Genomic DNA, 62,704 nt, shown 5'->3' with positions numbered 1-62,704 from the left:
TTGTTGAACTCCATGGGAAAGTCAACTATCTTTTCCGCGTTGGATTTGAAGGATGGCTACTATCAGGTACTCATGAGAGAGTCCGATGTAGCCAAAACGGCAGTAAGCACCCCAAGCGGTATGCTTTGGGAGTGGCTTGTGATGCCCCAAGGTTTGAAAAACGCACCAGCGACATTCAACCGAGTGGTGGCTCACGTGATGCGTCAGCACCGTGCCTACGCGCCTCATTACTTTGACGATGTATTCGTGCATAGTAGGGCCGAGGACGGGCTGAGCGCAATAGAGTCGCACAAGCGTCATTTAGACGCTGTGTTGCAGACTTTAAAGGACGCCCAATTGTACGTCAACTTGCAAAAGTGCGTCATAGGGGTCCCTGAGATACCTGTACTGGGCTGCATCGTTGGTACACATGGTGTACGAGCAGACCCAGACAAGGTAAAATTAGTAAAGGAACGGCCAATCCAACGGCATGTGAAGGATTTGCGCCAATTCCTAGGGCTCGCTAATTACTTGCATAAGTATAGCAAGAATTATGCTAAGCAAACTAAATCATTATCTGATCTCCTTATAAGGCCACAGAATGGGTTTAACTATAAGAACTAGAAGATGCGTTAACATCAGTGAAGCAGTCTCTTGTGGAGGCACCGGTCTTGGTATTGCCAGACGTGGATAAGCTTTTTAGCGTCGTCTGCGATGCAAGTAATTTTGCAATCGGCAGCGTGCTCATGTGGAAGGATGACTACGACGTTGACCGTGTCATCTCTTATCAGTCCCGGCTTTTAAAAAGCCGCGGCACTGAACTATTCTGTGCATGACAAAGAGCTACTCTCAATAAAGTATGCTTTTGTCAACATTCGAGTGCACCTATTGGGCACCGAACCAGTTATGGCTTATACGGATCACGCATCACTGCGGACCGCAATAAACTCACCGCACCTCTCGCCTGGAATGGCAAGATGGCTCACATTCTTCTCTGAATTTAATTTCAAAGTTGACTATAAGCCGGGTACATCGAATGTCTTGGCTGACGCTTTATCGCGCAGACCAGATTTCGAGGTTAGACACCAGGATAGTGTGTCTAGTGCTAAAGCACAATTTCGGCCGTTAACATTGGCAGCCATGAAGGCATATCACGTGGCGAGCTCATTGGCCTCTGAGATTAAAGAGAGCTGCAGTCAGGACAACCACTGTCGCCTGCTTTTGGATTGCTTTGGTGGACGAAAGGTTTCCCTTCCGTCGCACCTGAAAGCTAGACTAAATCGCTTTAGCTACTCCGATGGCCTATTATGGCACCAGCTGTCACCTTGTGATCCCTTGAGAATCTACGTGCCTCATAACACAGATCTTAAGCTGATGATCCTTCACGAGCTCCATGATGCGCCATCTAGTCGGCATCTGGGCCGTAAAAATTCATTCTTACGAGTGTCAGAAGAATTTTGGTGGCCACACCTAGATATCGTTAGAGAAGCGGTTTATGAAGGTCAACATACTAAACAAGTACAACTTGGTGTGAGAAACGGTATGCTTTTATTTATTTTTAGTGAGTTATTATTTTTTATAAGTTTTTTTTGGGCCTTTTTCCATTCATCTTTGGCACCAACACCTGATATTGGATCCCTATAGCCCCCTTTAGGTATAAAAACTATTAATGCTTGGGGAATTCCTTTATTAAATACAATAATTTTATTATCATCAGGGGCAACTATTACATGGGCACACCATTCAATAGTTTTCGGTGATAGGGGAAATGCTATTCTAAGTTTAATTATTACAATTTCGCTATCTCTTTTTTTACCTTAATACAGGCTTATGAATATGTTGAAAGAACTTTCTCCATTTCGGATAGTATTTATGGTACTATATAGATGGGTGGCCAACTATATTTGCTCATGCAAACAGTGTCAGCGCATTAAGCCTGCACCGTCCATCAGTGCCACTGAAGCCGCTACCGATTCCAACCGATTGTTGGAAGTCAGTAAGTCGGGCTTTCATGTTTGGCATGCCGCCCGATCATACGGATTGGACGGGGCTCGTCGTCTTTGTAGACAGACTGAGCAAAATGGAGCAAATAGTACCATGTAAAACATCAATCCCATGCAAGGAGGCAGCTCTCTTGTTCCTGGATCATGTTTGCCGACTACACGAGATTCCCGAGTCCATAGTATCGGACCGGGATCCACTTTTTCGTCTGGGTTTTGGCGACATGTGCTCGAGCTGCTAGGTAGCAAGCTCCACATGTCGGGCACACTCAGCGCGTGGATACTTCTGGACGGAATATGTAACGGTAAATTTGCTGGGTCATTATCTGGATGGTATGGCCAGAAATTAATTTAACAATCAAATTGACCTTTGATGGAGCCAGAATGCCACGCTTCAGTACGCCATGGAACGTATGCTACAAGCTCTAAAAAATATAACGCCAGCTCAGGCGATAGATCTTTTCACGCGTCCTAAAGATCCAAGAAAATCGTGGATTGAACATCTGTACTTAAATGCTGTTTCAGGACAGTATGCGGCACAACAGATGTGAGTAGTCCTGATGACCAAGGTTGATCATAGAAGACCGGACTATCTACAGCAAGCAGAAGAGCCCCCACAGTTTGCTCAGTCGTGGGAGTCAGGAGCGACAAACAATCGGGTTGGACGGTAGAGCTTTGCTCACGTTTAAGAGGGTCGACCGTATCGCGTTTGGGTTTAGAGACGAACAAACAGCCCTGGAAAGGATATTGATGGGCCTATCCAAAATCGTCCTTTTATATAACGAAGAAGATGCTTTCATTGTGGAAAATTGAGGCATATTGCCGCAATTTGCCCGAACGCAGACACTAGCGAGCGTCATGACTCACTATTTCGGATATGGTGGACGAATCTACGGACATATGCATTCTAGACAATGGCAGCAGTAGAGATTTGGTTGTCAATAAGGACTGGCTTGATGAATGTGAAGATGTTAGTGGTACATGTGTACAGCCGGATGGGTACACCTTAAAATAACTAAAAGGGTTAGTGTGACTTTCATATTGACCACGATGGGACAACGCCGAGTTGTGACGATCATTGATGTCTGCTACGCTCATAGTTTGGAGCATAATCTACTTTCATCTGGAGCTTTGGACCAAAAGGGATAACACTCGCGAGGCGTGGAACCCAGCTTGCACTGACGAGAAGCACGTCATTTTTGATGTCGATCTGATGAGAAATTTGCTCACAGTTCACGCGAAATTGCGGATGAATAATTCTAGTGTGCAACGTAATAATGGCGGCTATTGGCGGTGACGAGAAAAGCGCACAAGACTTGCCAATTATCGCTCAAAAGGATCCCTTGTCAGCTTTCATACGAGACTCGGGCACTTAAGTTACGACGCCATCGAACGATTGGCTAAGGACTCTGATTCAGGAATTGAATTGACCAATCGCGCACATCGATGCTGTCTGACATACGCCCAAGGAAAGCAGTCGAAGAATCGCCAGTCTCTGAAAGACTCGGGAGATCACTCACCAATTTGTTTGAATTTGCTCCGATTTAAAAGGCTCGATGACTCCTAGGGACTGGCTGGGTAACCAATACATGGTGAACTTTAATGCAGCTGGCCGGACGTATCGTATGCAGTGCACAGAGTGTCCAGATAACCCCATTTTAACAACTTTAGGCGACTTCAAACTTGCTCAGAGAATTGCAAGATATTTACAGTTAACGAAATCAATGCGTTTGAAGATGAAAGGAGAATTTTCGGGACGTGCTGGTAATAAAATCGTTGAATACAGCGATGCTGATTTCGCCGCGGACCGGACTGATAGAAAGTCAATGACCGGCGGCTGGATTACTGTCGATGAAATGCCGGTGTCGTGGATGGCGAAAAAGCAAGGCGGTTTTCATTATCCACCATGAGGATTGAATTTACGGCAGCGTCGGTCGTGGTTATGCAAATGCTTGGAGTACGTGGATTCCTTAATGGGACTGGGTGAAATGCGAAGAACTTATGAATTTATATGTGAATTACAATCCGGCATTAAGATACCTAGGAGGAGATAGTTCGTCTGCAAAGTCGAAACATGTTGACGTGTGAATCAAATGCGTGAGCTCGCACGTAAAAAGAGGCGCATTAGTCTCGCCTCACCTGATGACTTAATGACGAAAATTGTAGCAGCACCACGATTGGAGGAGCTGATAATTTTGGTGGGGCTAAATGAATGTCTAAATGATGACGAGAAATAAACCGACGATGCAATGACTAATGGGACGGTTGCAAACTAGCAAGAGAAACACCACAAGAATCTTGGAATTAGGTGCTTTTCTGTCCATTTCAAAATGGAAGAAATGAATACTAAACATGTGACCGATAGATACACATGGATGCGGACGCCGTTACTATCATTCCTGGCAGCTGCGACGACTTCGACGTATAGTAAAATATCTGCTAAGTTATAGCTCCGGTAAAACGATATTATAAAAATTAATAGAGGTTATAAGTTATTGGAGGTGTCTAATGGCTTTTACTCTTATTTATTAATAAATTTTTGGAGAAGCACCCGTCGTTCCAGCCAATATAATTCCCGCGTCTGATTTTTGGGCGAATATAATTGTTTCATTATTTTTTTTTGGTGAGTAAATTGTTGAGATTGCGAAAATCAAAAACAATTGGAGTTTTCTTGCTTTTGACTTTCACCTCCATCTATATACAGTCTCTTTGTTTTAAAACTGTCGAAAAATTGTATCTTACACCTAAGACATCAATTGTCCCCCCGTTTATGTAACGGAGCTACCTTGCTCCTTAAGCCAGAGGAAGACTTAAAGACTCAAAGAGTCACTTTGTTCTATAAAACTAAAAAAAAAAAATTCAGCGAGTCATACAAGCTTAGTGTATCCTAGATCAAGGATGTCACCCAAAATATATGGAATTTTAGTGTTCAACTACTCTAAATAAAATAAAGGGTACTATACCCGTAAAGTAAATGTACCACAACAACGGTTCACCAACCGAAAAGTACCATTACATTTTACCGACGAGCACCGCCTTCAAATCTGTGATTACAACGCAAATAACCCTTCAGTGTCTCAAGCAGGGATTGCAGAATGGACCAGAGCAAAGTTTCACCTCACATCAGCCTTAACACAAGCGAGCATTATCAAGATTTTGAAGAAAAAAATGATTACGGAATAATGGGAGATATAGAACTTTAAGCAAAGTGTGCGAGAACCGTGAACTTCCCTAATCTTGAGGACGCACTTTCCTTCAGGGTGATGCAGTGTCAACCCCCGAAACTTCGTTTAAGCAACAAACTTCTGATCGCATGAAAAGGTAATGATACATGTGCTTAACGTCCAAATCGCAATTATATTTTCTAAAAGCTTTCAAATTAACCTAGCGCAGTAAAGAAGGTTACATACTCGACTTTATGGAAATTCGTGCTGACAATCAAATCGCAATACTTCGTGGCCGATTGCACAATTTTTGTTTACGTGATATTTAAGGTATCGCTCATAATTGTATCGAACGCTTCTTTATCGTTAGCAGTAGTTTCAACAAAGGTGATTTCTTCCACGAGGCTCGAACATTTGGCCTCAGTAAAACCTCCGATAATTATTCCTCGGCATACTCATAACCTTTCATAATTTATCAAAAAAGATGGAATAAACATCGTCACTAAGTAAAAGCGTACAAGTTAAATCAATGATGGACGTGGTAAAGCGCTATCAACCGAGGCATCGCAAAGTATAGTAGATTATTTCAAATTAGCGCTGAGGAGCCACTTTGCCTGATTTCAAATTTACCATCTAATTAATTAATATGTTTGGCTGGATAAAGTGGATTATGCTTAATCTTCATCGTTAGGTTTTCAAATGCCTTCTTTGGAAACTTGACCTTAGTCATGATCGTTTTCGCATCACTTACGAGCTGCCCTCCATTGCGATTTTCGTCAACCCTTAGAGATCGAGTCATCTGGGCGCTTGGTACACTCTCCATTTCGAAGTTTGGGGGTTTCTGTATAGGAGACCGTACATGCTTGAACGTGGCGGAAGCCGCTTGGAAATCCATACCTTCACCTTGGTAGAAAACCGCGATGATTGCGACCAATGTAACGAAGCTACCACGAAGACGCATGTTATGGCTGGTACTGGTCGCCAATAGAATTGTAAAGTGGGGTTAAGGGGGAGGAAGCTTTTGCCAATGATGTGGAGCCATTCATTTGCTTGAGCGAGATCAAAAGGGATTCGAAACCATTATATGATCTGCATCCAGTAGCGCGGTAGTTGTGGTGTCTGCGCTTAAAGGTTACAACATCTGGCTGCAGCGTTTCTCCGACTCTTTGGGGATTTTTGCCGTTCACTATAAGCTTTAAATTAGGTATGTATGCACATGTTTTGTCCGGCGAAGCTCGAACAAAATTTCACTGGCGATTGAACTTTCTAGTCAATTTGCTTGCGCGGTATCGTCAAAGGATTCCACATAAGAAAACGACCTTAAAGGCTCGTATTTTCTCAAATTATTGTTCACAAGTTTAAATGAAGAAGAGTGCGTCGATAGAAAGCGACAGCGCCACACCTTCAGTCATTATAGCAGTACAATCCCTCGGCGAATTTTGCCGACTTAAGGTCCCAGAGCTTTTTCTGGTATTGTTCATGCGCCTTATGATCCTAATAAGGTAATAATTGTAAATAAATTCTTTTGATAAAAGTTAAGTCCGGCTCTATGAAAAGATATGGGCATCACTAAGTCAGTATCTGTTGCAGGAAGGATTGTCTGTCGATATTGACGCTTCTGCGCATTATAGTAATTTACAATATATGACTTAAGACATCAAAAGCCATGATATCTAGAAAGCATTAATGTTTCATAAAAATATCTTTAGAATAAGCCCAATATAACGCCACGAATATTTCACTCAGTAAAAATACTTGCATTGACATTTTATGAGTTAATTAGAAGGCAGAAAGAAATTGGTATTTACTTGCTTTTCTTAATGCTGATTACTTGCTCAACGCTTACCCCTTCACATTTACATACACTTTTTATATTTGAAAGGTAATCCGAATAATCCCATTCGAGTACTTATTAGCAGCAACCGACTATTAAGCTAATTTATGCTTCGAAATATAACAAAGATGTGTGCACATCAACTTCGCACAATCGCTTGGACGATATTAGTTGCCAAGACTTTGTCCGCAACAGCTGACAAGAGTTATGCCTTTTAAATTCTATTTCTTATGGAGCCACTATCTTCCATGTAATGTGGTATATTTCATTTTTGGTAGTTGACCAAACTTTTTTCTTAGATCGAATCAATTATGTTATGAATATTGTTCCTAATCAGCATGAATAACGTCTGATACGAGAATTGAGGCTTCTTGGTGTTTTTTAGCCTGATGATCATGCAATCAGAATTTATATGTAAGACCGAACGCTTGATGTTAAAACCGTGACAAGCAAATACTGTCGTTTTGCGATGCAATTTTCCCTCATTCAAAAGTTGAACGTGGTGATGTTGTAGCAGTTTAAGTGTTAACGAGTATATGGATTCGCAAAAGTGTGTTAAATTTTCCTTATACATTGAAAGGTGATATCCTGGCCAGTAGCACTGTGTTTAAGGCACCTTTTCAAGGAATAAAGTTTGAGTTTGATGCTAATAATTTAGAAAGACAATTTCTTGCGTTCCTCAAGGTAACTTCTGAACAATCAACTAAAGTATCTTTATCAATTACGACAGACCCGCATACGACGCAAAAAGGACGGAATGGGTAGAGAACACGAGAGTACAACGAGCACATGTTCACCTCTGCATCTATAGAATTCAAGGTAAAAGCATACAATAAGTAAGCGCATGATACAAAGGTCATTTTGATTTGCCGTAGCTGCTTCTTCATCCAACCAAAACATCCATCTTGCACCGAGTTAGGACGAAGAAAAAAGTAGCTTTGCCATGCGCTCATCCAGTTGTTGGATATTAGACTGAAAGATCTGGACGTTTTCAGCTAAACTAGCCTCCATCTAATTCAATAAAGCAAGACAAATATACGAGTCAATCAATGCCACTATCAATCGTGACAAGTCAGCGTCACTTACATTAGCAAGCAAGACATTATCTGAGCTCAGCAACTCATGAATTGATCCTTGCGTTTGCTCGAGCTTGTCCACGCGCGTTGTGACGTCAAGGGCCTCGTCATGAACCGTTTTAAGCGTCACAAGACGGTCGACAATCGTAGGCACGGACGCTGCAACGGCATCGAGGCTACTGAGCTGATCGTAAATCTTTTGAATCTGTTCGCGGTCAGCTTGTGAGTTTAAGGCACCCTGTACACTTGGCGATTGCTTGAGTTTGCTTAATAGTGTAAACTCATGAATTAGCGCCGTCGTACGTGTCTTGACAGCATCGAGATTCTTCTGACTCATTAAAGCCACACGCTGCTCCAGCTCCGTGACACTGGACGTCAAGTTGGCGCTAGAAGCCTCACTGAGAGCGTTTAATCCATCCAAACGCAGCTCTTGGCCCTGAAAACTGCCAATCGCTCTCTCGAGCGTCGAAATACGCGCTTCTAGTGTCGCGACACGCGTCTTGGCGTCTTGATCAACGGCATTAAGTTCGCCATTGCTATATATTTCATAGATAATTGAAGCATTGTCCGACAAACGATCAGCCTTTATTCCTTCTTGCCGACGCTTGAGCACGTCAATTTGTTTAAAAAACTTGGCAGTTAAATCCTTTTGCAAAGCCACCGCTGTATCGGCGTTGCGTGTTTGAGTACCTAGGAACGGCTGAAACGCTTTATTTTGCTCCAGTGCCGACAAATTGAGCTGTAAAGTGTGCAGGCCCTGCATCACTTCGGTCAATTCAGCCTCTTGACCTGCGTCGACCATCAATCTTTGCTTCTTATGCTCGGCATCCGTCGCTAGTAAGGTCAGATCCGTCTCGAGCTCTTTCATTTCGATCGAAAGCCGCGTAAAACGAGCGAGTGGGGACTCCAAGATTGATCTTTGGCTGCTTTGGCTAGATGAGGACTCGTATTCAGTCTGTTTCGGCAAATTTGGCTCTAAAATCGATCGAAACGATGAGCATTTAAGTTAAAATGTCTCCTTTAATAAGGAAAGACACCGGTACGCACTGTAAATTTTGCCCATAAAGGCTTCAAAGGCTTGTGCGACTGGCAGCTCTTGCTTGTCTAGTTCCATAGAGCTCTATTACATGCACAAATACACCTTTGAAACACAATCGGTACATGATTAAGTGTGAATAGTAGCCATGCCTTGTCATGAAAGCCGCTGTCGGCTTCAGGACCAGCAGCAGAACTTCCGTGAGGTCCAAGGAATGGTCCATGAGCCAGGGTGTACGGCTGAAACGTCGCCTCCAACTCGGGCGTCTCAAAGACCTCGGTACTCATGACCTTCCTCCGCTTGATTCCCTCTTTTTCAGTTGAATAGTCCATGCTGGTTGAAATTAGTTCGACCAAAAGTGTGTCGTATTTTGATGTAGCCATGTTACAAAAGAACGATCAAATATGAAAGAGAACCTCGAATCTCACACTTGTTCTATGTGCATTGATATGCATATGACATATTTCTAACAATTGTCATTACCACGTGAGGAACTACTTAGCACAAGCACAAATGTAGTGTGTTTTTTACAGAAAAAACTTGAGTGTCTATTAATATTATCGTAACCTAAATTTATGAAATTTTACCTTTGCACGTGGAAAGCTTACAAAGTAAATCTTTCCTACTCTTTGTTTTACGCTACGTATCTATCGTGACGATTGGTGATAGAATTTACGAGCCATAAGGACCTTTGTGTAACGAAGGTGTACCTTTACATAAATATCATTTTTATAAGAGGATATTAAATACTATTTCCTATAGGAGGAAATAAATGAAAAAGTATAAAATTATTAGCTTGATTAATTTTGACTTAATAGTCCGAATGTTACCCAATTTGGTAATATCGACGCAACTAGACATCACTTCTATTAATCTATTGATTTTACTTTGAATCAACCCCTCGACTTCACAACGAATTAGTTTTTGGGTCGTATGGATCCGGCTCAAGAAATATTTAAGCCGCCACGTGCCAAAATCAGGGCTCAAGCAGAGACCCTGGATTTGAAGCACCGCTTGCCTTGCTTCAAATCCAGGGTCTCTGCTCGAGCCCTGATTTGGGTGTATCGTTACATTAAATTAATTTTTTAAGGTTGTTAATAAATATATTATTTAAAAGGTAGATAATATTTGGAGGATATAACTTTATATAGTAATGTTCAGAAATCTTACCCATAAAATAGGTAGTGTACGTGAAATAACGCAAGACACCACTCGCAACTGAAGCAGTAAATGCAGAGGAAGACTTCTTTTTAAGGTAACTAGCTTAAAGAGGGTAAAATAAAAACTGTATATATATATTTAAGTTTCTCTTCTTTCTATCTGTTGATGCTAACTTAATTATAAACTAATACTAAACATGCAATTGAAAACTTATCTTATCTTTTCTGTCTTTCTCTTTTGTTTACATCTACAGTTGATCAATCTGTGGCACGACCGCCTGTCTCGGCGCAAGCGCCTTCAAGTTCACGTGGGGAGGGTCCCGATATGGCATAAGCAAGCCAACGTAAAAAACTGGTTGTGTACGCAGCTTGCTAGAAAAGTTTAGCGTGTGAGCTAGGCCCTTCATGACCACGACCGTAAATGGTATAATAAAGTGCGGGAGCAATCTGGTCTTGAAGACCGCGGAAACCAAGTCAGTGGGTAGATTTTTAGCGATTAGTAAAACTCGGTCTCCGACCATATAAGAATTAATACAGCTTCTGCCTTTGGCATCTGCTTGTTCTTTTTGTTTGTCTTGGCTATCAGCCATCGTATCCCTTATGTGTCTTAAGACACTAAATCACGTCGCGAGAAACTCGCTTACTTGTTTCGGTAACAGGCTGATATCAGCAAGCCTATCGGCTAATTTACCCCCATCAAGCCCTGAACCACGCAGTGGTATCGTGAATAGAACGCGTGGGTGGTAAGACCATTTATATAGAGCGGAGTATAGCCTGTGGAGGCATGGACAGCTTTATTTAACGCAAACTCCACCACTAGGAGCATTGAGCTCCAGCGCTTTGGTGTCTGAGCACACACGCTGCGTAAAACGTCTTCAATGACGCAGTTGACACGTTCAGTTTGACCATCGTACTGCGGATGGTCCGCAGTGGACATGTCAAATCTGGTGCCAAGCACCTAGGAAAATTGATTTCCAATATTTACCCGTGAAACGGGGGTCCCGATCAGAGACAATTACCTTTGGCAAACCATGTTGTCGAAACACGCGATCGATAAACAGCTTGGCTGTACCCTCTCCACCAATGGAATCCGGCACGTCCGCTAAGTGAGCCATTTTGCTCAATCGGCCAACAAAGACCACTTTACCGGAGTTACCGGCTGAATCTGTCTGTAGACCGAGAACAAAATCCATACTAATGGACTCCCAGCAACCAATGGGGACGGGAAGGCTCGCTAGCAGCGCAGCAGCATGCGCCGAGGGTTTAACTCGTTGGCAAGTTTCGCATGTGCGGAAATATGTGCGAGCCCATTTATGAAGTTTGGGCCACCAATAACTCTGGCTTATCGAGCCGTAGGTCTTTTCTCTACCGAGATGACTACCAAGGACAGTATCGTGTGCCTCATAGAAAATTCGGTATTTCAAATCCTCACCATGAGGAATAACGACACGCGAAGGGTCCGCGATGTCTGTGCAATAAAGCAAGAGGCCGTCATCGATAGAAAATCGATGTAACCTTGCACGCAAACGTGCCGGAAATTTAATACCTGAATCAGAGTTCTTTAAAGCTCGTAGCAGAGCTACACACTGTTCATCCTTGGCGTAGGCCGAACGAATTAATTCAGGAATCGGCGACGAAATAGTCGCTATATGAGGAAGCTCATAATCCGGCATCGGCCAAAGCATTCTGCTTGCCGGGCTTATACTTCACCTTGAAGTTGTATTCCGCGAAAAAGGATAGCCATCGGGCCACTCTCTGTGACAGGTGGGGAGACTTAGTCGCCGTGCGTAATGACGCGTGATCTGTATATATCACAAACGGCCAAGAGCCGAGCTGATGAAATCCGAATTTGACGAGAGCATGCTTCATAGCAAGTAACCCTTTTTCATAAATTGGGAAGTTCTTTTTCACAGCTTTCAGCTGTCTAGACTCAAACGCAATAACACGTTCACGCCCATCAACATCTGTTTGTAATAGAACACTGCCAATGGCAAAATCTAATGCGTCACAGACGCACTGAAAGGTCAATTTGGGTTTGGCAGTGCAAAAATCGGGGCTTGGATAAGACTATCCTTAACTGCTCGAAATGCATTATTTTCGGTGCTAGTTCAGCACCATTCTGTATCCTTTTTAAGGAGATAAGAAAATGACCTAGCCATATCAGCGTTATTTTCGCTATATTTGTGTAATTAATTGGTGACACCCAACCACTTACGCAAATCCTTTTGGTTTTTAGGAACCGACCAATCTACTATGGCTTTTACCTTAGCGGAATCCTCTCTAAGGCCTCGCTTTCCAATGAAGCATCCTAAAAAAGGAATTTCATCTGCGCCAAAATGCATTTAGATGCATTGGCATACAATTTATTTGTGCGCATACACTCCAGCACTGCTCGCAAATGGTCTAAATGGCTGTACATCTCCGACCGACCCTGCTTCGCACGACTATGGACAAAAATGTCATCGAAAAAGGATGTGCATAACCTCGATGAGGGCGAAACAAATGTTGCCGGGGCGTTGGAAAGCCCTTGTGGCATAACAAGCCACTCCCATAACATGCCGCTTGGGGTGCTTACCGCTGTAAGCGGGATATCGCTAGCTCGTATGAGCAATTGGTAGTAACCATCGACTAAAACCAATGCTGTACATTGTATATCCCACCATATTTCTCTGAAGAAAATTATTTTTCGGAATGGGGGTTTGTGCTGGTATAGTGACAGCATTAAGCTTATTGTAAGCATGTACAATGCGCCATTTACCATTTAGCATTTGACACAAAAGTCGGTGTCGAATGAGGAGATTTGCTCCCTCGTAACAATCCAGCCTCGTGCTTATCACAAAAGAAATCGCCAATGACGTCACACTGCTCCCTGGTAAAGGCCATTGTCTTGTGACACAGTATTTGGTTCCCGGAACCACGTCAATTTTATGACGAACACCTCTGTCCGGAGGTAATACAGATGGTGGATTATTACATACCACATCTTAAAATTCCTTAATCATGGCATAAAGGGACCCGTAGGATCCTTAAGGATCGATGACCATTTTGCGCACAAAGTGTTCCTTTTGTGTCATCCAGGACAGCTTCATCTAGAAGTGACGATGAGTTCAACTCAATTGTTGGTCGAATGACCACCATTTCGATAAGTCGCCAGCCTTTAAGGCTCCACCGCACTCATCAATAGACATTTCGTCTAGCTCTAAAAGATCATGTAACAAAGGGATTGCGGCAAGGCTAGCTTCCCCCTCAACGTCACCGGTTACACCTTTTAGAAGCGTATGTAATTGCTCACTAGTATCACTTTGTGAGGGTATACACACTTAATGTCCATCCTGTCTTGGAGTGGAGACAATACGCCTCTTAGAAGCCGGGACATTCTTGTCCCCGCGTTTTTCAGCCTGTATTAGTTCTAACAAAACATGGTGTCTAGTTTGACATCCGACAAGGGGTTAGGTAACTCATCTTCCTTATCCAGTGAAAATTTATGTGTCGCTTCACGTGCATAGGAGGGTTTGACCCAAAATGCCCTGGCGAACCGCCAATAGTGTCACTATTGACACTCAGTATGGCGCCACCTCGGCCGACCACACTCGGTGGACTTAGACGTGCCACTTCACGTATCTCAGGGATATTGCACCCTTGAGGTCCTGGCGAACCGCCAACAGTGTCACTACTGACACTCAGTATGATGCCACCTCGGCCGACCATACTCGGTGGACTTAGACGTGCCACTCCACGTATCTCAGGGATATTGCACCCTTGATGATTCGGCCTTAGGCCAACAATGCTTTCAGCATTTAGTGAATCGTTATTATAACGAGTGTCACTCGACGGAGTACGTGCCGTTCCACTTATTTCTGCTGAGTCGGGCTCAGAATTAATGTTTTTAACATTAGAGTTTATTAACTCAGACATGCCAATGTCTAAAACACTGACAGACTCATTCAATGATCCGCGCCAATAGCGCTTTTGTTGCCTAGCAAAGGTGGGTTCATGACTCTCCAAAACTTTGCTAGGAACATTGCGCGTGGCGCCTAAGGTCTTAGACCTCCAATCGATCCATGGCTCATGGTGTTCTAACCAGGCCATACCAAGGATGAGATCATATCTCGAATCCAAATCAAGGACGAGACAGCGTTCCATACTGTCAAAGTCCAGAAACTTTATACCTAAGTTCAATGGAACTTTGGGAACAGTGACACGAGTCCCAGTCGCTAAGCGAACAGTGATTGTATCACCTTCATGCGCTNCTCGTATTTTCTCAAATTATTGTTCACAAGTTTAAATGAAGAGTGCGTCGATAGAAAGCGACAGCGCCACACCTTCAGTCATTATAGCAGTACAATCCCTCGGCGAATTTTGCCGACTTAAGGTCCCAGAGCTTTTTCTGGTATTGTTCATGCGCCTTATGATCCTAAAAAGGTAATAATTGTGAATTAATTCTTCCAAAAAAAGACAAGACCGGCTCTATGAAAAGATATGGGTATCACTAAGTCAGTATCTGTTGCAAAAAGGATTGTCTGTCGATATTGACGCTTCTGCGCATTATAGTAATTTACAAAAAATGACTTAAGACATCACAAGTCATGATACTAGCTGAATGCATTGATGTTTTATAAAAATATCTTCAGAATAAGCCCAATATAACGCCATGAATATTTCACTCAAAAAAGATACTTGTATTGACATTTTTATGAGTTAATTAGAAGTCAGAAATAATTTGGTATTTACTTGCTTTTATTAATGCTGATTACTTCCTCAACGCTTAGTAATCATCTTCCTCAACGCCCCTACACATTTACATACACTTTTTTATAATTGAAAGGTAATCCGAATAATCACATTCGAGTACTTATTAGCAGCAACCGACTATTAAGCTAATTTATGCGTCGATACATAAAAGATGTGTGCGCATCAACTTCGCACAATCGCTTGTAATAACATTCAAGTTGCCAAGACTTTGTCCGCAACAGCTGAAAAGAATTATGCCTTTTAAATTCTATTTGTCTTAAGGAGCCACTTTCTTCCATGTAATGTAATGTGGTATCTTTCAATTTTGGTAGTTGACCAAACTTTTTTCTTAGATCGAATCAATTATGTTATGAATATTGTTCCTTAATCAGCATGAATAATGTCTGATGCGAGAATTGAGGCTTCTTGGTGTTTTCTAGCCTGATGATCATGCAATCAGAATTTATATGTAAGACCATACCACATTTGGTTCGAAACCTTGTAACCTAGTCGGTGTACCGATAATACCTCCTTCCAATACGAACGCCAGATGTTAAGACCGTGACAAGCAAATACTGTCGTTTTGTGATGCAATTTTCCCACATTCAAAAGTTGAACGTGGTGATGTTGTAGTTATTTAAGTGTTTACAAGTGTATGGATTCGCACAAGTGTATTAAATTTTCCTTATACATCAAAAGGTGATATCCTGGCCAGTAGCACTGTGTTTGAGGCACCTTTTCAAGGTATAAAGTTTGAGTTTAATGCTGATAAGTTAGAAAGACAATTTCTTACGTTCCCCAAGGTAACGTCTGAACAATCAACTAAAGTATCTTTATCAATTACGACAGACCCGCATACGACGCAAAAAGGACGGAATGGGTAGAGAACACGGGAGTACAACGAGCACATGTTCACCTCTGCATCTATAGAATTCAAGGTAAAAGCATACAATAAGTAAGCGCATGATACAAAAGTCATTTTGATTTGCCGTAGCTGCTTCTTCATCCAACCAAAACATCCATCTTGCACCTAGTTAGGACGAAGGAAAAAGTAGCTTTGCCATGCGCTCATCCAGTTGTTGGATATTAGACTGAAAGATCTGGACGTTTTCAGCTAAACTAGCCTCCATCTATTTCAATAAAGCAAGACAAATATACAAGTCAATCAATGCCACTATGCATCGTGACAAGTCAGCGTCACTTACATTAGCAAGCAAGACATTATCTGAGCTCAGCAACTCATGAATTGATGCTTGCGTTTGCTCGAGCTTGTCCACGCGCGTTGTGACGTCAAGGGCCTCGTCATGAACCGTTTTAAGCGTCACAAGACGGTCGACAATCGTAGGCACGGACGCTGCAACGGCATCGAGGCTACTGAGCTGATCGTAAATCTTTTGAATCTGTTCGCGGTCAGCTTGTGAGTTTAAGGCACCCTGTACACTTGGCGATTGCTTGAGTTTGCTTAATAGTGTAAACTCATGAATTAGCGCCGTCGTACGTGTCTTGACAGCATCGAGATTCTTCTGACTCATTAAAGCCACACGCTGCTCCAGCTCCGTGACACTGGACGTCAAGTTGGCGCTAGAAGCCACACTGAGAGCGTTTAATCCATCCAAACGCAGCTCTTGGCCCTGAAAACTGCCAATCGCTCTCTCAAGCGTCGAAATACGCGCTTCTAGTGTCGCGACACGCGTCTTGGCGTCTTGATCAACGGCATTAAGTTCGCCATTGCTATATATTTCATAGATAATTGAAGCATTGTCCGACAAACGATCAGCCTTTATTCCTTCTTGCCAACGCTTGAGCACGTCAATTTGTTTAAAAAACTTGGCAGTTAAATCCTTTTGCAAAGCCACCGCTGTATCGGCGTTGCGTGTTTGAGTACCTAGGAACGGCTGAAACGCTTTATTTTGCTCCAGTGCCGACAAATTGAGCTGTAAAGTGTGCAGGCCCTGCATCACTTCGGTCAATTCAGCCTCTTGACCTGCGTCGACCATCAATCTTTGCTTCTTATGCTCGGCATCCGTCGCTAGTAAGGTCAGATCCGTCTCGAGCTCTTTCATTTCGATCGAAAGCCGCGTAAAACGAGCGAGTGGGGACTCCAAGATTGATCTTTGGCTGCTTCTGTTAGATGAGGACTCGTATTCAGTCTGTTTCGGCAAATTTGGCTCTAAAATCGATCGAAACGATGAGTATTTAAGTTAAAATGTCTCCTTTGGTAAGGAAAGACACCTGTACGCACTGTAAATTTTGCCCATAAAGGCTTCAAAGGCTTGTGCGACTGGCAGCTCTTGCTTGTCTAGTTCCATAGAGCTCTATTACATGCACAAATACACCTTTGAAACACAATCGGTACATGATTAAGTGTGAATAGTAGCCATGCCTTGTCATGAAAGCCGCTGTCGGCTTCAGGACCAGCAGCAGAACTTCCGTGAGGTCCAAGGAATGGTCCATGAGCCAGGGTGTACGGCTGAAACGTCGCCTCCAACTCGGGCGTCTCAAAGACCTCGGTACTCATGACCTTCCTCCGCTTGATTCCCTCTTTTTCAGTTGAATAGTCCATGCTGGTTGAAATTAGTTCGACCAAAAGTGTGTCGTATTTTGATGTAGCCATGTTACAAAAGAACGATCAAATATGAAAGAGAACCTCGAATCTCACACTTGTTCTATGTGCATTGATATGCATATGACATATTTCTAACAATTGTCATTACCACGTGAGGAACTACTTAGCACAAGCACAAATGTAGTGTGTTTTTTACAGAAAAAACTTGAGTGTCTATTAATATTATCGTAACCTAAATTTATGAAATTTTACCTTTGCACGTGGAAAGCTTACAAAGTAAATCTTTCCTACTCTTTGTTTTACGCTACGTATCTATCGTGACGATTGGTGATAGAATTTACGAGCCATAAGGACCTTTGTGTAACGAAGGTGTACCTTTACATAAATATCATTTTTATAAGAGGATATTAAATACTATTTCCTATAGGAGGAAATAAATGAAAAAGTATAAAATTATTAGCTTGATTAATTTTGACTTAATAGTCCGAATGTTACCCAATTTGGTAATATCGACGCAACTAGACATCACTTCTATTAATCTATTGATTTTACTTTGAATCAACCCCTCGACTTCACAACGAATTAGTTTTTGGGTCGTATGGATCCGGCTCAAGAAATATTTAAGCCGCCACGTGCCAAAATCAGGGCTCAAGCAGAGACCCTGGATTTGAAGCACCGCTTGCCTTGCTTCAAATCCAGGGTCTCTGCTCGAGCCCTGATTTGGGTGTATCGTTACATTAAATTAATTTTTTAAGGTTGTTAATAAATATATTATTTAAAAGGTAGATAATATTTGGAGGATATAACTTTATATAGTAATGTTCAGAAATCTTACCCATAAAATAGGTAGTGTACGTGAAATAACGCAAGACACCACTCGCAACTGAAGCAGTAAATGCAGAGGAAGACTTCTTTTTAAGGTAACTAGCTTAAAGAGGGTAAAATAAAAACTGTATATATATATTTAAGTTTCTCTTCTTTCTATCTGTTGATGCTAACTTAATTATAAACTAATACTAAACATGCAATTGAAAACTTATCTTATCTTTTCTGTCTTTCTCTTTTGTTTACATCTACAGTTGATCAATCTGTGGCACGACCGCCTGTCTCGGCGCAAGCGCCTTCAAGTTCACGTGGGGAGGGTCCCGATATGGCATAAGCAAGCCAACGTAAAAAACTGGTTGTGTACGCAGCTTGCTAGAAAAGTTTAGCGTGTGAGCTAGGCCCTTCATGACCACGACCGTAAATGGTATAATAAAGTGCGGGAGCAATCTGGTCTTGAAGACCGCGGAAACCAAGTCAGTGGGTAGATTTTTAGCGATTAGTAAAACTCGGTCTCCGACCATATAATAATTAATACAGCTTCTGCCTTTGGCATCTGCTTGTTCTTTTTGTTTGTCTTGGCTATCAGCCATCGTATCCTTTATGTGTCGTAACACACTAATCGAGTCGCGAGAAACTCGCTTACTTGTTTCGGTAACAGGCTGATATCAGCAAGCCTATCGGCTAATTTACCCCCATCAAGCCCTGAACCACGCAGTGGTATCGTGAATAGAACGCGTGGGTGGTAAGACCATTTATATAGAGCGGAGTATAGCCTGTGGAGGCATGGACAGCTTTATTTAACGCAAACTCCACCACTAGGAGCATTGAGCTCCAGCGCTTTGGTGTCTGAGCACACACGCTGCGTAAAACGTCTTCAATGACGCAGTTGACACGTTCAGTTTGACCATCGTACTGCGGATGGTCCGCAGTGGACATGTCAAATCTGGTGCCAAGCACCTAGGAAAATTGATTTCCAATATTTACCCGTGAAACGGGGGTCCCGATCAGAGACAATTACCTTTGGCAAACCATGTTGTCGAAACACGCGATCGATAAACAGCTTGGCTGTACCCTCTCCACCAATGGAATCCGGCACGGCCGCTAAGTGAGCCATTTTGCTCAATCGGCCAACAAAGACCACTTTACCGGAGTTACCGGCTGAATCTGTCTGTAGACCGAGAACAAAATCCATACTAACGGACTCCCAGCAACCAATGGGGACGGGAAGGCTCGCTAGCAGCGCAGCAGCATGCGCCGAGGGTTTAACTCGTTGGCAAGTTTCGCATGTGCGGAAATATGTGCGAGCCCATTTATGAAGTTTGGGCCACCAATAACTCTGGCTTATCGAGCCGTAGGTCTTTTCTCTACCGAGATGACTACCAAGGACAGTATCGTGTGCCTCATAGAAAATTCGGTATTTCAAATCCTCACCATGAGGAATAACGACACGCGAAGGGTCCGCGATGTCTGTGCAATAAAGCAAGAGGCCGTCATCGATAGAAAATCGATGTAACCTTGCACGCAAACGTGCCGGAAATTTAATACCTGAATCAGAGTTCTTTAAAGCTCGTAGCAGAGCTACACACTGTTCATCCTTGGCGTAGGCCGAACGAATTAATTCAGGAATCGGCGACGAAATAGTCGCTATATGAGGAAGCTCATAATCCGGCATCGGCCAAAGCATTCTGCTTGCCGGGCTTATACTTCACCTTGAAGTTGTATTCCGCGAAAAAGGATAGCCATCGGGCCACTCTCTGTGACAGGTGGGGAGACTTAGTCGCCGTGCGTAATGACGCGTGATCTGTATATATCACAAACGGCCAAGAGCCGAGCTGATGAAATCCGAATTTGACGAGAGCATGCTTCATAGCAAGTAACCCTTTTTCATAAATTGGGTAGTTCTTTTTCACAGCTTTCAGCTGTCTAGACTCAAACGCAATAACACGTTCACGCCCATCAACATCTGTTTGTAATAGAGCACTGCCAATGGCAAAATCTAATGCGTCACAGACGCACTGAAAGGTCAATTTGGGTTTGGCAGTGCAAAAATCGGGGCTTGGATAAGACTATCCTTAACTGCTCGAAATGCATTATTTTCGGTGCTAGTTCAGCACCATTCTGTATCCTTTTTAAGGAGATAAGAAAATGACCTAGCCATATCAGCGTTATTTTCGCTATATTTGTGTAATTAATTGGTGACACCCAACCACTTACGCAAATCCTTTTGGTTTTTAGGAACCGACCAATCTACTATGGCTTTTACCTTAGCGGAATCCTCTCTAAGGCCTCGCTTTCCAATGAAGCATCCTAAAAAAGGAATTTCATCTGCGCCAAAATGCATTTAGATGCATTGGCATACAATTTATTTGTGCGCATACACTCCAGCACTGCTCGCAAATGGTCTAAATGGCTGTACATCTCCGACCGACCCTGCTTCGCACGACTATGGACAAAAATGTCATCGAAAAAGGATGTGCATAACCTCGATGAGGGCGAAACAAATGTTGCCGGGGCGTTGGAAAGCCCTTGTGGCATAACAAGCCACTCCCATAACATGCCGCTTGGGGTGCTTACCGCTGTAAGCGGGATATCGCTAGCTCGTATGAGCAATTGGTAGTAACCATCGACTAAAACCAATGCTGTACATTGTATATCCCACCATATTTCTCTGAAGAAAATTATTTTTCGGAATGGGGGTTTGTGCTGGTATAGTGACAGCATTAAGCTTATTGTAAGCATGTACAATGCGCCATTTACCATTTAGCATTTGACACAAAAGTCGGTGTCGAATGAGGAGATTTGCTCCCTCGTAACAATCCAGCCTCGTGCTTATCACAAAAGAAATCGCCAATGACGTCACACTGCTCCCTGGTAAAGGCCATTGTCTTGTGACACAGTATTTGGTTCCCGGAACCACGTCAATTTTATGACGAACACCTCTGTCCGGAGGTAATACAGATGGTGGATTATTACATACCACATCTTAAAATTCCTTAATCATGGCATAAAGGGACCCGTAGGATCCTTAAGGATCGATGACCATTTTGCGCACAAAGTGTTCCTTTTGTGTCATCCAGGACAGCTTCATCTAGAAGTGACGATGAGTTCAACTCAATTGTTGGTCGAATGACCACCATTTCGATAAGTCGCCAGCCTTTAAGGCTCCACCGCACTCATCAATAGACATTTCGTCTAGCTCTAAAAGATCATGTAACAAAGGGATTGCGGCAAGGCTAGCTTCCCCCTCAACGTCACCGGTTACACCTTTTAGAAGCGTATGTAATTGCTCACTAGTATCACTTTGTGAGGGTATACACACTTAATGTCCATCCTGTCTTGGAGTGGAGACAATACGCCTCTTAGAAGCCGGGACATTCTTGTCCCCGCGTTTTTCAGCCTGTATTAGTTCTAACAAAACATGGTGTCTAGTTTGACATCCGACAAGGGGTTAGGTAACTCATCTTCCTTATCCAGTGAAAATTTATGTGTCGCTTCACGTGCATAGGAGGGTTTGACCCAAAATGCCCTGGCGAACCGCCAATAGTGTCACTATTGACACTCAGTATGGCGCCACCTCGGCCGACCACACTCGGTGGACTTAGACGTGCCACTTCACGTATCTCAGGGATATTGCACCCTTGAGGTCCTGGCGAACCGCCAACAGTATCACGACTGACACTCAGTATGATGCCACCCCGGCCGACCATACCCGGTGGCCTTAGACGTGCCACTCCACGCATTTCAGGGATATTGCACCCTTGATGATTCGGCATAAGCCAACAATGCTTTCAGCATTCAGTAAATCGTTATTACAACGAGTGTCACTCGACGGAGTACGTCCCGTTCCAATTCCACTTTCCGAGTCGGACTCAGAATTAATATTTCAACATTGGATTTATCGACTCAGACATTCCAATGTCTAAAACACTGACAGATTCATTCAATGAGCCGCGTTAATGGCGCTTTTGTTGCCTAGCAAAGGTGGGTTCATGACTCTCCAAAACTTTGCTAGAAACATTGCGTGTGGCGCCTAAGGTCTTAGACCTCCAATCGTTCCATGGCTCATGGTGTTCTAACCAGACCATACCAAGGATGAGATCATACCTCGAATCCAAAATAAGGACGAGAGAGCGTTCCATACTGTCAAAGTCCAGAAACTTTATACTTAAGTTCAATGGAACTTTGGAAACAGTGACACGAGTCCAATTCGCTAATCGAACAGTGATTGTATCACCTGCATGCGCTTTAAGCGCCTCATCATACTATTGACTTCCTTCAAGGGAAAGGCGTCAAGCATAATTACAAGACGCTCCTGAGTCAATTAAAATTAATTACGGCTTATCAAAGCCCTTTACAGTCGCTAGAGCGACTAGCAAGCCAGGCTTGTACTCTCGCCCCGTGCCATTAAGCTCCGAGTTAATTGGGGCTAGGCTCTGTTTATTCTCATCTCCTAGAGGATAAATAGAGTCTAGGTTTCCCCCAGTAGGGCGCCCCGCACCTACTGGGTATAAACGTTTTCCCGCACCGTACAAGATTTCTGGTATAGGACGGAGTTGGAGCTCTCTCGAGCTTTACGCAAATTTCGAAGAGGGCAGGTCGGACGTAAATGTTTCGTGCTTCCGCACATATAACATCTACGGATGGTCTTATGCTGTTCCACAGCTTCAAAAGCTTCTTCTCCTTCCTCAACGAGGCTTATATCCATGGGTTGCGCTCTATTAGGTGTTACCCTATGTGCTCGAATAGCTTGCTAAACAGGCGTACTAACGCGAGCATACTTAAATTCGAACTCGGCGCGTAGCGCTATGGCAACTGCCTCTTCGAACGTAGCCGGATGAGATCGGAATGATTCCGTCCGGGCAATGCCCTCATTGAGACCCCCCATAAAGATGGTTGCTACAATTGCTTCTTGCACCAGGTCTTGATGCATAGATGCAATGAGAGTTCTCAGCTCCTAAACAAAGTTCTCTAGGGTTCTTTGCCCTGTCGAGTCGCTGACAGCCGTGCTCGTATGCGAAGCCTGATCAGGCGGTGCAAACAAGCTAGTCAATTGCTGTTTTAGCGGATCCCGTGAGGTAAAGCGTCGTTTGTAGATATGCTGCACGTAAGTTCCCACTCCATGGCTCCTCAAGTTTTGAGCTTGTCATAAGCGGCGCGTTGCGCTTCTGACAATTCAGGAACCTCTTCCATTTTCGTGAGGGTTTAGTCTTGTAAAGACTCAGGCGTAGATTGACTACGAGTGCTACCAGTTGTAGCGGAGCAACCTCGCTCCTTAAGTCAGAGGAAGACTTTCAGACTCAGAGAGTCACTTAGTTCTATTGAACTAATGGGTTTTACAACATACCCTAGCTAAATTTAGAAATAGATTTTGGTCGCCAGAACTATATCTGGCGGCGACCACATTTGTTACCTATAATGAATAGGATTTAAGTAACTAACTATTTTAAAATTTGATAAAAGGGTATTTTACCGATTAAGTCAATGTACCACAACAGCGGTTCTCCAGCCGATGTGTGCCCCATTACACTAAGTATAGCGCCTCCTTTCGCATTGCACAATTGTGTTTCAAACGGGTTGAAACAGACTTAAGTCAAACAATCAATAAAGCTAATGTGTTGGAACTATTAAAGTCAAAATCAAATAAAGATAATTTTGTACTTCTTTATTTTTTTTCTCTTGTAGGAAATAATAATTGTTATTTCTCTTGTAGGAAATAATACTTATGGAACGGTACACCCCATTACACTTCAGCTCACTTGTCTGTTACGTTATCTATTTAACAATTTTAGGTATCTGTACGATTGAAATGGAGTCACTAAGTAAAGAGGTTTCGTTTATATCGATGGCAAGGCCTAGTACTTTTGCTCAATAGTCGAGCTAACAAAGCAATATTGAGACAAGCTAAGATTTGGCTGGTATTTCAAAATTTGTAGCTGCTTCTGAGTTCAATCCTTTCGATTTTCATACACTGCCTTCAGTAAAATGTAAAGTATGTCAAATAACAAGTAAGCACTTCACCACCTGTTGGTTTTCTATTAAGGCGGGATAAATGTTAGCTGAGAGCACCAACGTTTATGGTATCGATCATACGGCCTCGGTACAGTTGCAATTCTACAATTGCTCGCCAAGTTGACCCCTTGAGCTGATTGATCAACAAATTTTTGACTTGCCTGTGGTTTAGCTTTCTTCTGTAAGGTGTTTTATTTTTTGTGACTCACGTACTAACGCTCACGATTATGCCTAAAACATAGTGATAGTCGTAAAATCCTTTGAACGATTTTCAATCTTAAATTTCGTTTAGTGTGTGCAACGGTTGCTTTTGCGAAATGCTCGGAGTCTCTAACCATCTTAAATTTGGAAGTATGACCTTATCTCTAATATGAGGGCTGTCTCCATTAGATATGTCCAGAACGCTTCAACCTTTTTTAAACCGTCGCCAAGCGCTATAAAGCGCAGCTCGTCAACAGTGGGGGGTTTAGTTGGCTCATCCCGTTGCAAAGTTATTTCATTAAAGCTCGGATCTGTCTGCGTGATCATTCCCTCATGCTTTAAAGGTTGCTTGGACCCCTTCGGGATTCGCAAAGGTTCTACGTGGGGACACAGAGCAACTATTGCCACCAAAAAGGCCACGAAGCGGTCACGAAGACGCATTTTAATCACGTGCGATTGCTGAAGATCGCGAGAAATTTGACAAATGCGGTGATTGGGAAGTGATTTTTTGTCGATTACGCCGAACCAGACGCTTGCCCGGGCGTAATCAAAAGGGGGCATTTGCATTGTTCGTCAGTTATGCGGCATTGACTAGAGATATTTAAATCATATTCGCTCAGATCAGCCTGCAGCATCAGCTGTCGGGCAACCAACTCTGTGAGAACATCTTATAATACAGAGCAATGATATGCGCGTGCAGTAACACCCATAATTCTTGCTACCAACATTACTTTCATCATTTTATGATGCGACAAGTCTTGTCACCAAATCTTGCAAGGAATTAAATAGAAATTGATGTTCGCCATACGAGAAAGCAATTGCGATTCCGTGATATAAACCCGCACGATCTGGATCTCGGCAAATCGCGTCTATGCCGCTGCGGCCATCGCCTTGTTCATCCCTTTCTGCAAGGACGACCGTCTGAATATGTACGCAGGAGATAAATTTTATGTTGAATAGCTTCCGTCAGCTGACCCAAACAAGTTAGCATCTCGGCTTTTGGCGACCAGCTGATACAAGCGATTTGCACATTAAAAAAAAACGGAGCCACATCCTTTTCGGTGTAGGCACCTCCGTCTGTTTGAATCAATACTAGAGATTAATGACACCCCTTTATTTAGATCCTCAATCTATACCGAATTACACGAATCACCTTCTGCTAGTACTGATAACAATACTAATACTAGTCAACATGCATTGAAAACAGTAAATGTAACGGGATAAAGTTGCCCTAATATTACACAGTCCCGTTAAGTACACTTGGTGTACTTAAGGGGATGGTCAATTACTTAAATAAAGTAATACTCGGGTGTGGTTCACATTTGCGATGCACATAGGTGCATTCACATTAGGAGGGCTAGCGTCATCCGTTATGCGAGGTATCTAGAAAGATACGCTCGCAATACTTATTAGTGTTATCTACAGATATGACATTTTTGATTGGTAAACAAAGGTATTTATATTTAATGCAATTAAATATAAATCAGTCTGAAAATTACTTTATACTTAGTAAGTGCGCCCGAGGAACCAGATTATCGCTCCCGTGACAAAACTTTACTAGAGTACTTAGTGCGTTGGGTGAGATCGCTAAGGCGCCCACCACAACTACCTCACTGCACGCAAGAGAAGCCGGTCTCACCGCTTCCTCGCTGTGCTAGGGTGCGTGTCTAAGTAGAGCGTGGCCGCATTAGGAAGAGCCCGTCTACAGGAAAGGTGAGGTGCCTTAATCACTTCACGACACTAATGTGCAAAGGATGGTTGTAAGTAGCTAAGAAGTCTTAGCGACGAATGGTCAATACTTTGGTTTAAGTCTAGAGAAAAATATAAAAAAGTAAATCTTGATAATATATTACGTTCTTTCATGACGATCTTCTATCTACTAACTAAAACTATTCATAACTTACTATGTAAAGCGCCTCCTTGCGCTCCACCCAATCGTGTCTTGTAACGATTGGCGGGATTTTTCTAAATTAAATCAACAAATCAGCAGAGCTAATGTCTTGTTGCCTCCATATTACCGAATCTAGTAATATCCGAACTATTAAGTCTGTAGCGGAGCTACCTCGCTCCTTAAGTCAGAGGAAGACTTTTCGACTCAGAGAGTCTCTTAACTTTACAGAATTAATGGGTTTAACAACTCAGGCAGTCGTACAAGCTGCCTCTCTAGACAAATGGTGCAGCTTGTAGCGTGCACCGACTACGGTCCGCTTTCGAACCGCTCACGGAAAGTATCCAGTTTCTCATGCAAGCCTTGCGGCCTATGCTTTGCATATTATACTCAATTGTTTCCCAAGCTTGAAACAAAAGGAGTGACATCCTTTGCCCGCATCCATGTGCACCACCGATGCTGGAAGAAGGCATCGATGAAAAAATCAGTTTTGTCCTCCTAAGATTGTGAAGCCTGGCTAAGTCGAGCAACGGATAATGGTACCGATCGTTGCTCATACCAGACCAAAGATGTAGGTTGCTTTAGAGAGCAACCAAGGCTTCTTTCCGGGAGCAAACCGCGAAACACTGCGGTCGCTCTCCCTTTGGTTATGCTAACGTTAACGCTAACAATACCCTCAAAGTGATCCTTGGGCTCACTCCATTCCATTAAACTTTATAAGTACTAGTTCAAGGGATTCAGTTGTTCGTAATTTGATCCTTGGGCTCACTCCATTCCATTAAAGCTTTATAAGTACTAGTTCAAGGGATTCAGTTGTTCGTAAATTCAAGTGGCAACAAGTGCCCAAGAGTATAATATACCTTATAGAGGTTTCTATCCCATACAGATCACTGCGCAAGCCTTAAAAAGGCACTTAACGCTTTGAGATCAAAAGAAGAACTGTACATTATTTGAGCATTTAATCTTAAACCTCTTTCTAGCTAATTTAAAGAGATTTCGGCTGCCAGATTTATTTCTGGCGGCGACCACATTTGTTTCCCATCATACATGGTTTTGAGTAATTAATTATTCTAAAATTAGATAAAAGGGTCCTATACACATTAAGTAAATGTACCACAACAACGGTTTAACAACCGATAGGTGCCCCATTACACCCTCACCCATTAGATTGTTGACACCGAGTGACAACATTCGCTTCATTTCCTCTTTAAGGTTGGAACCTAAGCAGATGACTGTTCGGTTGTGTTAGTCTTTTCGTTGTCCCATGACAATCAAGACTCACAGACTCTTTGTACTTTCCTGGACAATGAGCGAATAATGGACTAAAAAGGTCATTCTCCATCAGAGAATGAGGCGAAAGATCGTCGCTCTTACACGCCATCTCCTCCGGAGGAACGTCGGCGGGCCCCGAATCCGTTCCCAGAACGTGGTGCCGCTGATGTCTTAACTGCATTGATCATAACTCAGGACCCTGAGTCCAACATCAACACGAATCCGCTCGATGAAGAGCAAGAGCGGGCAATCCTCATAAAAGAACAAGGCCGTCGTCGGGCTGCCCTGATTGCGAAAGCTAAAGCTCATAGGTAATATAGATTCAGTCCGCTTAGTGGGGACGAGTGTCTCAAAGAGATCGCGGGTCACAGCCTGGTTATCGGACCTCCGGGGACACGACGAGAATACCGGAGGAGATCGCAACTGGCGATGCTCTTCATGAGCGATACCTTACACCAAAGGTAATGACGCGAAGTCAGTATCTGACGCGTTTATGTGATCAAGCCTGTGGGCTTCGGTAACATCCATGAGAGAAATTTTGATCGTTTTGTTTCCAAACAAAAGAAGGAGTGAAAACGAAGTCTCATCTGAGAACTAGGTCCACCGGGTCCGCCGCCTCCGTAATATTTGTAATATTAGAGAGTCTGCGGATGTGGCTGATGTTCGTTTGGAACGGAAGCTTAGCTTCGATTTTACCAAGCTAAGGTCAAAGGCCACTTACGTTCGGCATTTATGCCACAAAACGAAGAAATATCTAGCCAATATTTCAGTGCTTCGGTTAACCGTACAACCATGGATCGAATTCGCACTGAGGTTATAGATCCACCTAATCCCACGTTTAGTGGTGGGAAGCGTCGTTTGATGCGAGTTGACCCTGAGCTTGGCGCTCAAAAATGTCAATGGTGTTAGAGCAATCTTGCCGAAGAGGTACCTCGAACTCCCAAGAGTTTTCAGAAGAGGGGTACCCTAGTCACTTCACCAGATACTGGTATTGGCTCTTACGACGACTTCGCTTTGGAAAGTTTTCTTCACGTGAATTTGAAGGTCCCTCCGCGCATCAAGCAGCACAGGAGAGGGCCGATATTTCGGCGGAAACATTTAATGCTCTACGGCACGAGGTGCAACTTCTTCGTGAGGTCCTTGCGTGGGTTAAGAGCTCAAGGCGGTTCAGAACCGTCTTTCGCTGCCTGAGTGTCAGCAACCTCGTTTAGAGGGCCAGCTGGACATTACGGTTAGGATTCGCCAATCTGCGGCGCGACCGCCTGTCTCGGCGCAAGCGCCTTTAGGTCCACATGGGAAGGGTCCCGATATGGCTTAAGCAAGTCAACGCAGAACACTGGTTGCGTACGCAGCTTGCTAGAAAGGTTTAGCGTGTGGAGCTAGGCCCTTCTTGGCCACGACCGTAAATGGTATAATAAAGTGCGGGAGCACTTTGGTCTTGAAGACCGCGGAAACCAAGTTAGTGGGTAGATTTTTAGCGATTAGTAAAACTCGGTCTCCGACCATATAAGAATTAATACAGCTTCTGCCTTTGGCATCTGCTTGTTCTTTTTGTTTGTCTTGGCTATCAGCCATCGTATCCCTTATGTGTCTTAAGACACTAAATCACGTCGCGAGAAACTCGCTTACTTGTTTCCGAACGGTAACAGAGCTGATACCAGCAAGCCTATCGGCTAATTTACCCCCATCAAGCCCTGAACCACGCAGTGGTATCGTTAATAGGACGCGTGGGTGGGTAAGACCGTTTATAGAACAGAGTATAGCCTGTGGAAACATGGACAGCTTTATTTAACGCAAACTCCACCACTGGGAGCATTGAGCTCCAGCGCTTTGGCGTCTGAGCACACACGCTGCGTAAAACGTCTTCGATGACGCGATTGACACGTTTAGTTTGACCATCGTTCTGCGGATGGTCCGCAGTGGACATTTCAAATCTAGTACCAAGCACTCGGAAAATTGATTTCCAGAATTTACCCGTGAAGCGGGGGTTTCGATCAGAGACAATTACCATTTTGAAACACGCGATCGATAAACAGCTTAGCTGTACCCTCTCCATCAATGGAATCCGGCACAGCCGCTAAGTGAGCCATTTTGCTCAATCGATCAACAAAGAGCACTGCCGGAGTTACCGGTCGAATCTTTCGGTAGACCGAAAAAAAAATCCACAGTAATGGACTCCCAAAACCCTATGGGAACGGAAAGATTGCCAGTGGCGCAGAAGCATGTGCCGATGGCTTAACTCGCTGTCGACTTTCGCATGTGCGAAAGTACGTGCTGACTCATTTATAAAGTTTGGGTCACTAATAAAATTGGCTTACAGAGCCGTTGGTCTTTTATCTACCGAGATGACCACCAAGGACGGTATCCTGTGCCTTATAGAAGATTTGGTACTTCAAATCATCATGATGAGGAGCAACGACACGCGGAGGATCCGCAGCGTCCGTGCAATAAAGCAACAGGTCGTTATCGATAGAAAATTTATGTAACCTTGCAAGCAAACGTGCCGAGAATTAAAAACTTGATTTAGTACTCTTCAGAGCTCGTAGCAGAGCTACACACTGTTCATCCTTGGCGTAAGCCGAACGGATGAATTCAGTAATAGGCGATACTATAGTCGCTACATGAGAGAGCTCATAAGATGGCCGGCATGATAACGCATCGGACAAAGCATTCTGCTTGCAAGGCTAATACTTCACCTCGAAGTTGTATTTCGCGAAAAAGGATAGCTGTCGGGCCATTCTCTGTGAGAGATGAGGCGACTTAGTCGCTGTGCGTAATGATGCGTGATCTGTATATATCACAAACGGCTTAGAACCGAGCAGACAAACTCTGAATTTGACGAGAGCATACTTCATATCAAGTAACCCTTTGTCATGAACTGGGTAGTTCTTTTCCACAGCTGTAAGCTGTCTGGACTCGAACGCATTAACACATTAACACCCATCAACATCTGTTTGTAACAGAGCACTGCCAATGACAGCATCCGAAGCGTCACAGAGCACTGCCAATGGCAACATCCGAAGCGTCACATAGGACACTGAAATGCCAATTTGGATTTGGCAGTGCTAGAATCGGGGCGTGGATAAGACTATCCTTACCTGCTTGAAAGCATTATGCTCTGTACTAGTTTAGCACCCATCCAAATCCTTTTTGGGGAGATTAGATAATGGCCTAGCCATATCAGCGTAATTTTCGCTATATTTGTGTAAATAATTTGACGAGACCGTTCCACTTACACAAATCCTTTGATTTTCTAGGAACAGGTCAATCTGCTATGTCTTTTACCTTAGCGAGATCCGCTCGAAGGCCTCGCTTCCCAATAAAGCACCCTAAGAAGGGAATTTCTTCTGCGCTAGATGCATTGGCATACAATTTATTTGTGCGCACACACTCGAAGCACTGCTCGCAAATCGTCGATGTAGTTTCCCACGTCCGTCTGGCTCTGTTCCGCACGACTGTGCACAAATATGTCAACAAAATTTGTATGTGCATAACCTCGATGAGGGAGGAACAGCTGCGTCACTAGACGATTAAATGTTGCCGGGGCGTTAGAAAGCCCTTGCGGCATAACCAAGCACTCCCGTAGCATACCGGTTGGTAAGCTAACCGCTGTAAGTGGAATACCGCTAGCTCGCATAAGGAGTTGGTAGTAACCATCGACTAAATCCAATGCTGTACATTGTACATACCACCATATTGTTCTGAAGAAAATCCTCTCTAGGAATGGGGATTTGTGCTGGTATATTGAAGGCATTAAGCTTATTATAAGTATGTACAATGCGCTATTTACCATTTAGCATTTGACACAAATGTCGGTGTCGAATGGGAAGATTTTCTCTCTCGTATCATTCGAGTCTAGTGCTTAGCACGAAAGTAATCGTCAATGACGTCACACCGTTCGTCGTTTGGTAAAGGCCACTATCTTGTGACCAGTATTCGGTTCGAGAAACCAAGTCAATTTCATGACGGACACCTCCATCCGAAGTAAAACCGGTGGTGGATTACTACATACATACCACATCTTGGAATTCCTTAATCAATGAATAAAATGGATCCATATAATCGTTAGGATCGATGACCCGATTCGCGCACTTGGTGCAGCTTTTGTGTCATCCAAGACAGCTTCGTCCAGATAGGACGATAAGTTTAAATCAATCGTAGGTCGAATGGCCACCATCTTCGATAAGTCGCCAGCCTTTAAGGCTCGACCTTACTCATCGATAGACATTTCGTCTAGCTCTAAAAGCATGTAGCGAAGGTTTTTCCGCAAGGCTAAGTTCTACCTCAATGTTACCGGTTACACCATTTACAAGCGTAAGTAATTGCTCACTCGCATCACTTTGGGTGGGTATAAACGCTCCGTGTTTCCCCTGTCTCGGAGTAGAGGCAATACGCCTCTTAGAGGCCGGGACATTCACGTTCCGAATATTCCAGCCTTTTTGGGTTCGATATCAGACATGGTGTCTAATACGAGATCCGACAAGGAGTTAGGTAACTCATTTTCTTATCTAGCGAACAATTACGAGTCCCATCACGTGTATTAGAAGGGTTTGGTCAAAATACCCTGTCGAACCGCCAATAGTGTCACCACTGACACTCAGTATGGTGCCACCTCGGCCGACCACACTATGTGGACTAAGACGTCCCACTCCACGTTTTTCAGAGACAATACACCTTGAATGACTCGGCCTTAGGCCATTAATGCTTTCAGCATTCAGTAAATCGTTATTGCAACGAGTGTCACTCGACGAAGAACGTGCCGTTCCACTCCCACTTTCTGAGTCGGACTCAGAATTAATGTTTTCAACATTGGATTTATCGACTCAGACATTCCAATGTCTAAAACACTGACAGATTCATTCAATGAGCCGCGTTAATGGCGCTTTTGTTGCCTAGCAAAGGTGGGTTCATGACTCTCCAAAACTTTGCTAGAAACATTGCGTGTGGCGCCAAAGGTCTTAGACATCCAATCGATCCATGGCTCATGGTGTTCTAACCAGGCCATACCAAGGATGAGATCATACCTTAAATTCCAAAATAAGGACGAGACAGCGTTCCTTTCTGTCAAAGCCACAAACTTTATGCCGAAGTTCAATGGAACTTTGGAAACAGTGACACGAGTCCCAGTCGCCAAGCGAACAGTGATTGTATCATTTCCATGTGCTTTAATCGCCTTAACGTATTGCTGACTTCCTTCAAGGGAAAGACGTGAAGCATAATTGCAAGACGCTCCTGAGTCAATTTAGGTTGACCACGGCTTATCAAAGCCCTTTAAAGTCGCTTGAGCGTCTAACAAGCGAGGCTTGTACTCACGCCCAGTGTCGTTACGTACCGAGCAAATTGGTGACAAGGTCATGTTTACTCTCACCTCCTAGAGGTTCAAAACGGCCTAGGTTTTCCCTAATAGACCGCCCCGCACCTTCTAAAAATCGACGTTTTCCCGCACCGTACAAGATTTCTGGTATAGGTTGGAGTTGGTGCTCTTTCGAGCTTTATGCGTATTGCGTAGGAGACAGGCCGGACGTAAGTGTTTCGTACTTCCGCACATACAACATCTACGGATGTTCTTGTGCTGTTTCACAGCTTGAAAAGCCTCTTCTCCTTTCTCAACGAGGCTTAGATCCATGGGTTTCGGTCTATTAGGTGCTGCCCTATGTGCTCGAAGAGCTTGTTTGCTAAACAGGCGTGCTGATGCCAGAAGTCTTAAATACGAACTCAGCGCTATGGCAACTGCCTCTTCGGAAGTAGCAGGATGAGATCGGAATAATTCCGTCGAGGGAACGCTCTCATTGAGACCCCCCATAAAGATGGTTACTACATTTGCTTCTTGCACCAAGTCTTGATGCATAGATGCAATGAGAGTTCTTAACTCCTGCACATTGTCCCCTAGGGTTCGTTTACCCTGTCGAGTCGCTGAAAGCCGTGCTCGTATGCGAAAAGCCTGATCAGGCGGTGCAAAGAAGCTAGTCAATTGCTGTTTTTGCGGATCCCATGAGGAAAAAGCTTCGTTTATAAACGTGCCACGTAAGTTTCCACTTCACGGCTCCTCCTCCGAGTTTGGAAATGTCCATAACCATCTTTTGCCGTTATGTTAAGAACAATGCGGAGTCAATGAACAACTCAGGTATAGAGATGTACCGGGTTGGCATAAATGCTGCGAAGCGATCAAGTACCTGGCCGATCAGGGAGGATTCATATCGCATGAAGGCTTCAAGCCTTGCATGCAGAACCTCTGGTCCCTGGGATGTAAGGAACTCTACATGTTCAAACCCAAATAAAAATTTGAGATAAGCTGCGCGTTGTGCCTCTTAAAATTTTGAAAACTCTTTCATTTCAGTGAAGGTTTAGTCTTGTAAAGACTAAGGCGGAGATTGTCTACGAGTGCTGTCAGGTGTAGCGGAGCTACCTCGCGCCTAAAGTTAGAGGAAGACATTTACTTTTAGAGAGTCTCGTAGCTCTACAGAACTAATAGGATTAGCAACTCAGGGAGTCGTACAAGCTATTAAAGCTTAATGAATCCTATTTTAAGAAATTCAGGGGCTCGTTGAACCATGTGGCAACTAGTGCCCAAGAGTATAATATACTTTAGAAAGGCGTCTATCTCTTATAGATCACTGCGCAAGCCTTAGCAAGGTACTTAACGCATAAAGATCAAAAGGGGAACTATACTATATTAATGTATTTAACCTATAACCTCACCATAGCTAATTTAAAAACAGTTTTCGGCCGCCGGATTTATATCTGGCGGCAACCACATTTGCTTTTCATAATAAATGGGATTTATGTAATTAAATATTCAAAATGGGATAAAGGTTATTTTACGCATGAAGTAAATGCACCGCAACAACGGTTCTCCAACCGATGTTAACTCTATTACAAAGTCAAAATCAAAGGGATAATCATTTTGTATTTGTAACGGCTTAAGTTGCCCTATGTTTTACAAACCCGTTAAGTACACCTTATGCACTTAACGGGATAGTCAATTACTTCATGTAAAGCACTCAAACCTGCCTCTTCGGTGTGGTGCGCAAAGTGACCCACCCTTGTATGTGATGCACATAGGTGTATTCACATTGGAAGGGATGATGGCTAGCATCGTCCGTAATCCGAGGCAATCAGAATAAATTTCTCGCGATGTAGGGATGCACATCTACAGAGGTGGCTTCCATTGATTGATAAAAAAAATTAGGTTTAATTCAATTAATTATAAATTAGTCTTAAGATTACTTTCTGCTCACGTAAAGCCGGCTTACCACTTCCGTGGCGACAATTTTACTAAGACTCTTAAATCGTTGGGTGCGATCGCTTAGGCCCCCACCAACTACATCACTGCACGTGAGAGAAGACGGTCAAATCATTCCTCACTGTGCTGAAGGTATGTGCGTAAGTAGCGAGTGGCTGCTATAGAAGCGCCCGCCTACCCTTGGTAGCACTAGTAGTCCTTCCCACGACCAGTCTCTTTGAGCTTATCAGTAAGGATGAGCCTCGATATCGATTGGGCTTATTTCCACACCTCTCCGAACATAATCGAAAGGAGGTAGAGCACTTGGCACATGGACTTAGCGAGCAAGTCCTGGCCAGGCTCTCGAGCAGTCCACCTGAGCAACATATTGCTCAGTTAAGGTAGTTTGAAGCGTTCGTGCTCGGAGAGCAGAGAGCCGCTTCCGTGGCACACAGCCATGCTGCGGCGGAGTCTGTCACTAAGACTCAGGATGAGCTTAGGCGTGAGCAGGCTCGGAGCCAGGATCTCGACAGGACTGTTAAGATGCTTTCTGCCCGGCCGCTTCAGTTGAGGCCCATTCAGATGGACCCGCTCAAGTTCGATGGAACCGCAGCACACGATTGTCCACTGGCTGCTAGCTGAAGAGCAATGCGGTGTGGCGCAGCTTATCGAGGACGACGCCCGGATGTTATGTCAGATTTGCGTGGCAAGGCCTCAGAGAGGGCTTTGGCGGTGCTTATGGTGGGCGTTGAGGCGTTCCCTCCATGGGTAAGGTTTAAAGGTAAAGATTCGCTGCTTTTATTAACCGCCGAACAAAAAAGTGTTGCTTCAGGCGCTTCTCTGGCGCGACAGGCAAAGCGATCCCTGCAAGAATATGTGCGGGAGATGCGCTCGGTCGCTGTCGACGTCCATTAGTGTGAGTCTGATTCGAAAGTACATTAAGGTTCCCACGTTTATGAGCGGACTGCGGCATGGCCCATCGGAACAGGCCCTTTTGAAAAAGGTGGCATCGACGATGGACCAGGAAATCCAAATTGTCTTGGTTAAGGAGCAATTCTTCAGCAGAGTCTCGACGACTGCTTGGTATAAGCCGTTAGCCGAGAGGTCATATGCCACTCCTATGGAATTGGACATAACAGGCGCAGTCTGCAACAAGTGCGGCAAGCGCGGCCATATGATGGCTTGCTGCTGTGCCAGAGTACCTGCTGTGCCAGAGTCTCTGCTGTGCCAGAGTCTCTGCTGTGCCAGAGTCCCTGCTAGGCTAAGACGCTCTGCAAGATTACTCCCTACCCGATGGGTGATCGCAAGACCAGGCGTGCAAGACGCGTGAGTTCTGCAACAACCACTGAAATTTTGTGGAATGCAGGAGCGCAGTAGGGGCGGGATGCCCTCCTGCCGCGAACTCTGAAGATTTGCCTACAGTCAGTATAATCGATTAAAAGGGTAGCATAGTCTATGAGGTGTCGAGTTTTCAGACCTCAACCCTGCTGGTCTATAGCTTATGAGTACGAGGCTATGCCCATGTGATGACCCTTCATGTTGATTCGGGTGCATCACACAATTTTGTGAACCTCGCAGCTCTAAAACAGAGACCGGTGGTATTTGACTCGCTCTGACAGGACGGCAAGCGAGAAGAGAGGATTGCTCGTTTAGCGAACGTTAAATCTGAGGGAGTTCAAGTTGAACTCGACTTCAATTTTAGTGACTTTTCTGTCGAGAGAAGTTTACAGTGCTAAGCATGGAGAGTCCGTATGAACTCATCCTAGGCATGCCATGGTTGGTAAGACATTAGCCATATATAGACTGACACACACGCACAGTTGTCAACTCTACGCAGGACTATGGAAAGGATGTGCGTCTGCGAAAGACCGATGCAACCGACGCCACGTGTAACATAGTTGAAAAAGCGTTACCGGAATGTTAAATGTCACCAAGTCCTACGCAGTTCCGAGACTGGTGCATGAATAGACGATGATAAGTTATCATGCGCTCAAAAGTCCTGCACAGAGCCGAGAGCCTATAACAGTGAATAGCGAGATGACAAGAAGTTAAACTTTGCAAAAACCGGTTTGGAGCCTAAAGTCTGATGGAATTGGAAGGGATACGTTAGCCAAGATAGCAACGGCACCACAACCCAGTCAAAGTTCGTGGTACTTGCAAAACGAGTGCTCGACAAATCAGACGATCAAACGCACATCAAAACGATTAAACTTTGGATCGGTCCTTAAAGAGGACGAGCAATCGAACGAGGTCTTCGAGGCAGAAAGAAAAAATAGAATAGGCATCCTTAGTTGAGGTGATCCAGCACGACTTGAAATCTTGCCGAGGAGATTGTACAACTCCCCTAAATGTCCTGGATGTGTACTGTCCGAATACAGGAAACAAAAGATCCACGAAGTAGTCGCACCATTTCCAGAAGAGAACTTAGTAGACTATTGGTCGTCGTCCAAAATAGACGAGAGCGTCATAGAAGCGGACAAAAAGAAAAAAAATTGTTGCTGAGGGCTGGGATGCCGTGAGAGACAGCCCGTTTTTAAATTTCTCTGTAAACATCGTGATGTGTTCCCAGAAGATATTGATCCGCCAACCTGCCGATTGGAGAATCGTGCACAATCTGATTTAAAACCTGGCTTAAAGTATTGTGTGACCAGGAAATTGCCGTTGCCAAAAGAACTAGTCGACTATATCGATGAGTTCTTCGGCAACCGAGCCAAGGCTGGGCATGTACGTGAGAGCAAGTCGCCTCACTGCAGCCGGACCTGCACAACGCCACATGAATTCCGATTCGAAAATTAGTCGGTTGATTTATTCGAATGCAGCACGACCGGGATTTGGGAAACAAGGCCAAGGGATTTGTTCTGAACCATCCACTAATTATAGGCTCCATAATTATTATGGACGTATGGACGTCAATAGGTCTGACACACTAGTTCCATCCGCACGGAGCCATTCTGATAGAGGTGGCATTGGTAGTATGCCACTCGTCATATAGCCACGTTCGATATGACGGGCTTGATACACCGTCTGGACACGTTCACGTGTCGTCGGTTGAGCTTTACGTTCAGGCTCTTCTGCGTCAGACCCATTGTGTAGATGGTTTGAACGATAGGTGTCGTGAATTTTTCTAACTGAGAAGCAACTGCACCTTTATGGGCAGCACTCTCGTGAATGGTCGCTGCGCTAGCTAGCGCAGACGACGAGACAGTTGCTTTGTTGACGATTGGCAAGTTGGCCTTTGCAACGTAAGGCGTCTCCATGTAATGAGCAATGGGTGAAGTCGGGATAGGCATAAACCGCCATCATCCTTCCTCATTAGCTCGCTGTGCTCATCACAACTATGAAGCGATGGCAGCGGGGTCGACGCATTGTAGCCAACAATAAGTGACGGATCTACATCCTCACTGGCAAGTTGAATGGATGTTTAAGCTCAGTTAATAGCGTGACAGCAGCGTCTGTCGGCGTTGAAATTGTGTCACTAGGAGCTGGCAGCATTTCATCGCTGCGCGTAAGTTTCGTGCGTAATAGTGTGGGTGTCTTTGCAGATGACCCCATCAGCTCGCTCCTTTAAGGTGGCATGTCAGGCACCATGTGATGACAAAGATGTACACACACTGGTCGCTTAGGGTGATTGAGATGACTAAAAGCGGCGCAAAAAGCAACTCGCTTTCCCTCGTTCCTTCCGTTGACGAATTACAAAATGTGAAATATGTACTCAAAGAGGGGCGGGGAGTGTAGCGTGCTAAAGTTGCTTTATGTTACACAAACCTGATCTGTACACGCTATGTTCTTAACGGGATGTCGCTTACTTCATGTAAAGTACTTAGACCTGCCACGTGGGTGTGGTGCACAAAGTGACCTACCCTTGTGTTTGTGATGCACATAGGTGTATTCACATTGGAAGGGATGACGGCCAGCGTCATCCGTATCCGAGGTATTCGAATAATACTCTCGCAATGGAGGAATGTACATCTACATCTTCAGAGGTGGCATCTATTGGTTGGTTAAAGTGTTTATACTTAATTTGCTTAAAATGGAAATAAGACTTAGCATTACTTCCTAGATTACAAGTGCGCACGTGAAGCCGGGATTCCGCTTCCGTGACGACACTTGTACAAAGGTACTTAGTGCATTGGGTGAGGTTGCTAAGGCGCCCACTAATTACCTCACTGCATGTGTGTAAGTAGAGCGTGGCTACTATAATAGCGCCCACCTACAGTACCTATTAATTTGTTTCCTCGTATAGGAAATAATACTTTTTATCCTCTCATAGGAAAAAAATATTCATGTATCGGGACACCCCGTTACACCACCCCCCAACTAAAGTCACTATAGTGAGATTTATTGAGTGGCAAAAAGTACTATCGTGTCCATCTCTGAAAATAAGCACTTGTTGTCTATATTCCAATACCAACTTTTAAATACGAACGGTATCAAAACCCATGCGCGTGGCCTGTGAAAGCGCGAAGCTGGCAGCTTCACGACTCAGTATAGTTGCTAGTGGCACAAATCTTTCAGTAGACCCTCATGCGTCTAATAGGTAGAGTTCGTCTCCTCCTTCTTCAATGGGAGAGTGACTGGTACGACCCGGCGTCATCGTCCGACTCGGTGACCACTGTGACGGCCTCCGGTTCGCCCGAGGCCGCACGGTAAATACTAAGGGCTCTGACGTGACAAATAAAGAGGTAATGTCGACGTCGTTTAACATGACAGACCTTTTGGTGTGAAGTCATCTTACGATGAATCCATGGGAGTCTGGTGATGTCAAAATGCATCACCAGGACGGAACGAAGTTATCGTAAAGGTCACTTCGATAAGAATGCTGCTAGTGATGCTAGATTGCAACACTAGGTACGAACTTAATTAAAGATATCGTCGACCATAAATGTCAGCTTAATGCTAAATTGACCAACGGGAGAGAGACCGCAATTCGTAGCGGCTTGCTCTCGAAGTTGTACTCTCCGGGCAACCTTAATTTTTGGGGTCCGTATGACCAACTCCTCGCTACAAAATTTTGCTGTTCGACTCATCCAGGCTTCACAAGCCTTGTGCGCACGAAATAGAATTCTTTATCGATGCCTCTTTCCGGAGTCGATGGTACACCTGCAAGCGTGCAAAGAATGTAGCTTCTTAATTTAAAGGTTGTGAAGGATTCGTATAGAATGTGCAAAGCCTAGGCCGCGACGCCTGGCTTGACATACTGGTTGCTTCCCGTAGCCGGTGAATGACGGACCGCAGTCGGTGCACACTACAAGCTCCAACGTTTGTAGGCTTGTCTCTCGGGGGGCTCATGTCTTTGCTGCTTTGTGGGTGCAGCCATGCCTTTAAGGAAGGTTTACTGACTTAAAGATCTTATTAAAGGACGCGCACCTCTTCTGAGCTGCGCGAAGGGATATGACAATCAACAAACAGTCAACGAGCACGTTACGTGCTCGTTCTCCGATAGACCCTCTAAGGAAGAAGACGGGTGTCGGCGTAATGTCAGATGAGACCTGCGAGATACATCATTAGTGTTGACGATGCACATGCTATTGAATGTTTTGTCCAAAAAGAGTTTTTCTTGATTAGCACGTATTCGGCGATGATATCACTGTGCGGGTTTGTCGAGGATTCTATCGCTGGTGCGGTGGACAGACAGAAAAGGAAAAATGGAAGAATTTTTTTTTAAATAATGATTTAGTTCTACTTTCTACGGTAAATCTACATAAACATGTAGCTAAGAATGTGGGCAGTAATAAATTACTACCCAAATTTATCGGCCCGTTCAGAGTAATGTACCGCCAAGGAAATATGTACACGATCGAGCTGGCTCTTAGGATGCGTATGCACCCAACGTTATACGTAGGACGTCTCCGCCTGACTATCAGTACGGGGCTTTCCCGGTTTCGTGAGGCCGCGCCAGCACCCGCAGCTGACGCGACGACACCGCCTCATGACTGCGCCGAATCGTCATATCAAACCGGCACAGTCTACGGCATCTTTTAAAAATTAATTGCCCCGAGACAAGAGCTGATGGTCTCGGGGTTAAAGTCTGCTTAACATTCTACTTCATCCTGCAAAAAAGAAATTTCTTGACGAACTGCCACTAACTCGTTATGAAAGGACTGATGCATCTACTCGATCGCCAGGATAAAATCCGCAACACGTGCACGGTGCCGCAATTGTTTGCGACAAACAATTTCGAGTATCGTCGCCAACTCGCGACGACGAAAACGTTCATGACCGACGTCCGCCTCTTAGTAATGGAGGATGTGGTTCAAGTCACTGCGATGACTCCGGTTCGACGTACGAGGCGAACCCGAGTTTTCCTTCTTCTCCACATCAGTTGACGGATTTGACTCGTGAGAAGCGCTTTCTAGTTGAACGCTGAAAGAATTTGAACTACGTGTTACCTCGTTCTTTGGCGAGGTTATCACCCTCAACATGTCAACAATGTAGGCAACCGTGAGGATGAACAAGACAGAATTGTTTGTATCAAGTCACGTTCAATGAAGTAAAGGTCCAGCTAAAGGCGAAGTGCCACCTATTGAGGTCCAATCAAGCAGCTCTAGATCGGACATGCGAGCGCAAAGTCGACCACTAGTGTGTGATGGTGTCATTGGCGACCAAATCGTTAAATTTGATTGACTTTGATGCGTGAATAAACCTAATCAAACCCGGTCTGACAATGAAGGTGCTTAGCGCGTAGACGTTACAAGTGCGTCGTTTTGACGGAACGTGGACATTAAGTCAGCTCACGAAAAGAGCGGAAGTTACAATTCGTATCAAAGGTGTGGTGTAAAAGCAGGACGACCACTGAGATGAAAGGGCGCGACTGTTGACATGAAAGGATGCGACTGATGCGTGAAAGACGCGACCATTTGGAAAGGTTCGAAGAAACCGACGCAGAGGAGATTAAAGGTAACGGATTGCTTCAGCTAGGATCACACTCTAAAGTACATTCAGCTCTCAACTTTCCATCTAACTCATAGCCCGTGTTGAACAGGTTATGAGCCCAAATGCACTGACTTTACCTCCGCTCAGTTCACCCCGGCACTCGACGTCGCCGAGACGAACTTAAACGCAATGAACGTGGTTTTTGACCCGTCCAAGATGCGAGCAGAGGCGCGATTGGTCTCGGGTACCTCCGAGGCCCAAAATGGCGCGAGTAAAGCTTCTGACGTGAGCTCTGAGCGCATGGAACGAATTGAAGGACTCCTCGAGAGGATGGCGGAGCAGCAATCCAAGTTCATGGCGAATCAGCTTAAGATGCAACATCAGCTGAGCCGCCGGGCTGAAGCCAAGCCCACGCCACCTTCCGAGCACTCGTTCAACTGTTCAAGTGCGTCCACGGACTTCATCCGAGCACGCAACCGTCGAATGAGAGGAGGGTCACTTGACAAGCCGCTGCCAACCGTCGCGCCGACTGCGATGCCGCGTATGCCGCCGCCTAACCCGCCGCCGCAACAGAGGGAGCAGCCTTCCTCAGCGCAGCAATTCGGGCCACCGGAAGGCCATGGTCTTAAAATACCGAAGCCTCGGGACCTGGATTGGCTCGGCTTCGCTAAGTTCTCAGGAAAAGAGGCTTACGGGTGTGGGTGCCGACTTCAAGGCGTAAATAATGCGTTTTCTACAGCGACTTGGCGCAGCACAATCTAATAAGTGGAGGCGAATGGCCGGAAGATTTCAAAATTCTAGCGCCAAGTGGAAAGCTGGAAGGCTCGGCTCTTAGTTATTGTGAAAAGATGCTCCCAGTATGGACTGCGGTATCGAACACTTTGGAACATGTCATGAACAGCATGTTGATGCTGTTTATGACACCGATCCCATCGACAAAAGGAATCGAATTGATGACGATCGAGAAGGATCGAAACAGGACGTGGCCCGAGCACTTTCGGTACTTGGCGTACGTGGCGTACGTGGCGTACGTGGTAGAACGGTCGGGTAACTCGGAACAGAGTGTGCTGGAATGTTTGTGCAAGTCAGCTCCCGCACACATCAAGAACGCAATGTTGACTAGGCTAAACGCCCAGAGAGCTGACTATCTCGTGCAGGCCGCCGAATTGGTTGCATTTGCATTGACTTCGAGGTAAGCACAAATAAGCATAGATACGGAGGCGGTTGTGCTGAATTGTCATGTAATGGACTGGGCGGTCGGTATATTAGCGATGGACGAGTGGACCAAGGTGGGCGTAGAGGGGGCTACGTCGCGCGAGTTGGGACCTCCGACTCACGAACATGTTACGGGTGCGGTGAAGCCGGGCACATTAAAATGAAAAGAACCAAGAAAAAGAGTGGTGCCGGCACTGCATCTAGAAGAGTCGCATTAGCCGTTGGTACCGGTACTTGTGCTGACTCTACTTCGTGGATTTTAGGCAGTCGGTCAAGCGTGCACCTTGTAAAGGATTCGAGGATAGTGAATAATGCAGCGGAACGTGACCACGCGTGTCGCGCGGCGAATAAAACTATGGTCCGAGTGATGAAGGTTGGATCAGCTGAGCTGAGAACGGTGATTCATGGACAAAGGGTCATGGTCGACCTCTCTGAGTTCATTATACAGGAAACCTAGCTGACAACATCATCAGCTATGGTGTATTGGAAGAGCGCGGGGTTTATCTAGAGGGACATGGCAACCATAGCTACGTGTTGCGTCAAGCGGGCAAGATGAAAGTCTTTGAGGTCTTTCGCCGCAATAACGTTCTAACACTTGACGTAAAGTGCAGATTAACAAAAGATGAACAAGCTCGAGGAATCAGTTCGGCCGAGCACCAAGTTTACGACAAGGTTGACGAAGCCGTAATACAGACAACACTTCTGGAACTCCACCAGCGACTCGGCCATTTGGCTTTCGACACTGTTGTACGCATGGCCGACTCGGCAGGATCGGGAATTCGACTTACGGATCGATCTCGGCCTAACTGCCTTACTTGCGCACAGGGCAAGCAGAGTAAGAACAAACAGTCCAAGAAGGATACGGGCAGAAACGCACCGATCGACAAACTTGGCGGCGTTATCGGTAGTGATATCAAGGGACCAATGACACCGAAGGACAGACGTGGTGATAGATACCTGATCAATTTCGTTGACTACTCGACCAACTACGTACGTGTTTTTGTCGCGAAAAACAAGGTTGAGGCAACCAAGAACTTTAAAAAAATTCTACTCTACTTTGAGAAGAGATTTAATTGTCGCGTCCATGTGTTGCGGGCCGATGGCGGTAAAGAGTACACCAACGTGGACCCGTTTTGCAATTCAGCTGGTGTGAGACGCCAAGTTAGCGAAGCTGAGAGCCAGACTTCAAATGGAAAAGCTGAAAGAATGCATAGGACGATTCTCAACATGGCGAGGTGCATGCTGTTTGCGAGTGGTCTACCGCTGTACTTTTGGGGCGATGCCGTTGAGTACGCGGCGTATATTGTAAATCGAAGCTCGTGCAGCACCAACACAAATTGTAACGGGGTGTATCGTTACATGAAATTAACACTTAAAGGTTGTTAATTTATATATTTTCTAAAAGGTAGATGATATTTGGAGGATATTACTTTATATAGTAATATTCAGAATTCTCATCCATAAATATGAATAGGCCATTATATATATTTATTCCGCATACTAATCAGCTGCAGGAGTAATCAAAGAGAGTCACAAATAAAATAGAGATAAGAATTCATTTACATGTTAAGTATTAGGTTATAGTTAAGTTAGCATTTACAAAGATAGATTAAGAGACACTTAAATATATTTAATACAGTTTTCATCTTACCCTCTTAAGTCTTCTTGTCTTAAGAGAAGTCTTCCTCTGCACGTGCAGTGTACGTCACTTAACGTAAGGCACCACTCGCAACTGAAGCAGTGCGAAGTGGACTTGTACTGAAACAGTACAAGTCGTAGTGCCCCGTTACACAAATCGTATGTTGCCGATCGAGATACTGACAGGAACTGTTCCCAGCTTATCGGATATGGTGACTTTCGGCAGTACTTGCTCGGTGTTCAGATATCCAGGCAATAAGGCGTGGGAGCCAAGATCACAGGTCGGAATGATATTCGGCAAAATTGATGAAACCAAGGGCTTCAGAGTTTACCTGCCAAAGAAGAAAATTGTCATTACAACTCAGCACATTCGAAACGTTGTGACGCTTAATAGTGATCAGAATGCGAAATTACAGGTGCAGATGGAGCGTGAAGACCCTAACATGCGACGCTCTGTACTAGAGCAGGCCGAGGTCGCTAAGCGGAAGGAGCCGGAGACAGATCTCCCGCAACAAAATAAGATCACCGCAAAGTCTAAGAAGAGCAAAGCTAAGGCGAAAAGGAGCGTAAAAGTGGATGAAACTCAGCTAAGTCGATTGATTCTGACAGAAATGTTGAACTACTTCCCACCGAGTTCGAGAAGCTTCCTCAAATGCGAACACGCAACACGGGATTCAAGCACGTTCCCGTAAATCGGGTGAGTGCAGTATTGCTAAAGGACCTAAAGAGATATTGCGATGCGATGAAAGACCCGCGGATGAAGCAGTGGGAAGAGGCAATGCACACGGAGATAGAGGCATTGGAGCACAACGACACTTGGGAGGTGGTACAGAAGTCACGTGACGCCAAGATACTTCATAGTAAGTGGGTGTATAAGCGAAAGATGCACGCAGACGGTACTGTCGAGCGGTACAAAGTGAGGCTAGCGGCACGTGGCGATGAACAAGTGTATAGTGTTGATTATACATACACATTCTCGGCAGTGATGGAAATGATATCTGGCAAAGTGATTCTCGCGGTATTAAGAATCTGGGGCGTGCCTGCGCGACACGGCGATATGCCAAGTGCTTACGTTAAAGCCGACAAGGAAGAAGATTTGGAGATACTACTTCACCTTCCGCAGGGAATGAACATTGACGCCAAATTAATAGAAAAGCTCGGCGTGACGGGATAAGAGACAGCTCGCTCTGAGACTCAGGAAAGGCTTGTATGGCCTGAAGCAATCAGGCAGGCTGTGGAATCTGATGCTCCACGACATATTGAAGTCGCTCGGTTTCAGCCAGAGCTACACGGACAGCTGCTTATATATTAAAAAGGATGTCAAGGGCAAGACACTCGTGGGTATATACGCGGATGACGTACTAGCTACGGGTACCAGTGTACAGAAGGTCGACGAGTTTTTTTATGACATGAAGGTTGTTGAGGTAAACGATCTAGGCGTAGTTACCAAGTCTCTTGGTATCGTATTTGACTATGACGTCAAAACCGGCTGGGTATTAGACCAGGAATGTGTCATCGAAGAAATGCTCGAGAAGTTCGGGTTGTCCAATTCGGCATCAGTGAGAGTGCCGATCGGCGGAGAAGATGGAGAAGACTGAGATGCAGGCAGCGCACTGCTACCGTCGGAAGGCAGCGACGCACCACAGATGCCGACTGTGCAGATGTTCCAGTCGATGGTGGGCAGTCTCCTATGGATCGCCCGGTGCACGCGCCCCGATATAGCGTTTGCAGTACACCGAGCGATCCGACGCTCCCATGCGCCGAGCGAAGGTGATTGGCGCTTGATTAAAAATATAGTCAATTACTTGAAGGGTACCAAGCATTTCAAGTTCATGATGCGCGGTGACCCATCTGCGATGAAAGGAGAAGGCGTGCTAGTCGAAGGTTTCAGCGACGCGGATTACGCAGCCGACAAAACTATTCGCAAATCGGTGAGCGGTGGCGTGTTGATAGTGGATGGCATGATTGTGGGCTGGCTATGCAAGAAACAGAACTGCGTGGCTCTATCTACAATGGAGGCTGAGTTCGTGGCGGCTTCTCAAACTGCCGCTGAGGTGGTGGGCATCATGGAGCTACTTAAAGAGATCGGCGTGCTGATTAAACGGAGTCAATACTTCACGTCGCTCAGATCAAGAGTGAAGACACGTACGGTCGAGCCAAGCATATTGACGTAAGGTACAAGTTTGTTAAGGATCTCGAGAAGAAAAAGGTATCAAGGTACAGTACTGCGAGTCCAAGAGTATGCGTGCTGACATCCTGACCAAGGTCCTCCCAGCGCCTATATTCAGCGAACTACGCGGACTTGTGATGCTCAGTGGGTAAAGACATTCACCCGGGAAGTAGTGTTAAATCAGGACGACCACTGAGATGAAAGGGCGCGACTGTTGACATGAATGGACGCGACTGATGCGTGAAAGACGTGACCATTGGGAAAGGTTCGAAGGAACCGACGCAGATGAGATTGAAGGTAACGGACGGCTATAGCTAGGATCACACTCTAAAATACATTTAGTTCTCAACTTTCCATTTAACTCTACATGTGGAATTCCGAAAGGTGTAGTATACGGAATGGGGCATGTGACTTGATATTTGGTCAACAATGGCTCACCAAGTACAGCTCACAGAAAAACTGGCGTACGCAACGGATAGAAGTTGAAGCACCCACCTTATGTGAACACTTGGAAGGCTTGATCCAAAAGAAGATGAATAGTGGAGTCTATGATGAAATACGTCAAATGAAGGCTACCAATGAAAGTGTTGCCGGAGTCCAAACCAGTCCTAGACAAGTACAAGGACGTATTTCTTGAGCAACTTACAAACGAAATGCCTTCAACGCGATTGGTTTACAAATAAAGCCGATTGCGGTACCGAGCTCCTGTGCTCCCTTTCGTCTCCCGAAGGTTGAGCAAGACGCACTCCAGCAATTCGTTAAAGAGAGTATAAGAAAAGGATGGATTGAAGTGTCAAATTATATATGGGTTTCACATATTTTAAAACTTACAAAAAATGATCCTATCCGGCAAGTTCCCAAAACGCGCCGATGGTTCCGAAGCGGAAAGATCCTTATTTGATATGTGATTGAGCACAGCTATGTTAATAGCATGTCAGACATGGCAAAAATTTCTTTACCATTAATCGAAGAACTATTCGACTGCATGGTGGGATGCAAGAGTTTTACGCTACTCGATCTTTGCGAAATTGCCACTAAATGGTATCTTACCATCAATTCGACATTACCAGGCTTAAACAAAACATATTAGTGGTTGTAGCACCAAAGGTTTTATCCGGAATGCCTGGAGTTGGTCACGTATGATGCGAACATTGTTCGAATAGCTCTGAAAATTTGTTGTCGTCTATCTTGGCGACATATGTATCTTCTCCCGTACAATGGAGGACCACGTCCGCCATGTTTGCCCAGCATAAGCTCGATGCTCGACTTTCTAAATGTGCATTTGGTCACAAGGAGATTGCATTTCTAGGACATATGCGCGTCAGCCCAAAGAAAACCGATACTATTGCAGCGTTTCAGGCGCAACATGTCGCAAAGAGTTGCTGAGTTTTCTAGGATTCGCTGGGTACTACCGTCGATTCATCTGCAATTTTGCCAGGCTTTCGCGCCCTCATCCAAATTTGTCAAGCAAGATACTCGCTGGAGCTGGGGGGGGTCAGCAACAAGCTTTGTCGCGTTAAACCTCGCACTTCAGCAGTCACCGACTCTATAGCTGTCAGACTTTACTCAGCTTTCATCGTCACAACGGATGCTTCTGGGTTCCGCATGAGTGGTGTTCTTTTCCAACGCATTAACGACAACGACTACGGCACAAAAACCAGGGCCCCCATGAATTAAATTAGCTTGCTCACAAGAAAGTGCTGACTGCGATCAAGACAGCTTTAGTAAAATGTCCTCCGTATCTCTATGGTGAACACTTTTTAGTCTACACCGTGCAAGTGGGTGCTTCACCATCCAAAATTGTCTTAAAAGATGGCACGAATGCACACGTTCTTTTCCCAGTTTGACTTTGTCTTATATCATCTGAAATGACGGCCAAATGTCGTGGCCGACGCATTGTCTCGTTTGAAATGTCACACGTCGTGCATGAGTGTACAGATGACTTACCCGAAACTCTAGCTGTAACGGGGCACTACGACTTGTACTGCTTCAGTACAAGTCCACTTCGCACTGCTTCAGTTGCGAATGGTGTCTTACGTTAAGTGACGTACACTAGTACGTGCAGAGGAAGACTTCTCTTTAAGGTAACTTGCTTAAAGAGGGTTAAATGAAAACTGTATAAATATAATTAAGTATCTTTTTTTCTATCTTTGTAAATGCTAACTTAATTATAATCTAATACTAAAACATGTAATTGAATTCTTATCTCTATCTTATCTGAAACTCTCTCTTTGATTACTCCTACAACTGATTAGTCTGCGAAATAAATAGATATAATGGTCTATACCTATTTATTTATAAGAATTCTGAATATTACTATATACAGTAATATCCTGCAAATATTATCTACCTTTTAGATAATATATTAATTAACAACCTTTAAGTGTTAATTTCATCTTACGATACACCCCGTTACACTGGTTCACTTTGTCCTCATATAGTGCATTCCGCTTGAAGTCTCACACCTCGTACTCGACGATGTTTAGTCGCGGGGGGGGGTCGTCTAATAGGAGTCGCTCGGAGCAAATCCACAACGCCGAGTTTCATGTTGTGCGCGCCCATATCAGCGACGAAGTGCGGAACCGAATCAGCAAGATATCGCAAAGACAAGATTTTTCAAAATTAAATTGTTGAATAACAGCTTTATGACCGACACAGGGCTCATATATATGAAGCAAGATGAAACGATGCAACAAATATGCACCGGAATTAAACACGAAGATTCTATACGAGTTTCACGATGCAGCCACAGCTGCACATTCGGAGATTCGCAGAACTTACTTAAAGTTGAAGCAATCGTACTACTGGCCGTAGATACTTATACAGCGCAGAAGTACGTGGAAATATTTGAAATATGCCCTCGATCGAAGACAAACAGCCAGCTAGCGAAAAAAAAGATTATGATTCCTTTACCTATTTAGAGTAATGCTGGAAAGGAAGTAGTGTCCATAAACTTCATTACTGGGCCCCACATTGGGGCAAGCAGATGAACATATAGAACATTACAAGTTGTTGTTAGAAGACGCTTTACGCTGCTTGGTATATTACAGTGGCAAAAATTGAGCCAATCTGCTTAACAATGACGAATACATGCACGCCACGTCTATGAACGCGTCTACTTAGCTCACCTTGTTGAGATCGATACCGGAAGAAATGTATTACCGCGAAATATGAAGAGAACGCATTCATCGTTCAACATCAACCTTCTCTCTCCATACAAAACCACTTCCTCCGAGTTTGCTGGACGACCAGTTCCGAAAGCATCATCATTTATTTAAGAGTAAGGTACATTATGGAAAGGTTGCTTTGTCGTCGTCAGCGCAGGCTTGCAAAATGGGTTGGCCACTCAGCGTGAGATAGTATTGTGAGTGCAAGAAATCTATTCGGCGCGTTTCGCATTGGCAGCTACTAGTAGATGACATTCAAGACCGCCAACGCGAAGTCAAGTCTGGGAAGATGTCAAGCCGCTGGGTACATGCGGAACGACAGAGCACGTACCCGAGTGTAATGCGATCTCATAACATGGATATAGGTTGGTCACGACATAATTAGATGACGTCGCAGTTTCAAATAGTCGAGCCATTAATAACTGTTTTTATAATTAGATGTTGCAGCTGCCAGTGTAACGGGGTGTATCGTTACATGAAATTAACACTTAAAGGTCGTTAATTAATATATTATCTAAAAGGTAGATAATTTTTGGAGAATATTACTCTATATAGTAATGTTTAGAATAGTTAAAGGCCATTATATATAGTTATCCCGCAGACTAATCAGCTGAACGTAAACAAAGAGAGAAAGACAGATAGGGTTTCAATTGCATGTTTAGTATTAGTTCATATTTTAAGTTAGCATTAACATATATAAAGAAGAGAGACTTAACTATATTAATACAGTTTTAATTTAACCCTCTATAAGGTAGTTGTCTTAAAGATAAGTCTTCCTCTGCACGTACTAGTGTACGTGAAATAACGTAAGGCACCACACGCAACTGAAGCAGTGCGAAGTGGACTTGTACTGAAGCGGTACAAGTCGTAGTGCCCCGTTACAGCCTGTGTTAAAGGCGATGTTACGGCTGTTTAGCAACCTAACAAATGTATGTTGTTGTTAAAGTTTGGACAACTCAAGCCTCATCTAGTTGATGGTACAATGACAAATCGATCTTATTCTAAATTATTAGACAGGTTTAGACTGATGTACGTGTTGATTGGTAGGACAATGACCGATTAATTCAATTCCGATTAATAACAGAAGTTGATACTAAGTAAAAAGATAGGACCTAGCTCTATCATAATCTATTATTATGTTTTGCAGTCCCGGGCACAAGCAACTTCACAAGTGTTAAGTCGTTCGGTATATGAGGTTAAGAGCCCTGATAAGAATTTTTGATGGGATCAATTACGCTCTGGGGGATTTCAAGATGATAATGTACCTCATTGCCTAAAGAATTATGGGCAGGGACAACCGGCGAGGCGCCCGTATATATGCCGACGGAGCAGCAGGCACACGCGATGGTCCTAAACCTCGGTGACTCCCAGCTTGTGCACGTTGCAGGTGCACAGAGTGCGCAGGATGCGTGGATGGGGCGTTAAAACTTTCCATCAAACCCAAAATATGGTGGATCGACTCTGGCTTAAGGAGAAGGTTGCGTTTTTTTGGTACACGTAGCCCGTGCATGAGCGAGTGTATCATGCTCTAGAAAAACTCGCGCTAGAGATGAAGTTTGCAGACGTGGGTCAAGTAACGAAAATATTTAATCTTTGACGCTTCGGAGTTTACCCACAAGCCACACAAACCTTGCACAGGCATTTCAAATGTCAATCAAGTCTTTTTAATTTGGAGATCTGATGAGCAACCTGTTCGCCGAAGAAGTGCGACTGAAGGGTTCTACGCGGATCGAACATTTAACGGCGCTTCTGGCCAACATCAAGAATGCGAAGAAGCCGCTATGAAGCAGCGTGGCATCGAGTAAAGACAGCGTCCGGGGCGTGCCTTTATTGTGGCTAGATTGGCCATTGTGCAAGAGACTGTCTCACTGGAAAGCGTGCATCGCCAAATGACATAGATCAGGCAAACGTTGCGTTTCGTCTGAATCGTCAGTAAGCGGCGTGTGAATTATTGACAGCAGGGATATGACCCATTTTGTGCAAGGACCTTGAAACTTTGTGGTGTACATCGCGTTTAAAAATTTGCAGAGTATCCCGAGCGCAAAGAAGGGCGCAAACTGAAGATTCTCAGTCTTGAAATTGTTACGGTGCGACTTTGGCTGGATTAACGCAACATTGGAAAGGACACTGTATGCCGAGAATCTGAACAAAATTCTATTATGTGTAACAGTGGGAGCTGCGCGTGGCAACAATTGAAATAATCAAGGACAAATGAGTCGTGAACTTAGGAAGCAAGACAGTGGCGACAGGATCTCTCAAAACAGACACTGAAGAAGAATGCCACGCTACTTATAGTGAATCGAGTGCGTGTCGTCGATGCTTCGGTCGAGCCTCGCATTGAAGACTAAAAGATGATTAAAGACGACCGTATTACCAATGCCAAGATGCGGTGGAAGGAATTTCAAAGTTTGTGCGATAGCCAAACACTTCATGAAGACATTTCAAACAAGCGAGGTTGTGCTGGAAGAGGGGGGGGTATGCGCACAGATAGTGTCGTATGCTCGGACGTTTTTGGTCCGGTTACCCCTGCTTCATTATCCAGACTTAGGTAAATAGTAACGTTATAATGATTACGAGTCGCTTTGTCACTGTATATCTGTTGCGGGTCAAGAGGGAGGTGTTGGAAGCATTTGCGATGTTCTGCAAGGACGTTAAGACAATATTAGGAGAGAGTTAAGGTCCTGCGTAGTGATAATGGAGGCGAATATCGAAACGCTCGTATAGACAAATTTCCGAACAGCTCGCGGTAAAGCAAGAGCGTTCTGTGCCGCACCCCCACACTAACATGGCATGGCTGAACAGAATGAATAGACTCTCATTGAATTGACAAGGTGCATGGTCAAGGATTGTGACCAAGATAAGCTCTACTGGTGTGAGGAGATGGTGACAGCAGCAGACGTACAAAATGTACTACCGAATTCTTTAAGCAAAAATCCATAACTCATTGAGCTTGTATTCAAGCGAGAACACACATTTAGACACACGTGTGTTTGGCACCGTATGCTATGCACATTTAGCCTGAAAAGGAGAAGGAGGCTAAATGATTTTGGGACTAAAGGCTGTCTTCAAGGATTCGCAAAGCAAAAGGCAAACAGGCTCCTTAACACAAGTGATGGCTGAATCGTCATATCACGAAGTGTGGATTTTGACGAGGGCTCATCAAGCAAGATAAATATAAGCGGTACAGGGGAAGCGTCTTTGACGTAATCGATAACGTTGTAAGAGATTTTAATGGGCCCTTACCGTTATATGATACTTAGCATAATTACGCATTTCACTTAAAGAGGGTGCTATACCCAAATTAGCGGGTGTAACACGTCGCATGTTTTGGTTGTTATTACTAATTTGGGAGCCAGGCCCATCATCAGCCAGTAAGATTTTGTCACATCAATGAGAAACATTCATGATGTCGGGAAGTGTTTTCATACTTACGGATTTTAGTTAAATTTTACATATGTTTCAGACATACTTAACGCTTCCTCACGTGCACGGGTAAGCCGATTACGTCGCTCTAAGCTCTTTACATTTGGACAAACTTAGTAGTCCTTCCCATGACCAAATTTGAGATAAGTGTTTTTTTCTGCAATCACCGACTTCATAGGTGGCTCTGGATCTTACGGCCTTCCCACATCTCATCAGTGTAGTGCGACAAGCTCTCCACCACCTCGCAGCGGTGTTGAATTGGGTCGTCGTCACGTCACTGCTTAGCTCAGCGACACCGGCTCGACAGCGACTTTCCATCGAACGGTTCATGGACCGCAAGCTCGCCAGTTCTCATCGGCGATTGATAACTTCCTTGTGATCTTCACGGAACGAGTTCGCAAAGATGGAAATATTCTGATGCTGGTAAGGACCGTCTTCCCTTAAATCGATGCTTCGAGAGGTCACACTGCGATCGGCCCTCGATCGATCGAGTCGCCAAAGCAAAGGTAAATATTCTTTTCTCCTGGTCATCCGGGACTCCGAGGAGTGAGCTCTCATAAAAACTCGTTGTGGACAAGTTTGCGCTTTCGCCTCTGACAGTTATACAAAACGGCCATGTTCCGCCTTTAAGCCGCCTCAAGATGAATTCCGCATGCGCGCTAAGTTTCCAGATCTCCGACCAGAGAAGATGTCTATGCGTGACAACGTCCAGAAGACATGATACCTGGCTTCGTGCATTGTAATGAAGCTTAATAACATATCGATTCGATCCACGTCTTTGTGCTCGACATGCGTCAGATTTTGACGCGTTATATCATCACGGGAAAAGATCCGTCTTCGCTGGCAGAAGCTTTTGCTTTCGCGCCGCGCGGGGACTATAGTGTGTCTCCAGTATGGAAGCGCCATTCCGTCGAGCACTGATAATCAATCGAGAATGACGCTGTTAAGCCGTCGAGCGAACGATATCCAGCCTCTGTTCGACAGTCTGCAAGGAACGAACATCCGCTGACCAGCTTTCGTTGACATTAACAATGCCACCATGCAACTAAAGGCCGTGCACCAGCTCCCGTAATCCGTCACGCTGACGAAGCTGGTCGCCTCTGATCGAGTTACACTGTCAAAAAACGACAGCGACCAGAAGATGCGAAACAGCCTTCAGATTAAAATCTGGTTCCGGTCCTCCGATGCTAACCCGGACTCCTAGCCACACGTGCTTCACGCACATTTAAATGCCACAAATGCTGATCATCGAAAATCTTCAAATCGGCGGTTTCCGATGACCTTAGCGCGCGATCTTTGATTCAGGAACGAATTCAAAATTATCGCGTCCTATTTTTTGATGCTACTGACACGCGTTCCTGCCCAAGATGGGCCTGACAAGTTGTGGCGTAACTGGATGATGAGAATCTTCGTCGTCTTCCATGTCGCTGCGATACACTTTCAAACTTTTTGGTGTTTTTGGTGATACCCATGAGCTTTGTGTTTAAAAGTATCGTGGGTATTTCGTAATTGGCTCAATCGTCAGCGAAGTGTTCATTCATCTCTTGGTCGCTTCAAGAGGCTGGCCTCGCGTCGCCGAGGCGGACGGTGCATCTACGACATGAGAAATGCATAGAGAGCGCGATAGTCCCGTTTGCACTGCTTATGTAATTCTTCTAGACGCCCCAGGCGATTCGTGTACTTTGCGTAGCCGCGAAGAAATTGAGACAGTGGTCGAGCAGAAGCTCCCACTTAACAATAAAGTGGTCGAGCCAGGGCTCCTATAAGAAACCATGGTGGTCGAGTGGGGGTGTAAGGACCAGTAATCTTGCTCAGCCCTTGACCACCCATTTCGACTTACCTTTTAAACCATTCATTTTCTTTAATTTACTTTTACATATGCGCCATAATAAAAACAAGTAAAAAGGTTTGCGCAATTAGGAGAGATGATACTCAGTAAGAATTAGATTAAGGATAGGCGATACCTTAAGGAGTATACCAAAAGTATCGGTTAGTTAAACTAATTTTAATTCAGTCGTAATTTACCCTCATCCTGACAAGTGGTAGCACTTGTTGGTCCTCCGCCCGCTTCTCCGCCGTCCGCCGCTTCTCCGCCGTCCTCCGCCCGCTTCTCCGCCGTCCGCTCGCCTCTCCGCTGCACGCCCGCTTCTCCGCCGTCTGCCGCTTCTTCGCCGTCCGCTCGCCTCTCCGCTGCACGCCCGCTTCTCCGCCGTCTGCCGCTTATTCGCCGTCCGCTTGCCTCTTCGCGGTACGCTTGCTTATTCGCCTTTCGCGCTTCGTGGGACTGCACTGCGTTGGATCGCAAAGTACTGCTTGTAGCGTGAGAGATTTCCGCTCGCAGCCAATAAGGTACTGCTTGTAGCGTGGGAATTTCCGCTCGCAGTCCACTGCTCCATCCCTTTGGAAGCGCTGCGTAACAGTTTTGAGTGTGTGGCTTTCAGTATCCACTGTAATTCTAAGCGTCTGCCTAGGCAGATATAGTCGCTTAGTCTGTGTGAGGTTGGGTCCGGCTTAACTCGGTGAAACAGTTAATCCATCTGGGATAAGGTTTAATCTCTAACGCATTACGCCTAAGAGCTAAAGTAAGTCGTTGAGTTCTATGAGCAAGAAGAGAAAGGCTACTACTCAGATTCCGTTTGACTGCAGTAAGGCTTTCCTCTTTGAGTACGGTGAAAAGTCTTCAAAGACTGCGAACGATCTGCTTGCGTCTTTACAAAAGACTCGGCGCATTGCAAAGATCTTAGCAAAGCAACTCACCAAGGAGAAAGCCTGCCTGCCCAAGCAAGGGTCCACCTTATCAGCTCCGCTACACGAAGTAGACGCGCTTTTGGAAGAAGCCGAGCGCACCATCTTAAAGGATCTTCGGTTTAACTTAAGAGACCTAAATAAACTAAACAACTAAGTCTTTTAAAAGTTCCGAACACATCTTCTTCCATTATGGGCCAACCCTCAAACGCCGAGCTAATGCAGCAAATGATGCATATGCTACAGCAACAACAAGAGTTGATCAAATCCTTGGCTAACTCCCAAAAAGAAGGTGGGCTTAAGGTGGACGGGCTAAGAATACCGACGTATAGCGGAAGGAGTGAAGAGTCGGTTCGACTTTATTACGCGCAAGTACAGCAATATTTTATTGCGCGCGGTACGAAGTGGAGAGAGGACGCATTGGCTCCTCAAGTACTTGCCGTACTAGGAAGTTCATTGCGCGGACCAGCAGCACAATGGTTCTTGCTGCATCAATCAGAAATTCACTCAGTCGACGAGTTTTTTCTAGCAGTGGAAAAGGAATTTGTTCCTGCGGATCTACAGCAACGTCTTCGAGACGACCTGCATCGGCTGAGACAAGCCAGTTGCAAAGGCTTAATGGACTACATTGCGAAATTTCGACACATTATTTCGCAAGTTGAGGACATGACTGAGATAGACCAAATAATCTATTTTCAACGAGGATTAAAAACAAGAACGCAAGAAGAAGTTCAATACCGACGGGGAAATACACTGTCGGAGGCTATTACTGTGGCGCTCGACTTTGAACGCGCACATTCGGTTGGTTATAATCACCATATCGCAACAACCCCTCGTCCTGGTCCACCAAATGTGGCCAGAGAATTAAACAATGAGCCAGAGCTGATGGAAATCGACAATGCTCGGCCATTTCATAGGTCTTCTCGCGTCCATAGCCGACGTCCAAATAAACCAAAGTGTGCGTACTGCAAAAAACTGGGGCACACGATTCAGCAGTGTTACAAGCGCAGGAACCAGCAAAATAGTCGCGGCAACGGATATCGTCGCGAGCGTGCAAACGTAAACTATTTCGAGAATGAGTCAGTCGAAGAAGAAACCATCGCGACTGTGTCAGATGAAAATATCACTACACTAAGTGAAGCTGACTTTGCTTCCTTCACGGGAAAAGATTTGATCGTCAAAAAGGGTCATCTTGACGATCGTGCTGTTAAAATAATGCTCGATTCTGGCGCCACATGCAATGTGGTAAAGCCGGGGTTGCTGCAACGCGTCACGTCTGAAGTGGCAATTCAAGTCACTCGTTTCGACGGCACTAATACCACCAAAAGAAAGGTGAAGAAAGGAGTCGCAAATATCTTCTTTGATGGTAATCAATTTTCTGACATTCCGGTCATCGAGTGGCCAATGAGCAATTCCCAAGATGTAATTCTGGGTAAGCCTTGGTTTACTGCGCACGAGCCAATAATAAATTGGCGTACTCATCAAGTTTCGTTCAAAGGTGGTAACATACCACATGATGAGGTTTTTGAACCGGTCATTATTTCCTCTGCCGACTTTTCAAGGAATTTGAAGACATCAAAATACGAAGAGGTCTATCGTGTCAAAATTTATCAAGAATCGGAATCTACAAAACCTCGGGAAAAACGGTTGAAGTCTTTACTTGATTCCTATAAAGATGTATTTCCGGAGAAGTTACCGAATTAATTGCCTCCTAATCGGTCAGTTGAATTTGAAATCAATATGCAACCCGGTGCGCAACCGAGTAATCGTCCGCCGTTTCGACTTTCACAAGTTGAACAAAATGCTTTACAGAAGTTTGTCGATGAGAACCTTTCCCGCGGATGGATCGAGCTTTCAGACTCGCCGTGGGTATCAAACATCTTTGGTATTCCAAAAAAGGACCCAAAAACCGGTACGAGTGTATCTCGTTCGGAATGGATTCGATCCGGAAACGCAAACATTTTGCTCCGTTGGGTGATTGACTTTCGTTACGTCAACTCAAAGTCAGTCGTCCCAAAAATACCTTTGCCGCGAATCGATGAATTGTTCGATAAAATGCAAGGTATGAGCTATTTCACAGTCATTGACTTAGCTCAGGGGTACCATCAGATGCGTATCCATCCGGATAGCAAGAAGTACACTGCGTTTCGTACATCTAATGAGACGTATCAGTGGTGCGTTGCTCCGATGGGTCTTGCTGGAATGCCTGGCATTTGGTCGCGCTTGATGCGTGTACTTTTTGGAAAGTTCCCATTTGTTGTGGTATATTTGGATGATATCTGCATATTTTCCGTCTCTTATGACGAACATCTTGGCCATCTTGCTATCGTGTTCGAAGTATTACGCAAGGAAACGCTATTCGCTCACATCGGCAAGTGCAAGTTTGCGCGTCAAGAGGTCAGCTTTTTGGGGCACACTGTTTCCAACAAAGGATTATCCGTTGATAATACGAAGACGGAAGCAATCGCTAAATGGCCACCACCTACCTCCGTAAAGGAATTGCAAAGTTTTCTTGGTCTTGCTGGTTATTATCGCCGCTTTATTCATCAGTTTGCGCACATAGTTCTGCCATTGAGTCATCTTGATAAGAAAGATTCTCCATGGCTGTGGAATGCAGAGCAGGAAGATTCCTTCACAAGGCTGAAGTCTGCCTTACAAGCTGCACCTGTGCTGACTCTGCCCAACTTTTCACGCCCATTTGTACTGACTACGGATGCATCAGGGTCGTGCGTGGGAGGTGTTTTATCGCAATTTCTCAATGGACATGACCATCCAATAGCGTTTTATTCAAAGAAGCTTGGAGTCCATGAGATTAATTGGCCTGCTCATGAAAAGGAGCTATTTGCAATTAAGGCGGGGTTAGACAAATGGCGTCATTACCTTTATGGTCACCAGTTTGAGATTTTCACGGACAATAGCGCCTGCTCTTGGCTGCTTCATCATCCGAAAGTCTCGCCGAAATTGGCTCGATACTTGACCACCTTCGCTCAATATACGTTTACTATACACCACATTAATGGTGCTTTAAACGTCGTAGCTGATGCTCTTTCGCGCCGGCCTGATGATACTGTCGTGGACAATATCCACTTCCATAAGTGCGATTCTAGTTGCCAACAACGAGGTACACGTTTACTTTGCTCACCCTCGGTGCCAACTCTGCCCCGGGAGGAGGCTGAGGCTCTGCAAGTTGCCACCTTAATGACAGCGTCGTATGTCGAGTTGTCACCAGAAGTTCGCAAGCTACTTCAACAAGGCTACGCCAGAGATGCTGAGTTTAAAGAAGCATGGAAAAACTCAAAAGCAAGCTCATTGTTTGTCAAGCAAGAAGACTTGCTGTTTTTGCGCACGTCAAATAAGCTTACACGTCTTTGCGTGCCCAGCAACAACCGTTTGCAAACGAAAGTAATATCGGAATATCATGATTCGGCAATAGCTGCTCATCCGGGCAATCGCAGAACATACTTGCGAGTGGCTCAGTGGTATTACTGGAAATCGTTTTAGAAAGACGTCAAGGAATATGTCAAAACCTGTGAAACCTGCGCACGTTGGAAACATGATAATCAACGAAAAAACGGATTACTCATGCCAATTCCAATACCAGAGGCTTGCTGGCAAGTGGTGTCAATGGACTTCATAACAGGGCTTCCTATGTCCAATGGATTTGATGCCATCCTAACTGTTGTCGATAAGTTTTCCAAACGAACGAAGTACGCAGCAGTGCACGTTAAGGATGATGCATGCACAACAGCAAAAGTATTTTTTGATGCTGTAGTTCGACACCATGGTCTTCCAGAAGTTATCATCAGTGACCGAGATAGCAAGTTCACGTCCATGTTTTGGAAGTCTTTGATGACGATCATCGGTGTTCGTCTAAGTATGACAACCGCTCATCGGGCTCAAGCCGATGGACAGACCGAGCGACAGAACCTTGTGGTAGAAGACGCACTCAGATGCATGGTATCTTACCATGGCACTGACTGGACCGAACACTTGGGAAGCATAGAGTATGCGCACTCTACACTGGTTAGTGCATCCACCGGATACTCTCCCTTCGAAATAGATACGGGAAGAAAGGAACGCTCTACATGGCAGAAGGCTCTAGGCTGGAATAGTCAACCAAAGGAGATTGACGTATACGCAAAAGAGTTTATCGAAGAACGAACAAAGATCATCGATCAGGCTCGCAGAAATCTCCTAAAAGCACAAGCTTCGCAAAAGCTATATTACGATCAAAAACGCCGAATAAATCAAGTTGAATTCAAGGTTGGAGATCTAGTTATGCTTGATACTCGCAGAATATCGTTGAAACATGCTGCGAAAGATATGGGGACACCACGAGCTAAGTTTGCGGCAAGAAAGGTGGGACCATTCGAAATTATCAAAATGATTAATCCGAATGTGGCAAGGCTTAAGTTACCACAAAGTATGAATAAGATTAATCCAACCTTTAATGTCGATGTTCTATCAAAGTATGAACCGACACCAGAAAAATTTCGAAGTCGTCCGATACCGAAAGCATCCAAATTCGTGGATAATGGCACAGCGGATCATCTTCAAGTTATTGAACGTCTCTTGAAGAAAAGCCAGTTCAATCGTCAACCATACTGGCTCGTACAATGGCATGGCGAAACTAAGGAAGAAGCCAGTTGGGAAAAAGAGAAAAATATTCGCCATGTCTCCCACTGGAAGGATCTCGTCGCCAACTTCAATCAGCGTCAACGAGAGATCAAATCGGGGAGGATGTAAGGACCAGTCATCTTGCTCAGCCCTTGACCACTCATTTCGACTTACCTTTTAAACCATTCATTTTCTTTAATTCAATTTTACATATGCGCCATAATAAAAACAAGTAAAAAGGTTTGCGCAATTAGGAGAGATGATACTCAGTAAGAATTAGATTAAGGATAGGCGATACCTTAAGGAGTATACCAAAAGTATCGGTTAGTTAAACTAATTTTAATTCAGTCGTAATTTACCCTCATCCTGACAAGTGGTAGCACTTGTTGGTCCTCCGCCCGCTTCTCCGCCGTCCGCTCGCTTCTTCGCCGTCCGCTCGCTTCTTCGCCGTCCGCTCGCTTCTTCGCCGTCTACTCGCTTCTTCGCCGTCTGCTCGCTTCTTCGCCGTCCGCTCGCTTCTTTGCCGTCCGTTCGCGCTTCGCTGGATTGCACTGCGTTGGATTGCCCAGCACTACTTGTAGCGTAAGGGATTCCACTCGCAGCCAGTAACGTACTGCTTGTAGCGTGGGAATTTCCGCTCGCAGTCAACTGCTCCATCCCTTTGGAAGCGCTGCGTAGCAGTTTTGAGTGTGTGGCTTTCAGTATCCACTGTAATTCTAAGCGTCTGCCTAGGCAGATATAGTCGCTTAGTCTGTGTGAGGTTGGGTCCGGCTTAACTCGGTGAAACAGTTAATCCATCTGGGATAAGGTTTAATCTCTAACGCATTACGCCTAAGAGCTAAAGTAAGTCGTTGAGTTCTATGAGCAAGAAGAGAAAGGCTACTACTCAGATTCCGTTTGACTGCAGTAAGGCTTTCCTCTTTGAGTACGGTGAAAAGTCTTCAAAGACTGCGAACGATCTGCTTGCGTCTTTACAAAAGACTCGGCGCATTGCAAAGATCTTAGCAAAGCAACTCACCAAGGAGAAAGCCTGCCTGCCCAAGCAAGGGTCCACCTTATCAGCTCCGCTACACGAAGTAGACGCGCTTTTGGAAGAAGCCGAGCGCACCATCTTAAAGGATCTTCGGTTTAACTTAAGAGACCTAAATAAACTAAACAACTAAGTCTTTTAAAAGTTCCGAACACATCTTCTTCCATTATGGGCCAACCCTCAAACGCCGAGCTAATGCAGCAAATGATGCATATGCTACAGCAACAACAAGAGTTGATCAAATCCTTGGCTAACTCCCAAAAAGAAGGTGGGCTTAAGGTGGACGGGCTAAGAATACCGACGTATAGCGGAAGGAGTGAAGAGTCGGTTCGACTTTATTACGCGCAAGTACAGCAATATTTTATTGCGCGCGGTACGAAGTGGAGAGAGGACGCATTGGCTCCTCAAGTACTTGCCGTACTAGGAAGTTCATTGCGCGGACCAGCAGCACAATGGTTCTTGCTGCATCAATCAGAAATTCACTCAGTCGACGAGTTTTTTCTAGCAGTGGAAAAGGAATTTGTTCCTGCGGATCTACAGCAACGTCTTCGAGACGACCTGCATCGGCTGAGACAAGCCAGTTGCAAAGGCTTAATGGACTACATTGCGAAATTTCGACACATTATTTCGCAAGTTGAGGACATGACTGAGATAGACCAAATAATCTATTTTCAACGAGGATTAAAAACAAGAACGCAAGAAGAAGTTCAATACCGACGGGGAAATACACTGTCGGAGGCTATTACTGTGGCGCTCGACTTTGAACGCGCACATTCGGTTGGTTATAATCACCATATCGCAACAACCCCTCGTCCTGGTCCACCAAATGTGGCCAGAGAATTAAACAATGAGCCAGAGCTGAT

At 44.8% G+C, this 62,704-nt stretch overlaps 3 protein-coding genes across 3 annotated transcripts; all 3 read right to left on the bottom strand.

The window, feature by feature from the left end:
• Positions 1 to 5,780: 5,780 nt before the first annotated feature.
• Positions 5,781 to 5,966, bottom strand: CCR75_005038 (uncharacterized protein; the record flags this gene model as incomplete). The annotated part of the gene is made up of 1 exon (XM_067963123.1): positions 5,781 to 5,966. One exon carries the CDS (start codon positions 5,964 to 5,966, stop codon positions 5,781 to 5,783), a length of 186 nt encoding a protein of 61 aa, XP_067818815.1.
• A 1,546-nt stretch (positions 5,967 to 7,512) lies between these two features.
• CCR75_005039 (uncharacterized protein) lies at positions 7,513 to 17,543 on the bottom strand (the record flags this gene model as incomplete). The annotated part of the gene is made up of 10 exons (XM_067963124.1): positions 7,513 to 7,988; positions 8,064 to 9,028; positions 9,101 to 9,173; positions 9,206 to 9,422; positions 15,774 to 15,790; positions 15,832 to 15,898; positions 16,022 to 16,110; positions 16,186 to 17,150; positions 17,223 to 17,295; positions 17,328 to 17,543. 10 exons carry the CDS (start codon positions 17,541 to 17,543, stop codon positions 7,893 to 7,895), a joined length of 2,778 nt encoding a protein of 925 aa, XP_067818814.1. The 3' UTR covers positions 7,513 to 7,892.
• Positions 17,544 to 24,719: 7,176 nt separating this feature from the next.
• Positions 24,720 to 25,148, bottom strand: CCR75_005040 (uncharacterized protein; the record flags this gene model as incomplete). Its single annotated transcript, XM_067963125.1, has 1 exon — positions 24,720 to 25,148. One exon carries the CDS (start codon positions 25,146 to 25,148, stop codon positions 24,720 to 24,722), a length of 429 nt encoding a protein of 142 aa, XP_067819007.1.
• Between the last annotated feature and the right edge of the window lie 37,556 nt (positions 25,149 to 62,704).

Source organism: Bremia lactucae, linkage group LG6, assembly GCF_004359215.1.
Source record: "Bremia lactucae strain SF5 linkage group LG6, whole genome shotgun sequence".
Lineage (NCBI taxonomy): Eukaryota > Oomycota > Peronosporomycetes > Peronosporales > Peronosporaceae > Bremia > Bremia lactucae.
The sequence above is the reverse complement of the archived record's forward strand: the minus strand, read 5'-3'. Positions and strand labels throughout refer to the sequence as shown.